Source organism: Caretta caretta, chromosome 2 (assembly GCF_965140235.1).
Source record: "Caretta caretta isolate rCarCar2 chromosome 2, rCarCar1.hap1, whole genome shotgun sequence".
NCBI classification, from domain to species: domain Eukaryota; kingdom Metazoa; phylum Chordata; order Testudines; family Cheloniidae; genus Caretta; species Caretta caretta.
In genome coordinates, this window is record NC_134207.1 from 43,927,394 (window position 1) to 43,999,482 (window position 72,089).

Consider the following 72,089-nt stretch of genomic DNA (forward strand, 5'->3'; position numbering starts at 1 on the left):
AAGCCGCTGGCAGGCCGGGACGGTTTGTTTACCTGCAGTGTCCGCAGGTTCGGTCGATCACAGCTCCCACTGTCTGCAGTTCGCCGTTCCAGGCTAACTGCCTTCTCCTGTGAATTGTAGAGGAGAAAACAGAAGAATTAAATGGGATGGAAAAGCCCTAAAAGCAGGAAATCTAAAGAGAGCTCTGCCTCCACAATATGTTCTTCCTTCCCTGTGGTTGGGGCTTGGTAGCTTAAGGTTGTGTACTGGGGAATGGGGGAGAGCCAAGATGCAGAGGTGCTGAATGCTCACGACTGCAATATGAATTATCAATGGAGAGGCTACCATGACTTTTTGCAACATTAACTTTCACTGTGCATCAGCATTGCTTTACAGAATTGGCCTAGTTCTTTAAGTGGAAGTGTTCTAACCCAAGGAGAAGAGAATTTCATTTCCATCAGTCCCTTAGATTTACGACAGGAAGTGATACACACAACTGAGCCCACAGTTTTCAAAGCTGGGTTCCTTGTGATGAGCTCCTGAATAGTGACCTTAAATGTAAGAGCGCTGAACTGCCCCGGCTGTCATTGAGAGTTATGAGTGCTCAGTTGTTTTGAAATTCGGGAGGCTTTAATTTAGCATTAATTTAGGTGCCTATATATGGATTTGGGAGCTTGACTTTTGGCACCCAGGTTTTAAAAGTTTGGCTTAAACCTTTATTTATAAATAAATGGAATGAGAATTCTGATGGACTAAGATAAATGGATTGTAAACTATTATGTAATCATTCACAGGAGCCAAAATAAAAGAAATCAAGATGTTTAAGCTTTGTGGACTTCATCTACTCTATCTCCTGGTATTTCACCTGGTGAGTGATTGCTTTTTCCTTTGTTTAGTTGGTAAAAACCCATGAATATCAACAGATGTATCCAGGCCCTTAAACTATCTTTCATAAATGGCATTTCAGTATACAAGTACGATGGGCAACATATTTTATATAGAATTTTTATAATATGGACAGTGGACAAAAATCCTGGACATTCATGTTCTTATTTGAAAGATTACAATTAATGTCAGTCATTTAAAAAACAGATTGCTGACAAGCTTTAAATAAAAAGATCTTCTTATACTTCTCCTATAGTAACTGAATCTGCTAAGGAAGAACGATTAAGACATGGTGTCATATTTCTCTTTGCTGTAGCTGAACCTCACATTAATAAAGATTTGAAAATGATTCCGCCCTACATCATCAAACAGTGATGACTTTTTACACTAGTTTAGTGCTATGCTCTGTATTATAATTTACACTTGTGCCGTTATATAAATGCATTTTCCTAGGACATACAGTGCTATATCATTTAAATCATACCTATTATTTATTTTACTTAACTTCATTTCTCCACTTAAATCAATTTGCAGTGGCTTATCTATGGCCTAAACCTTCAACCTTTACACATATGAGTAATCCCCATTTATGGGAGCAGGCCCATTGAAGTCAATGAAATTACTGATATATGTATATACTGAAGGATTGGGGCTCTAAGCTGCATTTGTAACTAACATAAAGTATAAAAAAGTCAGATCTAAACCTATAATAAAACAATGCCTCCCCCCACAATATGGAGACCGGTATAACCATTACTCTCATAAATCCTGTTGTCCTCAGTAGACTACTTGTGTGAACATAGGATTGCAAGACTCACCCTATGTTTCTTATTGTACTTCACATTTTTATTGCCAATGGGTGCACCTATAGAACTCCTGAAATTGTACTGCAATGGTTATAGTTAGCTTGTACAGGACTGTAGCAACTGCCAAACAGAAACTAGACCAAAGAGGTAAACAGTTCTTCCTTGTTGGTTCATGAATAATGATTCACAACATACTCATGCATTAGGAAATGTTTATGGCTCACATAAAGCAATTTTAATTGACAGGATGAGATAGCTGTTGTTTGATACAAGAGCTAAACTTTGAACCCTACAGTTAGACTGCACAGTATTAGCCTTGTTCCTTCAGAATAGGCACATCATCCATAAAACATGACAAAGTAAAATCCCTCCAAAACCAATGGCCAACAACAATAAAAAAAACCAGTTTACAATCTATCAGGCTGGATTCTGCCTCCTTTGCTCTTGTTGAGAGGGATCTCGAGTAGCCCTTCTGAACTCCCTGAGCCTACTTGCACAGTAGGGCACAAACACTATGTAAGTAAAGGTGGCAGCTCCATGGTCATCATTCTGCCTCAGCAGGAGCCACTGTAAGCTGAACTTCACCTGAAACACAGCACAATAGCATTTCATGGTAAATTGTAGTGAGTCCTCTGTCATAGCCTATATAAAGTCTTTCCCTGAAAAGTAAGTATGGAAGCATGTACTTTGAATACACTTGTCTTGAATACTTTGAATACAGCTGCACTTTGCTGCATAATCCCCAGGGGCTAGATCCATGAAGAGAACTTAAGCTCAGTATTGGTCCACTTTGTATAAATAATTAAATATTCAGTGGGCCAGAGAGCATGACACCAGTGTTATAGCCTAGGGGTTGGGGTACTCATGTAGGAGGCAGGAGACTCAAGTCCTTGTTTTAATTATTTATACAAAGTGGAAAAGTTTCAAGGGGAGAGATTGAGAGAAAGAGCCCCACCCCAGAATATTCCATAGCTCAGTGTTTAGGGTACTTTCCTGGGAGATGTGGGAGCAAATCATGCAGAGCGGGATAGGAAACCGAGAATGCCTATGGGATTGAGCCCTGCAGGCAAGATAGGCAGGGAACACCTAGTCTGAGGATCCTGCCTGGGATGAGGTATGAGATAGGTGTCAGGATTTATTCAGGGGGCTGTGTGCAGGCTCACTGACAGATTCCAGATGTGTGTGGGGGGGCATTATGGCAGACATTTGGGTGCTTAGATACTTTAGGTGCTTACATGCTTAGGTGGCAGCTGAGCGAGGGTTTTGAGGATCTAAATTTTGGACATAGGCACCTACCACAGTAGTTAGGCACCTAAATCCCTTTGTGGCTCTAGCCCTGTGACTCTGGATTTCTGTTGTGAATTTCTCCACAAAGGACTGGATCTTATTTATGGTGGAAGGCATCCAACAGACAAAATTCACTCATCAGGCTTATCGCCACAGGGAAAATGACCAGCAGTACACAGCAGTATAATTATACCACTATAGATATGCTGGTATAATTCCATATGTGGACACACTGGTCTGGAATAAAAGTGATTTTATTCCAGTAGCATTATGATGCAATCTTTAATTACACAATCACATACTATTTTCCTGCCTCATTCAATGCATAGGTTGGCCAGTGCCCACTTAATGAACAGCTATTCAATATTTTGATTTATCCTCAGTGTTCAAACTCTGCCCTGAAGACAGAATTATTAATTTTCTCATGGGTTTTTCTGTGGCACTGATGCTTTTCACAACACCCCTGTGAGGCGTGGTGGTTTTACAGATGAAGAGTTGAGGCATAGAAAGATTAAGGTCAAAGTCTCCACTAATTTTGGGTGTCCAATTTGAGATACTTAGGACCTATTTTTTCAGAGTACTTAGCATTACATAGTACTTAATATGATCAAAACACAGCTCCCAATGACTTCAGTTGCAACTGTGAGTGCTCAGCACCTCTGAAAGTCAGGCCCCAGAGTCTCAAGTTGGGCACCCAGAAAATGATGAACATGCAATTAGTGACTACCCAAGTGAAAAGTTTGGTTTAAGTGACTTGTTTAGCCTCACATTGGAATTGTGTGGCAGAGGCAGGGCTAGACTCCAGCTTTCACGAGTGGCATTCGACTGCCTTAGTTATGAGACCCTAATTCTCTGCCTCATTCACTACACACTTTCCAACTTCTGCAACAAATGAGTCAGGGAGTCCCACAGACAACAGCCGCCTTCCCTGCACAACCTTGATTCATCCTCAAAGCAGATCCAGCCAGTGCACTGAAAGAGGCAGGATTCTGTGGAAAAAACAGTATGTAATCATGAAATTAATTAGAGGCTATCATAATGCCTATGCACAAAGGAGTTGAACTGTGGTTGCCAGGCAACCTTTATTCTGGCAATTCCTAACTTTTGAGTAACTTTTAACATAGTTTTTTGTGTGTAATTTCATATAAACAACTCCCATGGTGTTATGTTTTTATTAAGGAAATTGTATTGACATCACATACCATGTCCCTACTTTAATCAGGTACCATTATGATGATCAGTTGTTCTGTGTTTTCCCTGGCAAAACTAAAATAAAGGTAATGGTAAGGAAATGACTTGCACTATGGATATTCTAAATGTTTGCACATTATTAATCCATTAAAAGCACTTTTTAAAAATGGTCTATAAATTTTGGAGCTTACTGAAACATTAATGTGTATATGTTAAAAGCTGCTTCAGAAAACTGGTTTTATTTAATTTTTTTAATAACACAGCAACATATTAGAGCAGGAAGCAAACTTTGAACAGCATGTCTGCTCCTAGGGAGCTTTGGTCATAACCACAAATGTGCTGGAACACTGACGTTTACAATGAACGTCAATCCCATTAAAAAGACAATAATTACTGCAGTGTATTTACATTATGTTCTCAGTAGTGAAGTACACAGGGAAGACTATCGCTGTACAGGCTGTAGTCTAGGTTTGTCAGCCAGTGAGATGAAGACAAGTCAGTTTTGAACAAGAAGAAATAAAGAATATGAATATCAGAAATCAGGTGGCAGAATCCACAGGCACACACTGTGAAGGGTATTGGTCATCATTTTGAAAATCATTTTTCCTCACTGTTTGTAGTTAAGAACCACCCTTTGGAAACTTGGTAGGCCCTGGCCCGTTCTGCTCTCAGCTCAACCCACTGGCATATTTTGGGCAAGACTGTCACTTGCCCTTACATGGAGAAGCAGAGGAGTAAGGGGCATAAACCCTGATCCCCCCCCCCCATGAGCACTCTGAGGAGGGGATGGAAGAACAGGCACCACAGCCCCTCCCTGCCCCCAATACCACAGGCATGTTAGCTGGGAGTAGGCAGAGCCTCCAGGACACCAGTCAGAATGAAAGTAAGCTGCTCTTAGGGCAGCGTAGCTATCTGCTGTCCCTTATAGGGGGGCTAGACACAAGGCTGTAACCAGGGTGGGGCAAGTGAGACAGCTGCCCAGGGTGCAAAGGCGTAGGGGTGGAAAAATGGGGCGGTATGTGTGTGTGTGGGGGGGGTGGACATGCAGAGTCGTGTGCCCCTCCCCCAGAGATTTTTGCCTTCCATTTAGCACAGTTTGAAAACTGTCACCTCCTGCCAGGAGTTGGCGGATTGGAAGCTGCTGGGAGAAGCCCGGCCCACTTGGGCCCTTGGCTCTTCATGCTGAAGGAGCCCAATGCCAGCCAGCGATGCCCTCTTGAGCCAGCTGCTGTCTCTGGTTCTGCTGCTGCTCCACAGCAGTGAGCAAGCCCATTGGGGAGCATCTCATAGCAGCTGGGCTCTGTTGGGGAGAGGCAAGAGTGTGTCAGGGGCACAGCTCAGAGCTGTGTTGCCCGCCATGCTTGGGGAGCACCCACCCATACAGAGGTGGCTAGCTCAGAAAGCAGGGCAGGGAGGGTATGAAGAGCCAGGGGCCCAAGCAGGCCAGGTGCCTCCCATCAGCTTCTGATCTGCTGGCTCCTGGCAAGAGGCAACCGTTTTCAAACTGTGGGGTGTGCCCCTAGGGGGGTGTGCCCCACAGTTTGAAACCTCTGTGCTAAACGGAAGCAGAAATCTGAGGGGTGGGCAATGTGACCCTGCATGTCCCACCCCACATTGCTTCTAGGGGGTGCAAATATGCTTGATTACCCCAGGTGCTAAAATGCCTAGTTACAGCTCTGACTAGATGTATGGTCTCAATCTAGCCCTCAGTCCTTTTGTGCACACAAATTGGTTCCTTTTGCAAGCTGAGCATGTGATATTTAATTAAGTAATATATTTACTTTGGAAAAAGGCAGCATTTAAATATTTGTTTTGAAATAGAATTTTAAAAAATAACATCAATTTAAAAAAATGGATCTACATTAAAAACCAGCATTAGAAATCATTAAAAATACATTAAAAATCTAGATTAAAAGCCAGCCATTCTCAGCAATGTTCACTTTACATTATTTTAGTGCAAATTTTTTTTTAAAACAGCATCTTTTTTTATACTGCAGTGATGATAGGGCTACTGTTGAATTGCAACTAGCATAGAAAAGATATTGAGTACTTGTGGCACCTTAGAGACTAACCAATTTATCTGAGCATAAGCTTTCGTGAGCTACAGCTCACTTCATTGGATGCATACTGTGGAAACTGCAGAAGACATTATATACACAGAGACCATGAAACAATACCTCCTCCCACCCCACTCTCCTGCTGGTAATAGCTTATCTAAAGTGACCACTCTCTTTACAATGTGTATGATAATCAAGGTGGGCCATTTCCAGCACAAATCTTCCTCCACTTCCCTCCTGCACAGGCTGCGTGCCATGGTATGAATGAATTGTATATCAGTGGACCTCTGCAAGACATGACCTTTTCTGTATCAGAAGGTACAACTGGAGTTCATGTACTATACCAGGTAATCATTAACTCTGAGTGTTCGCTCTTTGTTCAAAAGACCCATCCTATTCTCATTGATATCCATGAGAGTTTTGCTGTTGATTTCAATAAGAACAGCAGCCCCAAAGATGTGTTATGATAGAAACTTTGACTTTTATTATCTGATAATTTAGTGCCTGCTGATAAAATGTAAAGCATCAGCCTCTCTCAAATAAGTTCCAAGAGGATACTTCTAAAATAGTATATTGCTATAATCAGCATTCCTAGAGGATGAATTTAAGAAATTACATGCCGTTCATGTTCAGTCCATCAGACAAAGGCATAACAAGATCCAGTGGCTGGAAGCTGAAACTAGACAAATTCAGACTGGAAATAACACCTACATTTTTGACAGTGAGGGTAATTAACCATGGGAACAATTTACCATGGGTGGCGGTGGAGTCTCCATCAGTGGCAATTTTGAATTTAAGATTGATTGTTTTTTAAAAAGATTTGCTCTAGTTATATAACAGGTCAGATTAGATTATCACAATGGTCTGTTCATCCTAGGAATCTATGAATCTGTGAACTGCATTCTACCTGATTTCCTTTCCTTTAGAGATTCCCTTTACCCACAGTGATAGTCGCTCCAAGTGTCACGAGCTTTGTTTCTAGTGAAAGATGAATAGCAGAGCCAATACTCAAATAGATGGAGGATGAGTGTGTTATGTTTTTTCCATTCTTGTACTCAGACCAGCCTCCATTTTAGACACATGTCTGCTTTCCCCCTTACTGCATCCTAGAGCTGGGAAAGTAATGTTAACAATGATTCATCTACTAATTTAAGACAGGGAAAACACCAATGCGTTTGCATATCATTTGCCCACTCTAGCAAGGAGCAATGTTGACAAGGAATTTAAAAAAACTGTGAATTAAATAAGTTAAATTCTCTGAAATATTCCTGAAAAGGAACCTCTTCCCCTGACTTTTTTCTTTACTCTCTAGTTTACAATGGAGCCGCCTGCTGTCAGTTTGAGACTGTCTGGTGAAAAAGATGGCGTCATCAAGATCGCGTCAAAGAAAGGCTATCTCTATCTCAACGGATCTCTAGACAGGGAAACCAAAGCAATCCACAGGCTACAGGTGAAATAAATGAGAAATAGAGCAGGCTGAAAAAGGGTTGGGGAGGGTTATTAATTAATTAATTTTTTTGCTGAAATTTGAAATTAACACATCAGTTGAAATTTCCTCCCAACCTCTGTTGCCAACTAATTCATTGCCAGTAGAGAGTTTGACTCCAGGACATTTCTCCTCATCTGGCAGCATGGGGACAGCTAGCTATGTTCTTTTCGTTTATTAGAGTGCTTGTTTCCGCTTTTAGAGTGGAGGGCTACTGTCATCAGAGGAGAGGGATTGGGACACTGAAAATGTGTTCTGAATGCTTCATACTTGGACAAACCTTTTACAAATGATCCAGGTATGACTGTACTAGAAGCAGGGCTGGGAGTGCCACTTATCACTATGGCTGCCTGACCCTTCCATTATAAGATCCTGTTTTCAGTGTCTTATAACTTTGCCCAATTTTAACCATTTGGGTTGAAATTTTTCATGCTGGGTGTCTGCCCCGGGCTGATTTTTTGTTTTTTAATTTCAGCCAGTGTGGTTCAGCTGTTTCCAAGAACAAGGGTAGGGAAAGAAATTGTTTTGCCCATGTTAAACATTTCTGATGTCCTTTTCTTTGAACGGCATTAGTGGCTCATGCTTTGGAGCAGGGGTTTGAAATTTATCAGGGGGAAAGCCTTTGTGTCAAGGATTTGCCCTCGGTCATCCTCGGGAAAATCTGCCCAAATTTGGATAAGTTAAAAGCCTCTGAAAAGTTACAGTTTGCACATGCTCAGTAGAGACATCTGCCATTTTAACAGCTGAAGATTCCATCCATGTTCAAGCCTCTCACAGCTCCTAGAGCTGACCACACTCCACATGCACCATCCTCCCAGAGTGCCCGAACATGCTCCAGGCCAGCAATAAAGGGGTGAAACTAGAATTTCCTTGTAATTACTGCTCTAGGGCAGGGTGGGGCCAGGCACCAGAACTCAGAGCAGGGAGCCTGTCTTTCTTGTCCTCTCATTGAGCCCCTGGCTGGTATCCAGGCAGCATGGAGGAGGATACTGTCTAATTTGAATACAAAGGGGAGAGGACCTGGATTGTGGGGGAGGAGTGAATGAAGTAGATTGGGCCAACGAGTCTGATAAGAGAGACTGGAGGTGGGGAGAGAAACTGGGACAGGGAGTTAGGGGGAGAGGGACTGGTTGGGTGAAGAGACTGGAACTGGGAGCTGGGTGGGGAGGCTGGAAAAGTTGGATGGGGAGGCTGTGACTGGTTGGGCAAGGAGACTGGGACTAGGAAGAAGTGTGGGGGAAAAGTGGGGCAAAGGGAGACAGATCTCACAAGGAGCTGGGTGCAAGGGGAGAACTGGGACTGTCTGAGCAAAAGAGTCTGGGTCTAGGGGCCAGGGAGAGAATGTGGGGGAGACTGAGATTGGACAAGGACCCTGGGGTGGGACACTGGGACTGGGAGGAAGCATGTGGGGAGAGACAGATCAGATGAGGAACAGGGAGGGAGGAACTGGGACTGGTTGAGGAAGGAGACTGTGAGTAGGGAGAGGGGATATTGGGACTAGGTAGGGGAGACTGAAACTTACACATAGATCATGGAGAGGGAAGATTAGGAATGGACAGGCAAGGAGACTTGGACAGGGACGAGAAGCCTGAAGAATGAGACTGGGCCTGGTAGGCAGGGAGAATGGGACTTGGACAAAGCAGCAGGGCTGGAGAAGAGATAAGACTGGGATAGGTACAGGTTGGAGGGTATGGGGCAGAAGGGGTGAAGCTTGGGGGAAAACAGTCAGAAGAGAATCTGTGTCCACAAGAGCACACTCCCCTCCAGAGCCTGGAATGGAACCCAAGTTTCCTGAGTCTCACCATTCCTCTGCTATAAGCAAATATCTGTGAAACCCTCTGCAAAGTGTTGTTTCATCCCTCTTCAGTGCTGGCTCATAGAGAGAATGGCAACCTACTTTGCTATCAATTACTCTGTTAGCTCAAGTGGCAAAGGTCTGTGCTGGGGTCATAAGTTTCCAATTCAGTCGATGACCAATGTGGGTGTCAGGCTGATACACAGGAGGGAATTTTTTTTTTCAGTTTGCTTTTTTAAAAACCAGGCAGGCAGCTGACAAGTCAAAACATTCTGCATTGGTTCTACCAAAATCCTTTCCACAATTTTTTTTAAAGATTTTTCAAAATGAACCCCTTCCCCCCGTCCCCCCCACCCCCCCCCCCCCAAATGCCAAAATCTCAAAAATGTTTATGTGAAGGAAAATCCCATTCCCTGACAGCTCTACTAACACACTGTTCTGTCGCTAATTCCTCAGGCTGACCTTGTGGCTCAGTTTACTTTTTCTGGCCACTTGCAGAATAGCATACTCAAGCAGACACATACTCATGCTTTTGTCATTGTGGTATGGAAAACATCCATTTCTATATGAAGAAGACAAGCATTAAGGAGTCGCTCCTGAATGGTGCTGAGCACTTTGCCCTGGTTCAGCACCTTCCAGACCTAAGACCTACCTGGTCTCCAACATGGAGATCAGATGGCTACTGAAACAGGTCACTAACATCAGGGGCTACTTTATATCGTTGGTATACTGTGCAGTGAAAACCATCTGATGAACAGTGTCATGACTAATGAAGCTTAAAATAAAACAACTATAATAAGGGTATATGCTAATGATGCACCATTCCAGTGAACTCACTTTGAAATGAAGTGGAATCAAGATCTATTGAGTGTATCTCAGCAGTTGCTGTCATGACTGTTATGGAGTCTCATCTTCACATGAAAATGATCAGGTTCAGACTGTTTTTACGCTTCAGCTTTAACATGCTGGATACAAATTTCCAACTCACTTAAGTGAAAATCTTTCCTGGCCATTTCTTTTGCTTTTCAATATTAGGTGGAGGCTCTGAATGAAGTGGGAGAGAAAGTGAAAGGTCCCTACTCTATTACTATCAATGTTCAGGATATTAATGACAACCCACCAAAGTTTGACAAGTCAAAATACAAAGCAGTAGTATGGGAGAATTCCTGTCCAGGTAAAGGCCATTATCATTAATAATTAATATTATTATTGTTACTATTTAAAATGTATACCGTGCCATTTAATGAGCATTGTGCAATACAGTAGATTGAAAATGCTAAACAAAGAATAGCACCTTGTCACAAAGGATATCACAAACTAAAGGCATGACTGGGTACAGTATAATACAAATAGCACATAGGTAAACAGAGTGGTTTGTGTCTATCACAGCTGAAATGTTTCACAGAACTTTCCACATTACAAACATTATTTAGTAAGTAAATATCACTATCCCCATTGTGCACTGCTCATGGAAGCTGAAGCTAAAAGAAGTTAAAAAACATGCCCACGATCACACAGAAAGTAGGTGTTACTAGGGATCTAAATTATTTAGATCTTTATAGATCACCCTAGAGGGGGCAAAAAGATGCCACTAGAGCTGTTAGATAATTGGTGCTTTATATTTCCTGTGGCAAAACACTGCCCAGAAAGCGGGCTGCACCATCAGTAGTTTCCAAGTAGTTTTGTTTTGCAGTAAACCAATTTAGAAGTCATAAAAGTATGGAAACCAGTGATAAGAGCCAAGAGAATGGAAAAAGAGACATAACCAGCTATTAACACTATGATCATGGAACCAAAAAGGAGCTTTTAGTAAAGTACAGGAATCTGTGGCTCAAGCAGGCAAGAAAGGAATGCAATAGTTCTTGAAAAGAAAAGGAGTACTTGTGGCACCTTAGAGACTAACCAATTTATTTGAGCATTGCATCCGATGAAGTGAGCTGTAGCTCACGAAAGCTCATGCTCAAATAAATTGGTTAGACTCTAAGGTGCCACAAGTCCTCCTTTTCTTTTTGCGAATACAGACTAACAACGGCTGTTACTCTGAAAATAGTTCTTGAGTATATTTGCAGTTCATCCAGGTGATAGGGTTTTTTTATATGTTGAATGGATAAACAATTAAAGTTTAAAAGTTTGTTCACAGTTCCATGCTTTGATATACGCTCCACTAGCTCTTAATGTTCCACATTACGCTTTTCACAAAAAAGTCTATTATACATGTCTGAAAATGTTTGTTCAACCAGTTTTCCATCGGAAAATACCATTTTGATTGAACTGAAAATATTCACAAAATCATATCAAAATTCAATGAAATTTCCTGCAAGAAAAATGTTTCCCAAAGCAAAATTTTTTCATTTGAAAATTTTTTTTTGCTTTGGAAAAATTTAAAAATTTAGTTTAAAATGAAATTTTTATTTTGAACTTTATTTTATGTTCTTCATTTTAAAATTATTTTTACATTATTTAATGAATGACAGTGGTAATGGTGCATAATATGATGTCATATATTTTCATGTCATATTTTGACAATATAATAGTCAAAAATTTTATTCTTAAAAAATTATGGGACCTGTTACGTAACAGACTGAAAAAAATCAAAAGTGTCTGTTGTTTGTATTGTAGTGAAAAGGGTCAAACTGTTTTGTAAACAGAGGTAAACACTGAGATGACAAAGTTTGCCGATAATACAAAATTACTCAACACAGTTAAGTCCAAAATTGACTGTGAAGTGTTACAAAGGGTTCTCACAAAACTGGGTGACTGGGCAACAAAATGGCATGTGAAAATCAATGTTGATGAATGCCAACTAATGGACACTGGAAAACATAATCCCAACTATCCATATAAAATGATGGGGTCTAAATTAGCTCCAAGAAAGAGATCTTGGAGTCATCGTGGACAGTTCTCTGAAAACATCTGGTCAGTATGCAGCGGCAGTCACAAAAGCAAACAGAATGTTAGTAACCATTAGGAAAGGGATAGATAACTAAACAGAAAATATCATAAATCCACAACATAAATTCATGGTGCACCCACATCTTGAATACTGCATGCAGTTCTGTTCGCCACATCTGAAAGAAGACATATTAGAATTGGAAAATGTACAGAGAAGGGCAACAAAAACAATAAAGGGTATGGAACAGCTTCCATATGAGGAGAAATTAAAAAGACAGACTGTTTAGCTTAGAAAAGAGACGACTGAGGGGGGACATGATCGAGGTCTATAAAATCACGGGTGGTGTGGAGAGAGTAAATAAGGAAGTGTTATTTGCCCTTTACCATACTGCAAGAATCAGAGTTCACCCAATGAAATTAATAGGCAGCAGGTTAAAACAAACAAAAAAGTACTTCTTTACACAGCACAAAGCCAACCTGTGGAACTTGTTGCTAGGGAATGTTGTGAAGGCCAAATTATAACAGGGTTCAAGAAAGAATTAGATAACGTCATGGAGGATGGGTCCATCAATGGCTACTAGCCAAAATGGTCAAGGATGCAACCCCATGGTCCGGGTGTCCCTAAGCCTCTGACTTCCAGGTGCTGGGACTGGATAACAGGGGATGGATCACTCAACAATTGCCGTGTTCTGTTTATTCCCTGTGAAGCACCTGGCCCTGGCCACTGTCAGAAGATGGGATGCAGGGCTAAATGGACCACAGTACGGCTGTTCTTCTGTTATGTTTTGTTACAAATATGAGACACTTTGATCAAAAATAAACTAAAATGTTTCAATCTGTACGAAGTAGTATCTGCCCTTAATTAAAAAAAAAAGACATGTCCTGTTATATTAGGACATGAGTGGGTATGTTATGGTATGTCATACTATGCACTATTACCACTGACATGTCATTAAATAATGTACAAATAATAAAAATGTAGAAATGGAAAAAAATACATTTCAAAAGACGTTTCATTTTGATGTGAAATTTTTCCCAAATTACATTTTCCCAAATGATTTTTTCTTTGAATTGCCATTTTGCAGGAAATTTCAAAAGTATTTCTTTTTGTTCTGGAACAAAACCAAATTTTGCTATGTCAACCTTTTCCATGAAACCAAAATCCCAACTTGTGACCAGCTATAGTGTAGAACAGCCTCTTTAATGGTAACAGTTCTAAATGCAGTAACAGTGTTGCATGTTCTCTAAACACTCTGATGGATTATTTGCAGAAGCACCACAATGTGGCACTAAACTACCCAAAGAGAGCTGTCAGAGAATCCCCCCTTCCCAAGGAACTCTGTGCAGGTGGAATGCCGGCTGAGATGCCACTGACACACCCTGCATCAGCCAGTCCCCAACCTAGTGTAAGGGGAAAGCGGCAGCATGTCAGGGGCGCGTCAGAGGGGGTGAGGGACCTTACTTATGCCAATGATGTAAATAAAGGCTGCTCTGTGCAACCCTAACTTGTACAGGACATGTGAGGCCCTGAATCAGGGAGCTGCAAGCACATCCCCCCTTCAGCTGAGCTGCACATGCATGTATTAGAGCATCAAGGCCCTTTCTCCATTCTCTTACTGGCTTTTCTTCTATATCCAAACAGGCAAACCCTTCATGTATGTCCATGCCACTGACCATGATGATCCTACAACTCCCAATGCACAGCTGAGTTACAGCATTCTCCACCACTTCCCCAACCCTTATATTCAAATGCTTTTTCAGATTGACAACGTAACTGGAGCAATCTCCACAAGTGAGACTGGTATGTAAAATTCTCATTAGTATTGTTATTGTTTGTTTGTATGTTAAGCACCAACTATGAGTTCCATGCTGTACGTGACACAAAATAACAACAGTTACTCCTGACTTGAGGAGTCTATAGACTAAAAACAGAGAGCACAGGGAAACCCAGAAGAGAGATGACTTAGGAGGGGTTTTCCTTAACTATTTATTTAAGCCTCTTCTTGTGATCGTTGTGGAAGGAGTGGGTCTAGAAGGGACTTGAATCAAGATAAAAGAAGAAAGCTCCTTTCCAACCAATCCCCAGAATAAAGTTAGCCCATGGAACATATTTTTAAAGGCCTGCCCTGATACTGAGAGGTATGGAGCATTTGTGACTGAAGTGAATGGGAGCTATTTACAGAACTATAGTCTCATTTGCTGTTATTACTATTATTATTTTTTATTTTGGTAGTGCCTGGGATCCCATTGTGCGAAGTGCTGTACAAACACAGAACAAAGAGACAGCCCATGTCTTAATGAGATTACAATCTAAATATGCTGGAACCAGTACTAGTTTAGGAATTTGTCATGAACAGGTGTATCTCCAACTATGCAACTCCACATTTGATTTTTAATTTTTTTTCTGAGAGTGTATCTCTCAAAACAGTAATTCTCAACTTTTTCGGAATTGAAGCAATTTAGCAGGCTAAAAGTCTTATCCAACTCCCAGTGAAATCAATGGAATGACTTCCACTGACTTCAAAGGGAGTTTGATCAGATCCTAAAACATTACCTGTACTAGCTAGTACCCATTGCCTCTCTTGGAGTGCCGCTTTTGCCTATTTCCCAAGTTCTAACACAGAGACTCATCTTTAAGTTCATGAAGAGAAGCCTAGACTAACAGTTGTAAAAGCAAGATACCTCAATGGATGTATACAAAGCAGAGGTTGGGATTTCTCTGCAGCTAAACAAGGTACCCGTAACAGAGCTTTTGCTTAGTTTCTCTCATGTCTCTTTGTTTTGTTCTCTAGGATCTCGTTTATTAAATCACCAAGAGCAGGATATGTTCATCCTTGTTGTCACAGTGAAGGATTTGGCAGGAATGTCAGAGAACGCTTTAACCAGTAACATTGACGTGGAAATAACTGTGAAGGAGAACCTTTGGAAGGCACCTCCTAATGCATCTATCAAAGAAAACTCTACTGAGCCTCATCCCATCTATATCACGCAGGTAGGAACTAGAAATAACAGAAATAACTGATGTCAGGGCATCTACAAGCCCTAAATGTTCCCTGCCACCTGCAGGATCTTCTTCCAGTTATCAAGACTTTGGTATATCTTCTGTGTTGGATATTGCTGTCCATGGGAGTTTGGGCTGAGGAAGGACTGAGTAAAAATGGAATATGGATTTCAAGATTTGGCCCCTTGGTCATATTTTACATAAACTGGAAGAGGGTGTTAGTGTGGATTTCCCTATAATATCCTTATTATGGAATGGATGCTAAGGAGATGATTAAGGTACAACCCAGACCAATGTCAATGTCACAGTGACACAAGGATTTTCCCACTCAAGTTTACAGAAAGTGCTAGTCTTGGTATCTTCTGTGAACTGCAGGCAATGCTTAGGGAACTCTGCTGATGTACAGAAAACTCTAAGGAACAGAAAGGATACTCATTCCGAGGCTGTTTGGCACAATATGAATTACAAAAGCAAGAGACCATTGATGTAATAGAGAATTAGTCTTTTAAAGAATGCAGGGAGGATTTTTACAGATGGGGAATACAACAGCTGGGAAAAATATGAGTAGTGCTAGGTACTACCACCGGGAATAGTAAATGTAGGGCTTGATTGCCTCTCTCACAGACAGACTCATGGGAGGGTGCCCAGCAGGAAGGAAAACTCTCTCAAGTTCCCCTTATGGAATGTCCTCCAACTTCTTCAGTTGCAGGGTTGGTTATGCTCACCCCCACTCACCCCATCCATGAGGAAACAGTAGGGTTCAGCCCCTAAAGTCCCTGGGAGGTCAGCTGGAGGCATCGGGCAAGGTTAGCAGAGATTTTGTGCCTCTCAACTGGATCTGGTGTTCCCGCTTCCCCACACTCTCTGGCAGTTCCAATACAGCTCTACCGGCAGACACACTGCAGCCTACAACCCCTACTTAAGGTAACTGAGGCTGCCTCCCACCCTCCGCGTGAGAGTTTGGGAGGAGACTAACCATGCATGGATCCCAGTGTGTCCATGGAGTTTTAGAGGTAAGTATTTGCCCTAAACCAGATCTAGTGAGATACAGTGCAACCATTACCTTCACAATAGCGAGAAAGGACTTAAGATCAACTTTCCGCCCTCCTTCAGATTCACATATTTCCTATAATATCACCCACCTCCTCTGATATTCTGCAGCACAAATGAAGACTGGGCTGATTATATTGGTATGGCCATAATGACATCAGTTAATATTAACTAATAGGCAAACACCCAGAAATATTTGTGCTTAGAAGTTCACTTGGCATTAGATCACACAATGTACTGATGCTTAGGGTATTACAAGATTATTCATACTCTGTTCTTGAGAATAGTTGGTTTGGAAAATGACAAATAATGGGCCTTACTCTATTCCCACTGAAGATAATAGGAGTGTGGCATGGATTTAAATGGTAATAGGATCAAGTCCAGAGAGACAGCAGCTGGAAGAAAGATCTATGTGAACCATATATAGCAAAAGTGATATTTACATTTTGGGATAATTTATATGAAAATTTCCCATAGAAATGAATAGTGTCTCTGTAGAGCAGGGACTAGCAGGTGCTATATATATATTTAAACAGCACCTCCTACTCCTTTATTATGTAAGAAAAAGACTCAGAATTTATGAAAAAAGCTTACTGTGTTTAATTTTAAATAGAAAGACCACACAAAATACCCTATGTGCCAGACCAGTCTGACAATTTTATGTGTACTACTCCTGCCCCCACCATGCCCTAAGATTTGGCTTGCCACTCTATGTTTCTATCTGTGAACCCAAACTGCTAAGATGATTAAAGCTGAAGAGGAAAAGCACAGAAGATGGCTGGTACAAAAAGATGCTGTAAATTAGTGTGATGCCATTACAATACTATAATAATATACCTCATTCTTACACAACACTTTTCAACACTTAGATCTCAAAGTGCTTTTAAAAGGAGGTAAATGTTATTATCCACATTTTACAGATAAGGAAACTGAGGCAAAGAGAGTGACTTGATCAAGGTCATTCAGTAGACCAGTGGCAGAGCTGGGACCATCATCTGGGCTTCTGAGTCCCAGTTCCAAGGCCTGCCAAATGGTTAGATGACCTAAAATTAAGTAATGTGCAAAACAGGAAATTTGTCTTTTCCTTTTCATTCCAAACATTTCATCCAGTTACAGCTCAGTGCACACTTTTAATCCTTTGTCTTAACTCATTTTGGGAATTTTAGGTGCACTGGAATGAGCCAGGTGCAAAATATGGACTTTTGGAAAAGGAGAGGCTGTCCAGGTTCCCATTTACAATTGATCAGAATGGGACTATTTATGTGACCGAACCCTTGGATAGGGAAGAAAAGGAATTGGTAAGTAAACATGAGAAACCTGACTGATACAGTAGCCCAAAGTCTGAGATTCAATAGTGGTTGAGCGTGTAAATGTAGGCGAGTTAGTGGTGGGAGAGGGAGGAGAAAGAGATTTAATTTGATGTGGTTTCTGGATGAATTTGAGTGACTTGATAGACATGGACTCCCAGGCAATTTAATAGCAGGCATGCCCATCACACCACACTACATTCATCCACCCAACAGCCATTAATTCAGCACTTTATAATATTTCTTTCTAAAGCAACATGAGTTCTGTAGTTATTGCAGTTTTCACAGCCTACCCTGAATTGGACAGAACATGTGCTATGTACAGAGACAGTGTTATAGTACCTGATCGAGTGGCGGACTGTGGCAGAATTTTTAGCTCTGTCAAGTCTTCCTGCCTTTCTTCTCCACGAGGTAGGGTGGGGAGGCATCTCTTCACAATAGGCAAAACAAATGAACTTACTGGAGATAACGAAGAGTTCCCCCAACAATAGATGTTATCAGATGCTCTCTCTCTTCAGATACATTCCTACACATTCTTTCCACAAAGAGGAAAGAAATTAGTCATGTATACTCTGTGTAGCTAACATCAGCTAGGACTAAGATTTAACAGCGCACACATGCATGTGCTTCACTAATTGAAAGCAAATGTTCATACAAAGAACACTTTACATTTGAACAGCAATTGTAGTCCCAGGGCTGCTCCAAATTGTGCCAGTTGTCAGTGGCTTTAAGAGGTCTGTCTAGCTGCTGGGGTTCCCTAGAGTGCAGCAGCCCTTTGGCCAAGCTCCCTTGTCTCGGCCCCTAGGTCCTACACAAGAGGGAAGAGTGGGCAAGGGGGTTGGGCACAGGAGCTGCTATGCTGGCCTGACACCACCTGGGGTTTCCCCCATGCTGGGGGAATCATGAGATAGCTGTATCCACCAGCCTTATGACTGTTTTGTGCTGGTGGACTGGAACCATAGGCGCTGACTCTGTGGGTGCTCTGGGGCTGGAGCACCCCTGGAAAAAAAAGAGGTGCTCAGCACCCACCAGCTACCTGCTGATCAGCTGTTCAGTGGGCCCCGCTGATCAGCTCCTCCCCCTCCCTCCCAGTGCTTCCTGCTCACTGCCAATCAGCTTGTTCAGTGGCAGGCGTGTCATAAAAATAAAGGGAAGGGTAACCAGCTTTCTGCATACAGTGCTATAAAATCCCTCCTGGCCAGAGGAAAAACCCTTTCTCCTGTAAAGGTAACCTCGCTGGCACCTGACCAAAATGACCAATGAGGAGATAAGATACTTTCAAATCGGGAGGTGGGGGAAAAAAAGGGTTTGTCTGTCTGTGTGACGCTTTTGCCAGGAACAGATCAGGAATGCAGACTCAGAACTTCTGTAAAGTTAGTAAGTAATCTAGCTAGAAATGCGTTAGATTTCCTTTTGTTTAATGGCTGGTAAAATACGCTGTGCTGGATGGAATGTGTATTCCTGTTTTTGTGTCTTTTTGTAACTTAAGGTTTTGCCTAGAGGGATTCTCTATGTTTTGAATCTGATTACCCTGTAAGGTATTTACCAGCCTGATTTTACAGAGGTGATTCTTTTATCTTTTCTTTAATTAAAATTCTTCTTTTAAGAACCTGATTGTTTTTTCATTGTTCTTAAGATCCAAGGGTTTGGGTCTGTGTTCACCTGTACAAATTGGTGAGGATTTTTATCAAGCATTCTCTGGGAAAGGGGCTGTACGGCTTGGGGGGATATTTTGGGGGAAGTGAGCTCTTTCCCTGTTCTTTGTTTAACACGCTTGGTGGTGGCAGCATAGGGTTCAAGGACAAGGCAAAGTTTGTACCTTGGGGAAGTTTTAAACCTAAGTTGGTAAGAATAAACTCCGGGGGTCTTTCATGCAGGTCCCCACACCTAGAGTTCAGAGTGGGGAAGGAACCTTGACAGGGCGGAAGGCACTGGAGGGGAAGGGGAGGAGCTGGGGCTGGAAGAGGAGGAGTGAGAGTGAGAGTGGGGCTCCTTAGCCCGAGCCTCGTGAGCCTGAGTCAGTTGGCACAGGCCAGCCATGGGTATTTAATGTCAGTGTAGACATACTCTGGCTCAGGCCAGCCTGTCATCTTGAATAAACACAAAATTCAAGAGCTGCATTTTAACTTAGCCCCAGGAATAGTCCGTGATGCTGACATTAGATCAGCGTGTAATTAAAGTGAGTCTATTTTGGTATTAAATGTATTCTCATTATGAAAAAAAATTGCTGGACAAGGAAAATAATGCCATGCTTTTTATTGGGCCTATAAATACATTGTATAATTTATAAGCTTTCCGGCTACAAATCTCCCTTCTTGTGGTGTTGAAAGAATTGCTAAAATACTACATAGTGACCAGTCGGCATATCTAAAGGGATTTGATCTCCCTCACCATTTTGTGTTTCGTGTTTAATTTTAAAAACGGTACTTTCCATAGTGTTTCTCAGTTTGTTTTCTCTAACTGTATAGTCAGCATTTGCCTGGGAATTTGCTGACCTCACAGCAATGCATCATCAGGAGGGGCATGAAAAAGAGATTTAATGAATAAAACTGTGATCAATTGCCTACTTCTCTCTGAAGGTAGAATAAGTATTTCTAGGAGAGAATACAGATATACACCCTAATTCTACAAGGAACATAAGCAGGTGCCTAACTTTAAACTCTTCAGTGCGAGAAATCTGATGAGGTTCAACAAGGACAAGTGCAGAGTCCTGCCCTTAGGATGGAAGAATCCCATGTACTGCTACAGACTAGGGACCGAGTGGCTAGGCAGCAGTTCTAGGGGTTACAGTGGATGAGAAGCTGGATATAAGTCAACAGTGTGCCCTTGTTGCCAAGAAGGTTAACGGCATTTTGGGCTGTTTCAGTAGGAGCATTGCCAGCAGACTGAAGGACGTGATCATTCCCCTCTATTCGGCATTGGTGAGGCCTCATCTGGAGTACTGTGTCCAGTTTGGGGTCCCACACTACAAGAAGGATGTGGAAAAATTGGAAAGCATCCAGCAGAGGTCAACAAAAATGATTAGGGGGCTGGAGCACATGATTTATGAGGAGAGGCTGAGGGAACTGGGATTATTTAGTCTGCAGAAGAGAAGACTGAGCGGGGATTTAATAGCTGTTTTCAACTACCTGAAAGGGGGTTCCAAAGAGGATGGATCTAGACTGTTCTCAGTGGTAGCAGATGACAGAACAAGGAGTAATGGTCTCAAGTTGCATTGGGGGAGGTTTAGGTTGGATATTAGGAAAAACTTTTTCACTAGGAGGGTGGTGAAACACTGGAATGCGTTACCTAGGGAGGTGCTGGAATCTCCTTCCTTAGAGGTTTTTAAGGTCAGGCTTGACAAAGCCCTGGCTGGGATGATTTAGTTGGGGATTGGTCCTGCTTTGAGCAAGGGGTTGGACTAGATGACCTCCTGACTTCCGTTCCAACCCTGATATTCTATGAGTCTATGATTCTATGACGAATCATATCCTTAAAGTTAGGTTTCAGAGTAGCAGCCGTGTTAGTCTGTATTCGCAAAAAGAAAAGGAGTACTTGTGGTGCCACAAGTACTCCTTTTCTTAAAGTTAGGCACATTCTTAAATTCCTTACTAAATTGTGGCCACAGAGAGGAAGGATAGTCTTGTGGTTGTAACCAACACTGGCCTGGGACTAGATGGAGATATAGGGTGAAATCCCAAACCACTCTTTGAAATCAATGGGAGTTTTGCCATTGACTTCATTGATGCCAGGATGTCACCCATAGATTCTGTTTCAGCTCTTGCACAGACTTCTTGTGCACTTCACCTATCTGTATCTGAGTCACTCATCTGTGAAATGGAGAGAACAATGTTTTCCGGCCTCTCCTGGGTGTTGGGAGAATAAATGCAGGGATGAATGGTGAGGCATTCAGATAACATGGTAATAGGTACCATATAAGAGCCTATAAGTAATTAGTACTAAAATAGAAGAAAATGTTATTAAGACCTACAGAAAGAGCTTTCCTTTGGTAGCAAGGTTTTCATTGCGATCCCTTTAAATGGAAGCTATTATAGTTCTTGCGTTTATTAGTCCTAATTGCAATATTATCATTGTAGTATTCATTCTTTGCAACTGCAAAAGAAGAAGGAGGAGAGGAACTGGGCCGGCCTTTGCCAGTCTTCGTTCAGGTTGAAGACATTAATGATAATCCTCCTGTGTGCCAGAATGCTTTGACTATATTTGAAGTTCAGGAGAATGAAGAATTAGGTAAGACATCATTAAAGTAACTATTATATAAATCATTCTCACTGTCTGAACATTGTTTCCATTTGGTGAAACTAGAATTAACAATTTCAGGGCCCAATTCTGTCACATTTATTCACTTTGAATAGTGCTTATTCATTCAAAGTGTCCCACTGACTACAATTGGATTGTTTGTGCAACTAAGCTAGTCAAGGTGAGTGAGAGTTGCAAAATCAAATCCTCAATGTGTAAAACAGAAATGTCATTTAAAATACAATATTGTGCTCTCCGACAATCACAATGCTAAAATGTACAATAGAATTTGCTTTCCTTTTTTAAGATAAAAAATATGGTTTGCTCTCACTGGATAAATGCTTTGATTCTCCTGTCCCTTATATGGATGCTACATTGGTGTAACTCCATTAATTTCAATGGAGTTACTTCTGATTTACACCAACATTAGTGAAATCTGTCCCTAAGTCTCTACATTACTTGTTCAGAGATTTTAAGGCAAAAACGCCCCATTATGGTAATCTACTCTGACCTCTTGCACAACACAGATGACTGAATTGCACCCAGTAATTCCTGCATCAACCCATAACTGTTGATTGAGCTAATGCATAGCTTTAATATAAAGCTATTGTGTTTCTTTACAGTATTTTCCAGAGAAAAGGTGGGTCAGATAATATCTTTTATTGAACCAACTTCTGTTGGTGAAGGACACAAGCTTTTGAAGGAAACAGAGCTCTTCTTCAGGTCTGGGGAAGGTACTCAGAGTGTCACAGTTCAATACAAGGTGGAACAGATTGTTTAGCATAAGTGGTTAACACACATTGTAAGAGACCATTCAAGGTGAAGTGGCCACTTAACACCTCTGCAGTCATCGGAGAAAAAAGGGGGGGTTTGTGGATTACAGATTGTTGTAATAAACTATAAATCCCATATCTTTATTAAGACCATGGTTTTTAGTGTCTAGCAAAGTTATGAATTTAAGTTCCCAGCCTCATCTTTTGAAAGTGTTGTGCAGATTTCCTTTGAGGATGAGGACTGAGAGGTCAGATGAGCGATTGTTTTGTGAAAAGTGTTTGCCCATGGGTGATATGGTATTTTTGTCTTTTATCATTTTTCTGTGTGAAACCTGTCATCTGAGAATGTAGCAAGTGTCTGGTTTTCCTACTAGTTGTAATTGGGATATTTAGTGCACTGGATGAGTACACCATATGCTGTGATAGGTATGTGTGGGACTCATACATCTTAAAAGGTGAGTTGTGGGGGATACTGATCACTGTAGCAGTGGAGATATGTCTGCAGGTTTTGCATCTGTTGTTATTGCAGGTTAGGGAACAATCTGTTACACCTTGTATTTACCCGTGACACTCCGAGTACCTTTTCAAGACCTGAAGAGGAGCTCTGAGTAGCTTGAAAGCTTGTCTCTTTCACCAACAGAAATTGGTCCAATAAAAGCTATTACGTCACTGTGATGGGGTGCCTACCCCACACATGCCCGAAAATGTTTAATGTGGACCTGAGGGGCCAGGGTACCTGGCTGCACCTGGAGGGACAGCCAGGCCTAACTCAACAAGAAACCCAGCTGGTCTGGAATAGGGTGGATTATAAAGCCAGAAAGTTTGCAGCAGAAGGAGGCTGCAGGGAGAGGGCCTGCAGTCACTCTCTGGGAGCAGAGAGGAGGAGACGTGAAAACCCAGGAGGAAGAATAAGCCCTGGGTTTCTAGCCCTAGCAGAAGGGTGAATCCCAGAGGAGTTGTGGGGAAAGAAAGCCTGTGAGGGCTAATTAAGAAGAAGCCCAGGGAAACAGCTGCAAGGGGTAGGACTATGCAGACCTGGGCTGTTTGTTGTAGGGTCCCTGGGATGGAACCCAGTGTAGAGGGCAGGCCTGGATTCTTCTACCAGCCACTGGGAAGTGGTACAGGAGTGGCAGAGATGCCAACTGCACCAGATGGTCTGGAGAGACTTTGTTACCCCAGAAGGGGAGGCGTATAGTGACTTAGCTGGAGGGGCTGATTCACAAAGAAGTAGCACCCTGAGTCCTGGAGAGGGGGGGCCACGATGCAAGGAAGAGGGCATCAGACCTGAGTGGAGCTAATCCACAAGGAGGTGCCACAAGGAGGGGCCCCTTGTGGTGAGTGAAGCCCACCACACTCACACCTTGTCTCTGTAATATCCTGGGACCGACACGGCTACAACAACATTGCAAACAGTATTTTCCAGGCAATTGGCATTTTTACAGTATCTGTTATATTCATACTAGCAGCATTGTCCATAGTATTTGATTCAGTGAAAAAGTAGGATATATTGATAGATGTGTTATCTAACTGACTTCATTCTTTCCTTGACTCTAGGGAGCAATATTGGAACTCTGTATGCTACAGACATGGATAAAGAAAACACTCTTAATTCTCGCCTGCAGTTCCGTATTGTGGAGCAGAACCCCAAAATCCCTTTAGATAACCTCTTTATTATCCAACAAGAAGCTGGGACTTTCCAGCTCTCTAGGTCTTCATTAAACAAGCAGAAAGTTTCGAATTATTCTGTAACGGTGGAGGTGACCGATAAAGGTCAGTACAAACAGCCCATCACATGCTGAAATAATTTCATTCGTCAGCCTTCCTGTTTCAGTGTTCAGTATCCAAGATGTTCATGTAAAGCGATTTAGGGATTCCCAGACAGGGCATTTACAGGAAGCAGCAGTATTGAGCGCTGCTCTTCTTACTGAATTTTACTTAATTGTTTTAAAGATGCACAGAGAAATGACTCATAATGTGATAATTAAATTCAGCAAGCACTAGGGCAGAGGGTTCACTAGAATTCTCCAGTAAGAGGTTTTCTACTGCATGGGAATCTCTGAAGGGATTGCATGATTTGTGATGTTTCCACTGGTTTTATTGGAAAGGATTAATGTCTCACTGAAGAAACTTCAGTGAGTTCAGTGCAGCTGGCCAGAGAGTCCAGATGGTTTATACAAATATTCAGAACAAAAGTTCATCTTCAAAAAGGGTTTGCAAGCTCATTATCCAAGAGCTCAGAAATCCCTGATGGTTAACTGAATAGAAAGTATGTACTTTTTCCCATTAAAGACTAAGGGCTTCATCCTGCAGTTCTTAGCCAAGCAAAACTTACAAAATTTACATTGACCTCCATGGGAGATAGAAGCACATAGAGTAAGCAGGATTACATTTCCCCTTCGTTAATGAAACAGCATGGTTTAAACAAATGATAGGAGAACTTCAAAAGGCTTGGAAGTTGGTTTTGGAAGCTCATTTCGAATTACATCTAAACTATTTTGTTTAGGATATTCCCTGAGTCCTGGTTTAAGACATACACAATGAAAATACTGGGATCTGACTGTGCCTGAACAATTTACAGTCAACCAGAGCAGACTTTTTGGATCCAGAAAAACCAAATACTAAGGGCTCCACCCCCCCCCTCCCCGCCGCCATTTGTGGCACATTCCTGGATTTAAAACAAGGCTGTGAGGTCTGCTGCTGTCTGAGTTCACTGATTGGCATTCTGCTAATTATACCTAGTTTAGGTCCAGCTATAAGCAAAGTTCAGAATGTTCTCTGATGACCCACCATAGGGAAAAAAAAGACTGGTATCTCTGGATGGGGGAGGGAAGAGTCTCCTTGCAATCTCCATGTTATGAAGAACACAGAAAATTCATTATCTTCCTGCTCCTGATCAGGGGTGTGGTGAAAGTAAATTTAGGAAAAGAATTAGGGGAAAGAATGGTGGAAATGTTGAGAGAACTAGGAAGAGGCAAGGAGAACTGAGGGAACCCCCCTCAAAGTATAAACTAATTGTGACGCCCAATATCTTGTGGCCAGTCTTTCTGACAGCAGTAGGATTTTGCTTCGATTGCTATGTTGTATTGCCATGTTGTACGCTTGTACAATGCCTGTCACACTGTGAACACTTGAAAAAAACCCTCAGGTTTTCTGCAGAAAGGTTGCTTGTGACATTGCTTTGTTCTGTTTTGTACAGTGTTCACAACATTGTGTGATGTGAAAATAAACGTCATTGACATGAATGATCAGATTCCCATCTTTGAAAAATCAGACGTGAGTATTCCTCACAATATTGTTTCTCATGTTACAAGACAAACTTTTACTGAAGCTATGGCCAGATCTAATGCCTGCTGAAGTCAGTGGGCGTCTTTCCATTAACTACAATGGTCATTGGTTAAGGTTGCTAGTGAGCAGCAGAGATAACATTATGCCTCTGCAGCAAGGCCTGTCTACAAGATCTAAATAGCTGCGGTAAACAGACTTATTACACAAATCTAAGAGTTCATTCTTGAGTATGAAAATAAGTTAAAATGTGAACTGTTCATTTAAAGGGACAATATTGGGAATTCAGGCCTGAAATGTAGGTTTTATAAAGTGGGGGAGAGGGGAGAGTGGAAATGAAATGGATTAAAATGGCTTAATGTAAAAAATGTATTGGATTTAAGATTTCCCCCAATACCATTGCAAAAACAGTGCTAGTGCCTATGCACCAGAAAGTGAAATTACCTGTAAACACAAGTGAAACTGACCAGTCTATTTTCTTTCTGCAAAGGGAAAGTGCAAAGACAAACAAAGAGCATGAATGGTGAAGAATGGATTAGATTTAGGAAGTTTGCTCAGTTCCAATAAACTAAAATGTTACTAGTAATAGAGAAATAATGTATGTAAATATATATATTTTAACTTGGCATCATCCCTTCAATTTCTAGACTATAAGGATGTAAATAAAAGAACTATTGAAAAAAAATTGTAACAAGCTATTTGGGGCAGATTAAATAGTTGGAGGAAACATGCCAAAGGCCAGATTATGCCATCAATTACACCTTTGTAGCTCCTTGACTTAATTTTACAGATATTTCATTTCAATTAAATAATATTCTGCAATTTCTTTCCTGAACTAAATAATAGCAATATGAACCATACAAATACATAGTTATAATTATGATATATTTAAAGGATTAAAAAAGTTTATAAATTAAAAAAATCAATCTAACCACTGCTCGCATGAGAAGTATTATTTATTTTTGTAAATTAATTCAAGTGTTAAGGAAAAAAATCTTTAAGGAGCATGTTGGCAGTTCAGGAGGTTTATTTTTGACATATGTCCAATGTATCTTTTGTGTGAGGTTTGTACAAGGGCCTAGAAATTTCAAATAGTCACTTTTAATTAAAGAACGATTGAGGGTGAAATCCCTGATGGTTAACTGACTATAAAGTACTTACCTTAGGCTGGTATAGCAACCACTACCCATCTTTTGCCAATTGAATGGGGCACTCTAGCCAGTTGATTGACATAACTCAGCTTTTTGAGTTTATCATTCAGATGTTTATCAAAACTAGAAGGATGGATGGTCTTTTTGGAGCTGGACTGGGACTCGGGACACTGGGTGGAATTCCTGGTTCTGCCATAATTTTTCTGTGTGACCTTGGGCCAGATCCTCAAAGACATTTAGGAACCAACTCTCATTTTTAGGCACCTGACTCTCATTGATTTAAATGGGAGTTAGGTATTGAAATATCTTTGAGGATCTTAGCCTCAATCTCTTTATGCCTCATCTGTAAATAGAGAAAATAATTCTCTTCTTTCTTGTGTGGTTGAACTCATTAATGATTATGCTTCACTAAGTTGTAGCACTGAAGGCCATTTCCTTGAATGGTTCCTGATGTCTCATGTTTCAATTATCTTTTCTCTTTAGTATGGTAATTGGACTATTCTTGAAGATACTCCAGTAGGAGAAGTAATACTAGAAATTCAAGCTACAGATGCTGATGAACCATTCACTGGGAGCTCTCAAATCATTTACCAAATTGAAGAGGGAGACCAAAATAAAAATTTCATTATAGAGACAGACCCCCAAACAAATAGGGGATTTGTCAAGATTAACAAGGTAAGGGGATCTCTTTAATTCCTAAATTACAGTAGTACAAATAAATTTTTTCTTTAAGCCTTATTTTTTGTTCTTAAACAACATCCAGTAATCTTTTTTTTTAACTGCCTGCTGATGGATTATGGATCTCCAGAAAACACAGCTTAAAATGTGTGTCTCATTGGTGCCCCATTGTAAGGTGGTGAGCTAAAGCTTTGAATATTGAACTGGAAGGAAGTTGCCAGTACAGTAGCAATAATTAAATTACCTGCATCCTAAGAAAAATGAAAAAAATGAGAGGAAGCCCAACATATAACAAAAATTGGTAATTGAAGCCAGAAGAATATCTATAACTCTTTACAAAATGGCTGTAGCATAGCAGAAAGTGTGTTTTAACTGTTAAGTGTATCCCAGCCCTATGCCACATACAATATAGCAAAGCTGGTAATAATTTGTAGAGTGCTACACAGCAAAGGGTTTTGATTTCCAGACAAGTTACCCACAAAGAGACATTTTCTTTGCCCTTCAAAATATGAATGTCTTTTATCACTCTTACACCAAATGTTGTACCTGTTACCCATGTCTCTTCAATTGAGGCAAACTCCATACAGACTCAAAATTATATTTTAATCTTTACAAGAACATCAGAGTTAAATAAATTACTCATTCTAGTCAATAAATTAAAATATTCACACAAGGGTCACTTGTTCCTTATGTGGAACTTGCTTTGATGTCAGTGGAGTTATATTGACACATTGAACATAAGAGTGAGCCTTATTGCAACTCTTTTGTTTCTTTAGAATATATCACAAGATATGATGATGGCATGTTGGAGGGTAGATCTTTGTTCTTCATGCAAACACTGTATTACATGTTGTGCAATATCATTAATGGGTCACTGGAAAACTAAGCCAGTAAACATTACAGTGTCTCACAGATATTTGTTTGTAATACAATACTAAGTAAAAGATATCTGTTCCAGGATGGAATCTTAGAGCTGGGGAGCATTTCCAACCCATACTTGACTTTTACAATGGGAGTTGCAGGTGCTCAGCGTGTCTCAGGATCAGGACAAATGTAGAGTTTTTTTCTGTTAAAGTGAACACTGACGGATATAAAGCCAAAGTCAATATTTACCTTGATAGATAACAAATCATGATACTCACTGAAACAAGAAGTCAGTGAATATATAATTAGAAATACCAGGAAAACTCTGTATTATGACCATAAGTTTAAAAAACAGAGGTGCTTTTCCTTTGAAATTAACCTTCTCAAAGGCAGTTCTAGTTAGAGAGAGCCAAAAACAAACAAATAATTATTCATCATCTAATGGGTAAAATATAGTTTTCATTACCTCACCTGCAGCCATTTTGGGTGCAGTCATTCACATGTTCAGTTTTCTTGACATTGTTCTAGACCTCAGTATTATTGCTTTCCAAGGATGTAACCATTAGAAACATATTAACTAATTGCATAACTGTTTTCAACCAATCATGAGCCAGAGTCTTCTTGTATGTAACAATAAATATTATTTCTATAAATAGAATTGGAAATTAATTGGAAATGTTACTTGCTGAGGGATACTCCCAAGATCTATTCGTTTTGAAATAATTCTTTCTAGTGCTGTGCTGTTGTCCTCCTACATGATGAGTCTGCCCTATCCCTTTGTTACCTAAGATATACTCTGTCTCCAAAGCAGGGGAGATGGTACCATTGTGTCTGTTGGCTTCACATTAGGGAAGAATCAATAGATTGCCTGAAAGCCTTACTTTTAACTTCTTAGTTTATCTTCAGCATTGAGAATACCCACCCCTGTGCTTCCAATTCCCCCAGGGACGGAAATCTTCAAATGATCTGGAGATTATAGGCATACACAAGAGATTCCTCAATCTCTTACTGAAGAGAACAGTGAAATGATTGTTTATTGCAATCTCTCCCCATTTCTCCAGATCCTTGATTTTGAAATGTCTTCAGTGTACAACCTGACAGTCAAGGCCGCAAATCCAGAACCTTTGGTGAAAGGAGTACAGTATAATTCAAGCTCCACTGCCTATTTCAGAGTTGTTGTGGTGGATGTGAATGAAGTGCCAGTTTTCTCCAAGAATACTTATATAGTAGATATATTTGAAGATGTTCCTGTAGGTACTTTGGTGATGAATGTGACGGCCAATGATCCTGAGGGGGACCGGATAAGGTAAAACAAAACCCCAAAATCCCCACAACCAAACAAAAACACCCTGCCTTCTATTTATTTGTAGTTTTTAGCATTGACTGGGATTCTCACATCAGTTGTTAATCTAGTCCTAAACCAGTGAGCTTCTAGATTGAAATGCTGTGGTTGAGAGCAATAGAATATCTGTGCCAGGAAGAGGACACATTCAAACATAGAATACAAGGAAATGCAATAATTTTTTCAATGTATGTATAGTTTACATTTTATTGTGGAAGATAACACAATGGAAACAGTTGGGTGTGTTCCTGTGGCAGTACATGATCTTCTCTGCAGCGAACTCTAGGGTAAAGCCTTTTGTATGTACCTGTATTATAGCAAGAATAATTCCAATGGAGCTCATGGTTTATGAGATTAATAATGAAAAATAGGCCAAAGTAAATCTCCAGAGAAAGACACTGTTGACTTGAAAACAATCCCTTTTGCCTTGATTTGTGTTTCAAGTAGGTTTAATAATGAATGAGTTGTGTATAAAATATTCCTAGATGGAGACTAAGAATAAGCAAGAGGACAATGATTTTTTTTCTTTCCAGTAAATTGTTAGGGCTTTTTATGCAGCAGAACACACCTACAAACTAAACAAAGAGTTTAACACATCTAAAGCAGGACTTCAATAATACATTAGATTTTTTTTTTTCAAATCAGTCTTCTTTAGTTCAATTCTCAGAGTCTAAGCCTCTGTTTAGGATACAAAAAATTTTCTGCCCCTACTCCTGCATAATTCATACTGAGGTTTTGCGGAAAAATAAAAAATAACATTAACTAGTTTTGAGGAAAACACCAAGCAAGCTAATGGAGTTACATGAAGGATGAATCTGACCTCAGGTCTCCCCAGCACCACCCATATGAATGATCTATGTTTTACACTGATTCCATTAACATGGTTTGTCTCAGTGAGAATGCCAATGGTGACACCTACAGGACAGCATTTAAAGATGGGCTGACAACCTCTCTGCCCCTGATAAATTGGCACGAAGGGGAAACACTCAGGGTCACAACTTGTGGCTCTCTGCCATGCACTAACAATCACTTATAAACACTGAAGCCTGATGATCAAACCTGTGACTGTAATACATGTCTCACCACAGACAGTAGTGTTGTAGCCGTGTCTGTCCCAGGATACTAGAGAGTTAAGGTGTGGGAGGCAATATCTTCTGTGGGTGGGAAACTTCTGTGGGTGGGAAAGACACCCTTTCAAGCTTACACAGAGATCTTAGAAGGTCTCTCAGATCTGAAGAAGAGCTTTGTGTAAGCTCGAAAGCTTGTCTCTCTCACCAGCCTTGTCTAGTTTATCTACACTTTTCTTCTGTCACTGTGCCTCATACAAATCCTCTCTCCTCCCCCGGTAGAATATATAGATAGAATATATTTTTGTCTTTATCCTATACTAAAAGGCAGTAAGTATACTTCCTGTTGCTGACCATTAAGGTTAAGGCCTCTTTACTTGCTTGTCTTCTAAATGGTGCAAGTGTCATGGAATGGGTTCAGATGGCTTCCACTGTGGCTGTTTGTCATGGGGTCATTGTCCCTGGAACTGATGTTGTGAGTGTCCCCAGTAAGTGGTAGATCCTTAAACCAAGGCAGTGATATTCAACAGTGAGTTACATACCTCTAAGCTTTATTGATCCTGTCTGCATGTTGTGAGATTTCCTTATTCCCTTCCCTAGCAACCCAGTCAACAACCAGTTACCCTACTTCATCTTACTCCAGTATCTGCCACTATGTCAAAAAGCGATGGATAAGCACATTAACGAGATGCTTTTGTTAACTCAATCAGTCGTGAAAGAATTAAATGTTGATATTTCAATCATCATTCGTCTTCAGAGTTAAAATCCTATTGAGATTAATAGGAGCAGTTCACAGGGTATCTCTGAGCTAGCTGTCTGCACACTCAGTCAATTGTCAAACAACACTGTTTACACTCCGTTTAAACTGAGTTTCTATTCAGGTCACATTTTAAAGATTCTTTGCAAATTAAGGATCTAGAGTCATTTAAAATCAAAATTTAAAAGACAATTATTTAGGAACATTAAAAAAATGACAATTATAGAGTTATTATAACTGCATTTTACACAGGGCACAGCTTTTAGATTGTGGTAGTAGGACCTCTCTGATCATCTAGTCTCATATTTTTTTCATTTGCTTTTAACCCTGTCTGAAGGGCAGACCCCAGGGCATCTCTTGAGTTGTCTCCCTCTTTTTTGGTGGAAGGACTATCAACTTTTCCCAAGGAATTCTATCCTTGTCCTTTAGATACTCTACTAATCAAGCTATTTACTGACAGTTTTTAAACCAGTACAGATAATTTAATGTTTAACCAATGAAGAGACATTTGCTCTATAAAAATTATTATGGCTTGGTACAGAATATATATACATATATATATATATATATATATATACACATCTATATTTATGCTTTGTGAAGATACACGTTGGAAAGCAACAAGAGAAACTGGCTGCGGATTGATACATTTTCTGGAGCGATATATACTCATGCTCCTTTGGATCGAGAAGTAGAACATGAATACAAAGTACAAGTCACTGCAACAGAAGAAAGTAAGCAATGAAACCACTATGTTTGTTTTCCAAGGCTACATGCACAGCTAACAGCAAGACCTTGACTTTGTCTGATAAAGCTATAGAAGCTGCACTATTAAATTATTTTTGCTGCATCTTGCTGTTTATGCTTGGGAGGATATATTCGTTTAGGAATGACTTTCTGTAAAATGAAACTTCAGATTATTGATAATATGGATTAGGGCTGTCAAATGATTTAAAAATAATCTCAATTAATCGTGAGATAAAAAAAGTTGCAATTAATTGCAGTTTTAATCACACTGTTAAACTACAATAGAATACCAATTTTAAATTTATTAGAAATATTTTAGTTTTTCTACATTTTCAAATATATTGATTTCAATTACAACACAGAATACAAAGTGTTAAGTGCTCACTTTATATTACTATTTTGATTACAAATATTTGCACTGTAAAAAAGATATAAAAAATAGTGCAAGATACAAGTTGAAGCATGTAAGGGAATGTGAATGTTTGGCATATCTGTCTCGTAAATACTGTGAAGGAGCAAGGCCAGATGGCTATAGAAAAGTAGTGGGAGATAGATATATTAGCTCCAGGCTAAACAAATCCCTGGTACCAGGATAAGTGAAATGGCAGCTGCTCCAGGTCAATTAAGACACCTGGGGCCAATTAAGAACTTTCCAGAAGGCAGGGAGAAGGCTAGGTTGATTGGGACACCTGAAGCCAATCAGGGGCTGGCTGAAACTAGTTAAAAGCCTCCCAGTTAGTCAGGTGGGTGTGCATGTCAGGAGCTGTGGGAGGAAGTTGCGCTGTTGGAGAGGCTGAGTAGTACACACCATATCAGGCACAAGGAAGGAGGCCCTGAGGTAAGGGTGAAGTGGAGCTTGAGGAAGTGAGGGCTGCTGTGGGGGAAGTAGCCCAGGGAATTGTACATGTCATGTTTCTAAAAGGTCAGCTACCATAGCTGATACTATTAGGGTTCCTGGGCTGGAGCCCGGATTAGTGGGTGGGCCTGGGCTCCCCCCCCCAACCTTTTCCCCCTGATTAATCACTGAGACTGGGAAACAACAGAGACTATGCAAGGAAGGATAGCTTCTCCTCACCTCCCTCGCTGGCTTATGATGAAAATGGCTCAGTAGACTGTGACCCTTGTCTCTAGAGAGAGAAGGGTTACGTGCAGAGTCACAGTGAGCCTCTGAGGCTAGCAAAATCCGCCAGGAAACACGGGCCCATGGAGGCAAGGACAGAGCTTTGTGACAATACCTTGCAACACCGACTACAACAGTGCCATGCAAATGCCTATTCTGACTTTCAGATGACATTGTAAATAAGTAGCAGGCAGTTTTATCTCCCATAAATGTAAACAAACTTATCTGTCTTAGCAATTGGTTGAACAAGAAGTAGGACCGAGTGGACTTGTAGGCTCTAAAGTTTTGCATTGTTTTGTTTTTGAGTGCAGTTATGTGGAAAAAATAATAATTCTACATTTGTAAGTTTCACTTTCATGATAAAGGGATTGCACTACAGTACTTGTATGAGGTGAACTGAAAAATAGTATTTCTTTTGTTTATACCGGCAGGGGGATTTAATTTTGCCACCTACACTGCTAACAAGGATGGCTAACAAGACTGGGATGTATTTGGGTTGAAATCTGTCTTTTAAGGCATAAACCCAGGTTTCCCTAACTAACTTGAACACAACAACAATTACTTAACATTTAATACTGTCCATTGTTTTTGACATATCAAAAGAACAGTTGACATTACTGGGGAAAGAGAAGGTCTTAGATGAAGAACTAGATTGGGGCTGCTGTTGCTGGGATGTGCAAAGAAAGGCAACCACATCTTGCCTTTTGCCTGCTCACACAGGGAATAGCCAAAAGGCTGGGGCTTGTGTTCACTTAACATAAAAGGCTGGAGTTCCCTGCTCCAAAGAGGGCTTGCTGGATATGGTGGCTTAATATATCTCCTCTTTCACCAGTTAGCACTCAGAAGCCAGCACTAGTCAGTCAGAAGTGGCAGCTAGTGTTACTTTTTAAAAAGTGTAGGGGTGTGTGTGATCCCCCCTCCCCAGCACTTTAAAAAAAGTGACACTAGTTGCCACTTCTGACTGACTACACCCGCTCAGTCCCTCCAGAGACTCATTGCCTCTGTATTCTACAGACGGAGTAGCTCCGGCACCTGCCTCTCTCATGTTGCACCACCACACCCACTCTCTTCAAGGCCACTGCAGCTTCAAAAGCAACAACCCAGCCCCAAGCGACTGTGAATTTGAAGTCCACGACCTGAAGTATAATTTTGCACTGTTTTAAATTCTACAGATAAAAAATCTCAGAGCTCCACAGCAGTCTTCAAGCTATTCATAAAAGATGTGAATGATAATCCTCCCCGGCTAACAAAGGGTAATCATCTATTCTTCTGCCATCCGCTCCATGAAGGAGCAAGAGCAGAGATCCAGGCCACTGATGATGATCAACAACTATATCCTCCAGAATTCAATTTTTCTCTTGGAGGCAGTGAAAATATAAAGAGTGACTGGGAAATTTCTAGAATAGATGGTAAGTTTTTCAATCATATTGAAAATGTAGCATGTACATGCATTTATTGTGTATATTTAAGAAATGGTTGGATTCCTGTTTCATTCTGACCTTTGTGTTATATATTGTACATTGAAATATTTAGGTGTGTTGAGAAAGTAATATATATTTGAGTACATGATTATTGCAACACTTTAGATTGTTGTATTTGGCTTTATTTTTCATTGATAAAACCCATTTGTAAGAGATGATGCTTTTATTTAGTGTGCTAGCAAACTGGGATTTTTCTCACAAGAAGAGAGAAGAAACACATGTGACTCAAAGTGCTGTGGGAATCTACTTCAATATAAACAGTATAAAACCATTTTTGATATAGAAACAGAGCAGCTAGAGTAAACTGTGCATTAGATACTTTTCCCAGGACATTGCATTTTAATATTTTGATGTTGGATGTGGCAATGTGCAAAATCTGACTACAGATTTACGGTATGTATTGTAGCTAGAATGTTTTGTGAAGGCTTCCCCACTATACTGGCTTAGTTTGCATACATCAGAGGAGTGGCCTGTCCTGCTAGGTGACCTTGGGGACACTTTTTAGGAAAGCCTGCCATGTTAGATTATCATGGGGTGTAATGCGAGGATGGTTGGTTTAGATATTCTGAAATGATTGCACGAGTGTGGAATTCCTTCTGAATATAAGAAGTGGTGTATTGTAGAAGTTAAGATGCAGAAGGCACTGGGTGAGAGTCTATGGATTGCAGGAGATCAGATGAGATGATCATAAAAGTCCCTATGTGGTTTTGCAGGGGGCAGAATAGACTACATGTAAGAATTCCATGAGCATCTGATTCCTTCTCATACATCCACCTCTCCTCCCTCCAGCCTGTCCATACCCGGCTTCTGCCCCACCCCTGGCCTGTCCTAGAATATCCCCCGTGCCTGGGGTCCCTGCAGAGGTGGCAGAGAGCCGATGGAGGCAGCTAAGTGCCAGACACAAAGGCTGTCTGCACCTGGAGTTATTCCCTGGGGGGCCCTTGCATCTTCCCTAGAGCCCCTTTACTGCAGCTTGAATGGATTGGGGAACCATTACATCTTAAAAAAAAAAAAGGAAAAAGAAAGACCTGGGCAGTAGGGCATCTGCAGGGGGAGGTGGTGTTCAGTGAAACTGAGCACGTTTTACAGTCCCTCATTGTCCTGATAAAAGAAAAGGAGTACTTGTGGCACCTTAGAGACTAACCAATTTATTTGAGCATGAACTTTCGTGAGCTACAGCTCACTTCATCGGATGCATACCGTGGAAACTGCAGTAGACATTATATACACACAGAGATCATGAAACAATACCCCCTCCCACCCAACTGTCCTGCTGGTAATAGCTTATCTAAAATGATCATCAAGGTGGGCCATTTCCTGCACAAATCCAGGTTCTCTCACCCCCTCACCCCCCTCCAAAAACCACACACACAAACTCAATCTCCTGCTGGTAATAGCTTATCCAAAGTGACCACTCTCCCTACAATGTGCATGATAATCAAGGTGGGCCATTTCCAGCATAAATCCAGCATAAATCCAGGTTTTCTCACCCCCCCACCCCCATACACACACAAACTCACTCTCCTGCTGGTAATAGCTCATCCAAAGTGACCACTCTCCCTACAATGTGCATGGTAATCAAGGTAGGTCATTTCCAGCACAGATCCAGGCTTTCTCACCCCCCCACCCCGGGGGGAACACACACACACATAAACTCACTCTCCTGCTGGCAATAGCTCATCCAAACTGACCACTCTCCAAGTTTAACCAGAACGTCTGGGGGGGGGGGAGGTGTAGGAAAAAGCAAGGGGAAATAGGCTACCTTGCATATTGACTTAGCCACTCCCAGTCTCTATTTAAGCCTAAATTAATAGTATCCAATTTGCAAATGAATTCCAATTCAGCAGTTTCTCGCTGGAGTCTGGATTTGAAGTTTTTTTGTTGTAAGATAGTGACCTTCATGTCGGTGATTGCGTGACCAGAGAGATTGAAGTGTTCTCCGACTGGTTTATGAATGTCATAATTCTTGACATCTGATTTGTGTCCATTTATTCTTTTACGTAGAGACTGTCCAGTGGTGGATGTGCAGGTGAACGAGCCTCTGATAGTGTGGCTGATGTTATTAGGCCCTGTGATGGTGTCCCCTGAATAGATATGTGGGCACAGTTGGCAACGGGCTTTGTTGCAAGGATAGGTTCCTGGGCTAGTGGTTCTGTTGTGTGGTATGTGGTTGTTGGTGAGTATTTGCTTCAGGTTGCGGGGCTGTCTGTAGGCAAGGACTGGCCTGTCTCCCAAGATTTGTGAGAGTGTTGGGTCATCCTTCAGGATAGGTTGTAGATCCTTAATAATGCGTTGGAGGGGTTTTAGTTGGGGGCTGAAGGTGACGGCTAGTGGCGTTCTGTTATTTTCTTTGTTAGGCCTGTCCTGTAATAGGTGACTTCTGGGAACTCTTCTGGCTCTATCAATCTGTTTCTTCACTTCCGCAGGTGGGTATTGTAGTTGTAAGAAAGCTTGATAGAGATCTTGTAGGTGTTTGTCTCTGTCTGAGGGGTTGGAGCAAATGCGGTTGTATCGCAGAGCTTGGCTGTAGACGATGGATCGTGTGGTGTGGTCAGGGTGAAAGCTGGAGGCATGTAGGTAGGAATAGCGGTCAGTAGGTTTCCGGTATAGGGTGGTGTTTATGTGACCATTGTTTATTAGCACTGTAGTGTCCAGGAAGTGGATCTCTTGTGTGGACTGGACCAGGCTACGGTTGATGGTGGGATGGAAATTGTTGAAATCATGGTGGAATTCCTCAAGGGCTTCTTTTCCATGGGTCCAGATGATGAAGATGTCATCAATATAGCGCAAGTAGAGTAGGGGCTTTAGGGGACGAGAGCTGAGGAAGCGTTGTTCTAAATCAGCCATAAAAATGTTGGCATACTGTGGGTCCATTCGGGTACCCATAGCAGTGCCGCTGCTCTGAAACCTGTCATTGTCCTGATGTGTATGTCCTGTTCCATGTTGACAGGCACCCACGCTTACCTTTCCCCAAAGCACACTAATCTAGAGGAGAAAAATTATAGCATTCCATTAACAATTAACGACAACGGAAAACCACCCCGGGAAGGAAACCTGAATCTTCAAGGTATGTTACACACACAGCACTTATGGGGCTGGTTTACAGAAAACGGCAATATTCATGGACAGTTCTGTCGGGCTGATAAACGATTCCACTAATCTTATGACATTTGTCTTTGACTGCAGTAAACGTTTGCCGGTGTACAGATGAGAAGAGATGTTTTATAGAAGTAGAAAACCATTCTGGGATGCCAAGCACAGGCATGGCAGTTGGTATTCTTCTTGGAGTATTGATATCCATCGGTAGGTGATATTTCTTAGAGACATGATTACTTTAACTTCTCAGTTTAACATTATTCATTGTTTTAACTCCTGTGGGACACCAACATTTATGGTGCCAACAAGCATGATTGTAAAGTTAGATTGTATTGCACAGGATCTTATTCAGCTAGGCATGAGCTGATGGAATGAAGGCAAACAGATGTATACCTTTTCCCCCAAAACAAGACAGAATGCTTTTGAGTATTCTTTTAATAAGCTTAAGTACAAAAGGAGTAGGGATGACAGACTGATGAGATCCAGTCTCCTCCTCTCCCCTCTCCCCCCACCAATCCTGCCCAGTAAGTAAATAAACAAAAGAATTCAGAGCACAGTCTGTGATTTTTGGATGGCATAGCTACAGTCAGCAGACTGTGACTCAGATTTAGAGAGGGTGAAAATATCAAAAAGCTGAAATTAAATAAAATGTAGACATCATATCCGAAGGGATCAAACTTAGAAGATGATATAAAAAGAAGTTATGTCAGCTTTCAATTACCTCAGTTACACAGGAAAAAAGAATGGCCACCAGAAAACAAGTTTTCTGCCCTGCAACTAGGAAAGGGAAACCAAGATTTTGTGATGATACTTGGTGTGGAATTCACAAGCCTCTGGAAGAAGAAAAACTACCTATGACTATAATTTGGTCCTTAGAAGATGGAAGAGGGAAAGGGGATATAGTGTGATTCAAAGAAAGCTAAGAGAATGGAAAAAGCCAGGATCAGAGTTTGTGGTTGCCAGAGAAAGCCTTTACATCAGATCTATGTTCAAACCTCTGAAATCACGATTTCCCTGTAATACCTTCATCCAACCTCTCATTTAATATGAACTAGAGACAAAACGTACCATAGGAAAATTAGATTAACAGGAATAGCAAAACATGACTCCTAGTACTAAGGACTTGATCCCACATCACTGCCTTACTTGAAATTTCTATTCGCTGTTGGTTTGCCAGAAAACTCAGTGAAGACATTTTGTCCAGCTCTATGCTAGCCTACTTTAAAGAGGCCAGTGAAAGTAAGTTGTAAAAAAAACCTGTATACGACTCATGATTTTAAAAATAAACTACTGTGCCAAACATACAGCTTCACTTTCACACATATAAAGGACTTTTTCCCCTTTGAATCAGGAGCAAGAACCATAGCCACTCAGACAGATTTAGCGGGGGGTTCAGAGCTGGGCAATGAAAAGACTTTCATGTGTAGAGAGATTGAAAAGATTAGGACTGTTCAGTGCAGAGTGGAGACTAATAAGAGGTGACATAGTAAAGACGTACAGAGTAATAAATGGTATACAGAGGATAACTCAGCCACTCATATGCTTTCTCAGAAGAGAAGAAGAAGGGACATTCACTGAAAATAAAAACAATAAATTTAAGACTGTTAAAAAGGAAAAAAATTTACATGGTGCAATAATTGCCACAAAATATCATTGAGCCCAAGGGCTTAGTACAATTTTAGAAAGAGACTGAACATTTATATTGATAATGAGAACATCTACAGTTATACTGGATAGGATAAGAAAAATGATAAGGGATAAAACCCCTCATGCCTCAGGCCATAAAATAACCTCTAACTGAAGGGGATTAAGGAAGAAACCTCCCACATCAGAGAAGCAACTGAACCAGAAGTCTGGTCCAGTTTGGTAATTCCTATATCCCTAAAATCCATTTAGTTCCAATTAGGGATGGGAAAGTATTGTGAATAGTTGTATATTAATGAAGATTAATCCCTTGCTGAAATACTTTAAGAATGTTTTAAAATTTCCTTTATTAGGCCATGATTTTTCTTCTCTTCCAGGTTTTATTGTAGGAGGCATATTTCTCAGACTGAAATACAAGAAAATGAAAGGACTTAAAAGAAATGCAGCTAAGCCATCTGAACTGAAAACATTAACATAATCATTGTTTATTTTATTAGGGGAACAAATGACTTTTGTAACTCAGACCTCCCATAAATGTATTTTCAGAAACTCTTGACACAAACATGTATATGCAGGGTCCCCCTGTTCCCCACTTTTATTAGATATTAAGATTTAGTTATAAAATCTATATACAATGTACAGTGGCAGCCATTAATAAAAATATCAGCCCTTGCCAGGAGTTAACGTGTGCTGGTACCAAAAAGCTGTGATCCCAGAAAGACTTATAGTCCTGTTAGTGTGGAAACTATTAGTAAATACTGACTGCTCTATATTCTTAGAGAAAGTTTTCATTTTCCTACAATTCTCTTTTCAACAACAAGTTAACAGAGTGTCAATCAATGTGCAGAGAGTGTGTAATTAAATGAAGTCCTACACTAAATTTAGGGGTCTCCCACAAAGTGGGAGGGATCCCTTGACAATAAATTTAACTGCTACCCAAAGCTAGCTATGCCTGGAGATATTCTGACTTGGACCACACCTGCTTGTATTATTACATTATTCTTGTAAATTTAGGACAAAGAATTACTGTGACTCACCAATAAGTTAAGCAACCTAGGCTAGTGAAATAGTAGGTATTTTAATTTTCCCTTTATTGCGTGTATCCACTGGGATAGTCTATATTGTTTGTGTAAGCACCATTGTCCTCCTTTAGTGTTCCAAGAAGAACAAAAAAGAAAGATGTTTAAAGACTGTACAAATTGGTTGATGTGCTACTGTATTATAATATTGCAAATAACTTCTGGCTCTGTGCACATTAGATAGTAATTATATGTTCTCCCAAGGGATTTATTGCCTGTCCATGAAACAAGGATAGAAAACCAACGCTGCTGGCAGGGTTTAACACAAAACTTTCCATAAAAGAGACCTGAAATGGTAACTTGCCAGGAGCCAGTGGGCTGTACTTAATTCATGCCTGATTATATCATGATGGGGTAATTGCATTCTGGGACTTATCATATCTGTTTAGTGTACCTATGCATTGAAGATGTCTACGCCTGCGAGCTATATCTTAGATTTCAATGAACTCCATTTGGCCCGTAGGTCTCATTCTGGGAAGAAAATACAATTGGTTTAAAAAACAGACTTATATTGATGCATTATTTGGTGGTACGCTAATGAAGGGTTGTTTGTTTTTTTGAGCAGGGAATAAAAACTTACAAATTATGCACTTATGTCCCAAATTTGAAAGGCTATGTTCTTTTGAAAGGGAGGTAGGGGATGTGGGAGGGTGGGTGTTTACGTAGCAATTTTTTGGTCACGTTTGTATAATGTACAGATCTGGAAGGAAAGGAACATTACTCTGATAGCATTGCATTAAAATATGTTTTCCTAGAGTACTGCCAATAAAAACGTTGCTTTTGGCCTTCAGCCATGTCTCACCACATCACATTGTCCAGCTGCTGAAGGTTGGAGAGCTTTGGTTGTTTGCTGTGGGGGTTATTTCATCTGCTGAAGTATTTTATGATGGGAAGAACAGTCCATTGTGTTTGATAACTGTGACACTAAATTACGTGAGAGGGTGCAATGTTAGGGATGAGTGTATTTATATTTTTATAAATAAAATAAATTATTAGGAACTAAAGACCACCACTGTATTTGTATATACCAATGTGGTTCTATCTCAAGAGAAAATATGCAAAAGTTCCATTTTGTTTTAACTTCTGTTTTAGTTTCACTCAGTCAGACTGTCTCCCATTTAGGACACCTCACTTTTCTGTAGGAAGGTAAATACGCTCTGTGGTTCACCTGTATTCACCCCAGCCAGAAGACATTATACTGTATTATTGAGTTTGACACTATGAGCCTGATTCTACATTTCTTGTGCTCTGTCACAGAGTTCTTACCTCATCCTATAGAGATGCAGCCGCTGTCTCAGTTTCCTCACCTCCTTTGAGTAATTTACCTTGCTCTCTGCAAAGCTTCCCTCCCAGCTGTGGATAGTTTGGCCTTCAGGACAAATTAAAACGTCTGCTTGTTCTAAGGTAAGGAAAAGTCCACAAGAGAACACCACCATTCCATATCTTAATCCTTCAGTGCAGGGACCTCACAAAGTCTTTCATCCTCCCTGGGCCACAGCCCTGTCTTCAAGGTCTGTGAGACCTCCACCTCCTCCCCTCAACAAGGGTTCACCCTTCTTGCAACTAGTGGTCTACAAACAATCCTTTGCACTTGGTTGCAGGGGTCTCAGCAAAACCACTTCTATGTGGCACTATTAAAGCACAGAACAGCCTGTGCCCTCTCCCTACCAGGGGCTCCAACACTGAGGCCCAAAACACTAAAGTTGCTAGCATCTCGAGCCTCAGAGGTTTCTGCTTTACTTGTCCCTCAGGGCTACTTCCCATGCTTGTTGGCCTGTCTCTTAAGCCTTCTCCCCAATCCTTCAACAGGTTTCTTCAGCTCAGCCCTTCCCAAGCTCCTTCATGGGCTCACTCTCTGCTGAGAACTCTATTGCAGCTCTCGGCCCATACTTAGCCCTGGCAGAAGTTTGCTGCCAGAGAATAGGATCTGTTCCTTTTTGAGTCTGTATTGAGGAAGGCAAGTGAACTTTATTAACCTCTCTTCCCAACATGCTTTGCTATCAATCTACAGTGCCTGGGTCCTTCTGGGAACTGCCATTGTAAGACCAGCACAGCCTGACACATGCTCAGTGCCGCAGGGCTCATGCTCTCTGCCTATTCCTTACTGTGGAAACAAAGTCTGTGCAGACTGCATCTAGGGTAAAAAATCCTGCTGGGAGCAGGGAAACTGAGGCATGGCGGAAAGATGCTTTGTATCAGACCTCTGCTGGGAGAAGGAAACCTGAGGGTGGTAAAGAATACTGCTAAACTCATGATACCTGCCAGAGGGTGTGAAAATCCCCACGGGGGTGTGAAACAATCACTTGGGGAAGATGGAAAAGGGGGGAAGGTTCTTCTTAATGTATGGTTTCACGGTGGTCAATCAAGATGTAATTGATCCCAGTGAGGAGGAAGCGCAACTCACCTCTCTCCAGGAGTATGAAGAAGGGGACTGGTCTTGGGAGAAAATAGGGAGATTCAACCTCGCCCCAGGACAGGGACCACTCATCTCCCAGAAGCACTGCAGTGCCAAGATCCACCCTGCAGAGGGACCAGTCTCTCGTGGACACCCCTACCAGTCAGAAGTATTGAAGTGACAAAAGCATAAGCGGGCCCAGGCATTCTGCCCATACTTACTCTGCCCCTTTGTCATAAAACTGTGTATTGGTACGTGTGTGTATGTGTATATATAATCAGTGCAAGTGTTTACTGACTGAATGTATGAATTTGAATTAATCAGTAATTGCAGATACTCTGTCTAGAAGTGGGATTACAGAACATCTCTGGGGTACTTGGCATGTATCCCTGCTCTGTTCTTTTTTGAGGGGGAGGAATGTGGAGAATCTGTACGTACAACTTATGACTTCTGTTTGATCTTGGGGGCTCTTTACATTTATCTGTGTCAGACTGCAGGCTCCATTTTGGATGTGCGGGTCTTTACCTTCTCTCTCCTGTTACCACCATGCTGGACTGGCATTCCGAAGGCTGATGGCAAAGGGCTGACAATAGAGGGCCAATGATAATGTCCCATTGAAACTGAATCACTCTAAACAATAGGCTGACTCCTACCCAGGAGAACTGGTTTCTCAGGGGAGTGGTCACCGAGCATCAAAGTCTGGGATCACCTGAAGAGGCTGATATGGGAGCCACCTGTTCGAGGGGCTAAAAGTTTTAAAAGGAGTCACAGGGGAAAGACACAAAAGAAGTTTTGGGCAGGAGAGGGGAAGAGGATGCATTCGCCAAGGTCAGAGAACGCAAACTGGGGGTGGGTGGGAGGAAGAATCCATGTTTCAGAACATAAGACGTGCACTGCAGCAGAAGGACCCTGCATGGCCTTAGAGGACCCTGGACCCCAGCCCAAAGAACACTCCAGAGTGGTGAAGAAACTGAGGCAGGAAAAAGCATGTAGAGTTTATTATTATTGTATACGTCTGCATATTTCTCGTGCAATTAAGTAAAGAGCAATGGTTTTAGAATCATGTGCAAAGTCTGTGTGTGTTGTGTTACACTATTCACATGGCCCTTGAAGTGGTAAACTATGGGCCCTCAGCACCTTTTCAGCCGGAGTTCTGCAAAAGTGTGTGTTTAAACTACAGAGGAAGACTGAAGAGTCAACACAGACTCCAGGGGTTTGGTAATGGGTAGCATGGTCGCAGTTCTCAGGAGGGGGCGCTAGGCAGAGGGTTGCAGCCCAAGAGTGTGCCTATGGATCTCAAAGACAGAAGTATAACACTTTCTCAGAGTGCTCAGGACTGTGAGTCACCTTGTTACCTCTAAAAGAAAAGGAGTACTTGTGGCACCTTAGAGACTAACAAATTTATTTGAGCATAAGCTTTTGTGAGCTACAGCTCACTTCATCGGATGCATTCAGTGGAAAATACAGTGGGGAGATTTTATATACACAGAGAACATGAAACAATGGGTGTTATCATACACACTGTAACAAGAGTGATCAGGTAAGGTGAGATATTACCAGCAGGATAGTGGCGGGGGGAAAAAACCTTTTGTAGTGATAATCAAGGTGGGCCATTTCCAGCAGTTGACAAGAACATCTGAGGAACATCCAGGCGGGCGGGGGGAAATAAACATGGGGAAATAGTTTTACTTTGTGTAATGACACATCCACTCCCAGGATTTATTCAAGCCTAAGTTAATTGTATCCAGTTTGCAAATTAAATCTAATTCAGCAGTCTCTCGTTGGAGTCTGTTTTTGAAGTTTTTTTTCCTTGCAACAAAGCCCATTGCCAACTGTGTCCACATATCTATTCAGGGGACACCATCATAGGGCCTAATCACATCAGCCACACTATCAGAGGCTCGTTCACCGGCACATCTACCAATGTGATAGATGCCATCATGTGCCAGCAATGCCCCTCTGCCATGTACATTGGCCAAACTGGACAGTCTCTACATAAAAGAATAAATGGACACAAATCAGACATCAAGAATTATAACATTCAAAAACCAGTCGGAGAACACTTCAATCTCTTTGATCACTTGATTACAGACCTAAAAGTGGCAATTCTTCAACAAAAAAAACCTTCAAAAACAGACTCCAATGAGAGACTGCTGAATTGGAATTAATTTGCAAAGTGGATACAGTTAACTTGAATGAAGACTGGGAGTGGATGGGTCATTACACAAAGTAAAACTATTTCCCCATGTTTATTCCCCCCCTTACTGTTCCTCACACGTTCTTGTCAACTGCTGGAAATAGCCCACCTTGATTATCACTACAAAAAGTCTCCCCCTGTTCCCCTCTCTCCTGCTGGTAATAGCTCACCTTACCTGATCACTCTCGTTACAGTGTGTATGGTAATACCCATTGTTTCATGTTATCTGTGTATATAAAATCGCCCCACTGTATTTTCCACTGCATGCATCTGATGAAGTGAGCTGTAGCTCACGAAAGCTTATGCTCAAATAAATTTGTTAGTCTCCAAGTTGCCACAAGTACTCCTTTTCTTTTTGCGGATACAGACTAACACGGCTGCTACTCTGAAATCAGCAAGGATAGTGGTTACTAATAAAACAAAAGTATATCACTCTTCTAAAAGACTAAATATATAACTTTAGCAGGCTACATTTCTCTAGCTAAAGCAGTTTTCTCACCCTCAAAGTCTTTCTGCAGAACTTGCTGGTTTTCAATCACAGCCATAATCCATAATAGTTGCAAATCACTCCCTCTCACTAAGGGTATGTCTACACTACGAAATTAGGTCGAATTTATAGAAGTCGGTGTTTTAGAAATCGGTTTTATATATTCGAGTGTGTGTGTCCCCACAGAAAATGCTCTAAGTGCATTAAGTGCATTAACTCGGCGGAGCGCTTCCACAGTACCGAGGCAAGCGTCGACTTCCGGAGCATTGCACTGTGGGTAGCTATCCCACAGTTCCCGCAGTCTCCGCTGCCCATTGGAATTCTGGGTTGAGATCCCAATGCCTGATGGGGCTAAAACATTGTCGCGGGTGGTTCTGGGTACATATCGTCAGCCCCCCCGTTCCCTCCCTCCCCCCGTGAAAGCAAGGGCAGACAATCATTTCGCGCCTTTTTTCCTGAGTTACCTGTGCAGACGCCATACCATGGCAAGCATGGAGCCCGCTCAGGTAACCGTCACCCTATGTCTCCTGGGTGCTGGCAGACGCGGTACGGCATTGCTACACAGTAGCAGCAACCCCTTGCCTTGTGGCAGCAGATGGTACAGTACGACTGGTAGCCGTCATCGTCATGTCTGAGGTGCTCCTGGTCGCCTCTGTGAGGTCGATCAGGAGCGCCTGGGCAGACATGGGCACAGGGACTAAATTTAGAGTGACTTGACCAGGTCATTCTCTTTAGTCCTGCAGTCAGTCCTATTGAACCGTCTTATGGTGAGCGGGCAGGCGATACGGACTGCTAGCAGTCGTACTGTACCATCTTCTGCCGAGCAGCCATGAGATGTGGATGGCATGCAGTCCTTCTGCACCGTCTGCTGCCAGCCAAAGATGTAAAAGATAGATGGAGTGGATCAAAACAAGAAATAGACCAGATTTGTTTTGTACTCATTTGCTTCCCCCCCTCCCCTGTCTAGGGGACTCATTCTTCTAGATCACACTGCAGTCACTTACAGAGAAGGTGCAGCGAGGTAAATCTAGCCATGTATCAATCAGAGGCCAGGCTAACCTTCTTGTTCCAATAAGGACAATAACTTAGGTGCACCATTTCTTATTGGAACCCTCCATGAAGTCCTGCCTGAAATACTCCTTGATGTAAAGCCACCCCCTTTGTTGATTTTAGCTCCCTGAAGCCAACCCTGTAAGCGCCCCTCCCAGCATCAGAGCAATGGCAAACAATCGGGCATCTGAGAGTGCTGTCCAGAGCAGTCACAATGGAGCACTCTGATGGGGCTAAAACATTGTCGCGGGTGGTTCTGGGTACGTATCGTCAGGCCCCCGTTCCCTCCCTCTCTCCGTGAAAGCAAGGGCAGACAATCATTTCGCGCCTTTTTTCCTGAGTTACCTGTGCAGACGCCATACCACAGCAAGCATGGAGCCTGCTCAGGTAACCGTCACCCTATGTCTCCTGGGTGCCGGCAGACGCGGTACGGCTTTGCTGCACAGTAGCAGCAACCCATTGCCTTCTGGCAGCAGACGGTGCAATATGATTGGTAGTCATCCTCGTCGTGTCCGAGGTGCTCCTGGCCACGTCGGCTGGGAGCGCCTGGGCAGACACGGGCGCAGGGACTAAATTTGGAGTGACTTGACCAGGTCATTCTCTTTAGTCCTGCAGTCAGTCCTATTGAACCGTCTTATGGTGAGTGGGCAGGCGATACGGACTGCTAGCAGTCGTACTGTACCATCTTCTGCCAGGCAGGCAAGAGATGAGGATTGCTAGCAGTCGTATTGCACCATCTTCTGCCAGGCAGGCAAGAGATGGGGATGGCTAGCAGTCGTACTGTACCATCTTCTGCCGAGCAGCCATGAGATGTGGATGGCATGCAGTCCTTCTGCACCGTCTGCTGCCAGCCAAAGATGTAAAAGATAGATGGAGTGGGTCAAAACAAGAAATAGACCAGATTTGTTTTGTACTCATTTGCCTCCTCCCCTGTCTAGGGGACTCATTCCTCTAGGTCACACTGCAGTCACTCACAGAGAAGGTGCAGCGAGGTAAATCTAGCCATGTATCAATCAGAGGCCAGGCTAACCTCCTTGTTCCAATAACAACGATAACTTACGTGCACCATTTCTTATTGGAACCCTCCGTGCAGTCCTGCCTGAAATACTCCTTGATGTACAGGCACCCCCTTTGTTGATTTTAGCTCCCTGAAGCCAACTCTGTAAGCCGTGTCGTCAGTCGCCCCTCCCTCCGTCAGAGCAACAGCAGACAATCGTTCCACGCCTTTTTTCTGTGCGGACGCCATACCAAGGCAAGCATGGAGGCCGCTCAGCTCACTTTGGCAATTAGGAGCACATTAACCACCACACGCATTATCTAGCAGTATATGCAGCACCAGAACATGGCAACGCGATACCGGGCGAGGAGGCGACGTCAGCGCGGTCCCGTGAGTGATCAGGACATGGACACAGATTTCTCTGAAAGCATGGGCCCTGCCAATGCATGCATCATGGTGCTAATGGGGCAGGTTCATGCTGTGGAACGCCGATTCTGGGCTCGGGAAACAAGCACAGACTGGTGGGACCGCATAGTGTTGCAGGTCTGGGACGATTCCCAGTGGCTACGAAACTTTCGCATGCGTAAGGGCACTTTCATGGAACTTTGTGACTTGCTTTCCCCTGCCCTGAAGCGCATGAATACCAAGATGAGAGCAGCCCTCACAGTTGAGAAGCGAGTGGCGATAGCCCTGTGGAAGCTTGCAACGCCAGACAGCTACCGGTCAGTTGGGAATCAATTTGGAGTGGGCAAATCTACTGTGGGGGCTGCTGTGATGCAAGTAGCCCACGCAATCAAAGATCTGCTGATATCAAGGGTAGTGACCCTGGGAAATGTGCAGGTCATAGTGGATGGCTTTGCTGCAATGGGATTCCCTAACTGTGGTGGGGCTATAGATGGAACCCATATCCCTATCTTGGCACCGGAGCACCAAGCCGCCGAGTACATAAACCGCAAGGGATACTTTTCGATAGTGCTGCAAGCTCTGGTGGATCACAAGGGACGTTTCACCAACATCAATGTGGGAGGGCCGGGAAAGGTGCATGATGCTCGCATCTTCAGGAACTCTGGTTTGTTTCAAAAGCTGCAGGAAGGGACTTTATTCCCAGACCAGAAAATAACTGTTGGGGATGTTGAAATGCCTATATGTATCCTTGGGGACCCAGCCTACCCCTTAATGCCATGGCTCATGAAGCCGTACACAGGCAGCCTGGACAGTAGTCAGGAGCTGTTCAACTACAGGCTGAGCAAGTGTAGAATGGTGGTAGAATGTGCATTTGGACGTTTAAAGGCGCGCTGGCGCAGTTTACTGACTCGCTTAGACCTCAGCGAAACCAATATTCCCACTGTTATTACTGCTTGCTGTGTGCTCCACAATATCTGTGAGAGTAAGGGGGAGACGTTTATGGCGGGGTGGGAGGTTGAGGCAAATCGCCTAGCTGCTGGTTACGCGCAGCCAGACACCAGGGCTGTTAGAAGAGCACAGGAGGGCGCGGTATGCATCAGAGAAGCTTTGAAAACCAGTTTCATGACTGGCCAGGCTACGGTGTGAAAGTTCTGTTTGTTTCTCCTTGATGAAACCCCCCGCCCCTTGGTTCACTCTACTTCCCTGTAAGCTAACCACCCTCCCCGCCTCCCTTTAATCATTGCTTGCAGAGGCAATAAAGTCATTTCTGCTTCACAGTCATGCATTCGTTATTCATTCATCACACAAATAGGGGGATGACTACCAAGGTATCCCAGGAGGGGTGGTGGAGGAGGGAAGGAAAATGCCACACAGCACTTTAAGCACAGCACTTTAAAAGTTTACAACTTTAAAATTTATTGAATGCCAGCCTTCTTTTTTTTGGGCAATCCTCTGTGGTGGAGTGGCTCGTTGGCCGGAGGCCCCCCCACCGCGTTCTTGGGCGTCTGGGTGTGGAGACTATGGAACTTGGGGAGGAGGGCGGTTGGTTACAGAGGGGCAGCAGTGGCAGTCTGTGCTCCAGCTGCCTTTGCTGCAGCTCAACCATACACTGGAGCATACTGGTTTGGTCCTGCAGCAGCCTCAGCATTGAATCCTGCCTCCTCTCATCACGCTGCCGCCACATTAGAGCTTCAGCCCTGTCTTCAGCCCGCCACTTACTCTCTTCAGCCCGCCACTTACTCTCTTCAGCCCGCCACCTCTCCTCCCGGTCATTTTGTGCTTTCCTGCACTCTGACATTATTTGCCTCCACGCATTCGTCTGTGCTCTGTCAGTGTGGGAGGACAGCATGAGCTCGGAGAACATTTCATCGCGAGTGCGTTTTTTTTTCTTTCTAAGCTTCACTAGCTTCTGGGAAGGAGAAGATCCTGTGATCATTGAAACACATGCAGCTGGTGGAGAAAAAAAAAGGGACAGCGGTATTTAAAAAGACACATTTTATAAAACAGTCGCTACACTCTTTCAGGGTAAACCTTGCTGTTAACATTACATACATAGCACATGTGCTTTCGTTACAAGGTCGCATTTTGCCTCCTCCCACCGCGTGACTACCCCCTCAACCTTCTCCCCTCCCTGTGGCTAACAGCGGGGAACATTTCTGTTTAGCCACAGGCAAACAGCCCAGCAGGAATGGGCTCCTCTGAGTGTCCCCTGAAGAAAAGCACTCTATTTCAACCAGGTGACCATGAATTATATCTCACTCTCCTGAGGATAACACAGAGAGATAAAGAACGGATTTTGGTTGAATGCCAGCAAACATACACTGCAATGCTTTGTTCTACAGTGATTCCCGAGTACGTGTTACTGGCCCGGAGTGGTAAAGTGTCCTACCATGAAGAACGAAATAAGGCTGCCCTCCCCAGAAACCTTTTGCAAAGGCTTTAGGACTACATCTAGGAGAACTGCAAATGCCAGGGCAAAGTAATCCTTTCACATGCTTGCTTTTAAACCATGTATAGCATTTTAAAAGGTACACTCACCAGAGGTCCCTTCTCCGCCTGCTGGGTCCAGGAGGCAGCCTTGGGTGGGTTCGGGGGGTACTGGCTCCAGGTCTAGGGTGAGAAACAGTTCCTGGCTGTCGGGAAAACCGGTTTCTCCACTTGCTTGCTGTGAGCTATCTACAACCTCCTCCTCCTCATCATCTTCTTCGTCCCCAAAACCTACTTCCGTATTGCCTCCATCTCCATTGAAGGAGTCAAACAACACGGCTGGGGTAGTGGTGGCTGAACCCCCTAAAATGGCATGCAGCTCATCATAGAAGCGGCATGTTTGGGGCTCTGACCCAGAGCGGCTGTTCGCCTCTCTGGTTTTCTGGTAGGCTTGCCTCAGCTCCTTCAGTTTCACGCGGCACTGCTTCGGGTCCCTGTTATGGCCTCTGTCCTTCATGCCCTGGGAGATTTTCAGAAAGGTTTTGGCATTTTGAAAACTGGAACGGAGTTCTGATAGCACGGATTCCTCTCCCCAAACAGCGATCAGATCCCGTACCTCCCGTTCGGTCCATGCTGGAGCTCTTTTGCGATTCTGGGACTCCATCATGGTCACCTGTGCTGATGAGCTCTGCATGGTCACCTGCAGCTTGCCACGCTGGCCAAACAGGAAATGAGATTCAAAAGTTCGCGGTTCTTTTCCTGTCTACCTGGCCAGTACATCTGAGTTGAGAGCGCTGTCCAGAGCGGTCAGAATGGAGCACTCTGGGATAGCTCCCGGAGGCCAATACCATCGAATTGTGTCCACAGTACCCCAAATTCGAGCCGGCAACGTCGATTTAAGCGCTAATCCACTTGTCAGGGGTGGAGTAAGGAAATCGATTTTAAGAGCCCTTTAAGTCGAAATAAAGGGCTTCATTGTGTGGACGGGTGCAGGTTTAAATCGATTTAACGCTGCTAAATTCGACCTAAAGTCCTAGTGTAGACCAGGGCTAAGAGTGCCCCTCAGTGAAATGGACAACAAAGTGTCTTTTTGCTTCTCCTTATATTTCCCCCAAAACTAATTGTTTAGATTAGAGATAGGACAAGTCCTTGCGGTTGTAGTCTGCCATATCCTCCCATGCTGATTTCACATCGAGCTCAGCCTGGCTTTTCCTGTTGACTTACATGCAAATGCAGTTCCCATTATGTTTAGGTTTTTACAGTGCTTAATTTACCTCATAGGCCTAGGAAGACAGTAAATCAACATTCTTTTATCTAGGACAAACTTGTTTATCAACTCTGCCTGTTTACATGGTTTAAACATATTTTTTATTACATACATATAACTTATTCATGATCACCCATACATACATCATGCCATGCTTGTGGTGACCAGTATGATATAAGCTTTCATTTGATACCTTACACGACCTTCTTACAATTCTTCTGTACAGGTAAATACTATGACAGCAATGTGGTTAGGAGTTGCTGTTACAGGACAACAAACCATTTGGCACTGAGGGGCTCTTGGGGTACCTGGGGCAGTGTTTGGATTCTGTTCAGACTCTAGGCTTAAAACATGCACAGATTCAACAGCTGGATCCCCTCAAGCAGTCTGGTGAGTAGCCAAGAGGGGGCGCTCAACTGGAGCGGTAATGCTTCCAAAGTACAGTTGCACTGAATTTTCAGTGTAGAGCTAAAATCACTTATGAACGGTATTGTAAAGACTGAAGCACACTTGTTTCTTAAGACTGAAAGACAACATAGGCCAAACTTCTAAAACTTTAGCCATTTGGATGTCTATCGTTAATGGCACCTAAATTTTATAATTTTGTCCTAAATCCACTTTTCAAGCTTCAGCAACAGGTATGCCACACGTACCTCTATGTGTATGTATATATATAATACACACCCACCAACTATTCTCAACTGATCAAGTTTTGTAATCAGAAACCCCCACACAGAACTACTGCTATAAACAGAAGGTAATTAGCAGAAACTAGTAATGGGATCAGAGACCTGCCCACCTTACACACAGAAATTAATGGGACAACTTGAGTAGCACTTGGGACAGGGACTGATTTTTTGTTTTGTGTAATAAAAAGAACAGGAGGGTTTGGCCCAAGTCATTGGTGGAAGAATAGACTTTTAATACATCTTTGATCACTTTGGACTTTAGTCACATTCTTTCTGCAAAGGACAACACTACACAGCCAACCAATGATGAAATCAGTTGAGAATGTATCCCCTGACTCTGTTCCTTTTGATGGCTTCTCCTTTAAATATGTAGAGTTCTCTTTATTAGGCTCAAAGATAGGAAAGAATGTTTGAACACATTCTACTTCTCTTTACAAGATTAATGAGTCATAAGGCTTTAAAGATTATCTCCAAAATTCATGACCTGCATTTGTTAAACTGACAGGAAGTATATTTTTTCCAGTTCTCTTGTAAACATGTTTGTTATAAAAATTAAAAGATTTTAATCTGAATTTGTAGAACAAATGACATAGAACTGCAGTTATTGGGGGAAAGTGTCCTAATTCCTGCTTTTAAAATACAGTACATCTGTACTAGTCATATAATCATAGACACTCTACATGAAAGACACCTAGCTGACACTCAGCCAGTCTCCAGGCTGATGCATGATTGCACCCTACACTACATTATCTACTGCTTTGCCAGTTAGAACTGGCAGAAATGTATTGCCATCTGGAATAAGACATTCCATATCATGTGTGTGGAGTATGGAAAAAGGGAATTTAGGAGGAATTAAGAACCTGGCTCATAAAATCTTATAGTTCACATTGATTGTACTGCAAAGGTGTATTCCCATCCTTCCTGTCTAACAGGTATTCTTAAGTAGAATTCATAAGGAGTTTTGGAAGATTTTTTTGAAAAATCAGTTTCTCTTGTTATTTCCTCAAAACTGGGTGGCAACTTTAGTTAAAACTAGTACATTGTTACACCATGCAGTGGCTGTAACTGACTAGGATCCTATGTGCATTGGTCAGAGAGGGAATGGGCAACACACACTGACCAGAAGATTACATACTACCCCTCAATGGACGAAACTCATCTCCAGCATCTGAAGCCCATGGCAGTTCAAATCCCAGACAAGCCCCCACTTCTGTAATGGTCACCGAGTTGGCTGATGCTAGAGGATGGACTAGAGACCTCATAAGCCTTCTGCTTGAACCATAAAGCCAGGTCCTCTAGTTGGACGCAGTAAACAGAATCACATACTTGACTGATTGGGTATAGAAAGGGACATATAACACCCACTGACCAGTGAGTTACAGCTATATACGTGAACGCTCAGAGTACAGTTGAAAATGTCTGAAGATACTCAGAATGAAGAATTAGATTCTGTAAACAAAATTTCAAATGACTTGAGCCAGGAAAAACATTTCTAACTTGTTCATTATATTACATGTTCCAAAAGCAAAACAGAAGATAAAAAACATGTAACAGCAGCTCTTTGAACTCGTAGCTGAACAACTTGTTTGTACATTGCTAGGTATTTGTCAGCCAAATGATGCAGAATGGCTAAAATCGGTTACACTGTTATACATACAATAGGGTAAGCAGAACCATAGGGCTATACACAGGGGAATCGATACACAACAAGTGCAGTTCCGAAGGATGTCACTGCAAATTAACTCAGCAGAACGATGACCAATGTAGTGTCATGTAACTTTCAGTGAATACTGCAATTATTATTCATACAATAATTTGGAGTGGATAGGACTGCTACTGAGTCATCTGCTCCTTCCTCCAGTGTCATAATCAGATAAATTTAATTATTCCTAAACCAACCCTGACCAATATGCGTTAAAGCTGAATATATTCAATGAAAGATTTCATGTCCTCCCTTACTGATATATTCTACTAGCTGACTTATTATGGCTAAAAAGCTTTTCCTAATATTTAACCTCTATGTTCTCTGATGCAGTTTAAATCATAAGAACTTAAGAATGTCCATACTGGGTCAGGTCAACGGTCCATCTAGCCCAGTATCCTGTGTTCTGACCGTGGCCAGTGTCAAATGTTTCGGAGGGAATGACCAGAACAGGGCAATTATTGAATGATCCATCCCCAGTCGTCTAGTCCCAGCTTCTAACAGTCTGAGATTTAAGGAACCCCAGAACATGGGGATGCCTCCTTAACCATCTTGGACCCACCCTGCATGACGTTATATAATTCTTTTTTGAACCCACTTATACTTTTGGCCTTCACAACAGCCCCCCGGCAACAAGTTCCACAGGCTGACTGCATGTTGTATGAAGAAGTATTTCTTTATGTTTGTTTCAAACCTGCTGCCTATTCATTTCAGTGTTTGACCCTGGTTCTTATGGTATGTGAAGGGGTAAATAACCTGTCCCCATTCACTTTCCCACACCAGTCATGACTGTATAGCCCTCGGTCATATCCCCTCCCCCCTTAATCATCCCTTTCCAAGCTGAACAATCTCCCAGTATTTTTAATCTTTTCTCCTACAGAGGCTGGTCCATGCCCGAAATAATTTTTGTTGCCCTTCTATGTATCTTTGCCAATTCTAATATTTTTTTTTAAGATTGGGCAACCAGATCCGCACACAGTATTCAAGGATTCTCCCTGGATTCATTTAACCTATTCCTCCCCACTGTTTAAAGAAAGAGCGAAATGGGCTTCATTAGAAGCCTCTTTGTTACTTTAAATGCTCCATCGGAGATGAAATCACGTGTGTGTGCGGCTGTGTTTCTGCCCAGAGCTAAAAGTCATTGAGAGCTGAAATCACTAGAGATGGGGCCGTGTTTCTGCCCAGACTGCAAAGAGCTGAAAATCACTAAGAGACTGATGTGCAGAGGTCACAGCAGAGAGGAAGGTGGCAGCATAAGGTGACTGACAGTCAGTTGTTGAATGATTAGCTGGTGACGCGGTGAGCAGAATGAGCGGCTGGAGGGGAGGCCGGGCGGCACAGCAAGCGAGCGGCTGGAGGGGAGGCCGGGCGGCACAGCAAGCGAGCGGCTGGAGGGGAGGCCGGGCGGCACAGCAAGCGAGCGGCTGGAGGGGAGGCCGGGCGCCACAGCAAGCGAGCGGCTGGTGGGGAGGCCGGGCGCCACAGCAAGCGTCAGGCGGCACAGTGAGTGATGGCGGGGTGGCTGGCTGCGAGGCGCAGCGAGCGGCCAGCAAGGCGGCTGGCACAGAGGGGCCGCGGAGTGAGTAAGGTACCTCCTTAACTCCACTCAGGGTGGGAGGTGAACTCTGCAGATCTACCTCGGAAGTCTGGGTCTGCACCAACCAAGGACAGCAACTGTGAGTGGGGTGCAGAGAAGGGATAGGCATGTTAAAGGGACTTTTGGGATGCTGGACTTAAGACCCTGAGGGGAAAAGGACTCTGCCCAACTTACTTGGGGGTGGGTCTTTTGCTCATGGTTTATGTTTATAAACTCTGTTTGCAGCATTTTCCCAAATTAATGCCGCATTATTTCCCTCCTTTTATTAAAAGTGTCTTTTCTACACAGGGCCGGCTCCAGGCACCAGCGAAGGAAGCAGGTGCCTGGGGCGGCAAATAGAAAGGGGCAGCACTCTGTGCATTATAGGGGCGGCAATTTGGTGGGTCCTTCATTCCCTCTCTTTCTCTTCGGCGGCACTTTGGCGGCAGCTCAACTGGGTTTTTCTTTTTTTTTCCCCTTCGTCGCTTGGGGCGGCAAAAAAGCTGGAGCCGGCCCTGTTTCTACACTCAGACTCTGTGCTGGTGAGAGAGGAAGTGTTGCCTCTCAAAGGCACCCAGGGGTGGTGTGTAATTTTCCCAGGTTACTGGGTGGAGGCTCAAATCAGTTTTGTGTTGTATTGATTGAAAGGAACCCCTAGATATTGAACCTGACCCTGTTTGTTGCTGGCTCTGCCTGGCAGAAGGATTACATATGTATAGTTGGGATTATGATTTCCAGTGCACATTACTTTGCATTTATCTGTATTGACTTTCATCTGCCATTTTCTTACCCAGTCTTCCAGTTCTGTGAGATCCATTCGTAACTCTTCACAGTCAGCTTCGGACTTATCTTGAGAATTTTGTATCATCTGCAAATTTTGCCACCTCACTGTTCCCCCCCATTTTCAGATAATTTATGAGTAAGCCCATCACATCTCTTTCAGTTCTCATTGACTAATGAGAATAATTGGTCCTTACATATATAAAAGATATTAATAATAATATCTGTATATAAAAGAAATTAATAATAAAACCAAAGAGTCTATATAATCTATATGCGAGGAAAGAAGAAAGATTTCTCTGATGTAACAATCCCATCAAGAGCAAGAAAATTGTTAATAAATAAATAGAAAGTAAATAGATTTGATATAGATCAGGAAGATTTGGAAATGGAGATTTGGGGAACACTTGATTCTGGTGTGAATGTACCAAAATAATTGTATATTAGGACGTATCTATCAAAGGTAAGATATCAGACAAGGACTAAATTTCATATGTCATGTAAAATTGTGTCTTCAAGTTTTGCACACACCAATCAACTATCTAGAAACTAACAGTAACTACTGTGACAAAGCTCTGTCCTTGTCTCCATGGGTCCCGCGTTTTCTAGAGGATTTTGCTAGCCTCAGAGGCTCACCGTGACCCTCCAGGTAGCCCTTCTCTCTCTAGAGGCAAGCGTCACAGCCTACTGAGCCATTTTCATCATAAGCCAGCGAGGGAGGTGAGGAGAAGCTATCCTCCCTTGCACAATCTCTGTTGTCTCCCAGTCTCAGTGATTCATCAGGGGACAAAGGGGGAGCCCAGGCCCGCCCTCTACTCCAGGCTCCAGCCCAAGGACCGTAATAGTATCAGCTATGGTAGCTGACTTTTTAGAAACAGGACACGTACAGTTCCCTGGACTACTTCCCCACAGCAGCCTCCACTTCCTCAAGATTCACTTCACCCTTACCTCAGGGCCTCCTTCCTTGTGCCTGATATGGTGTGTACTGCTCAGTCTCTCCAACAGCACAACTTCCTACTACAGCTCCTGACATGCGCACCCACCTGACTAACTGGGAGGCTTTGGCTTCAGGTGTCCCAATCAACCTTGCTGTCCTTCCTGCCTTCTGGAAAGATCTTAATTGGCCCCAGGTGTCTTAATTGACCTGAAGCAGCTGCCATTTGCTTATTCTGGTAACAGGGATTTGTTTAGCTTGTGGCTAATATATCTATCTCCCATTACTTTACTATAGCCATCTGGCCTTGCCCCGTGACACTACCCAATTTGCATATGCAAAATATGTGTGACCAGTTATAGGGGGCAGTTTGGAAAACTTGTTCTGAAGTGTCTAGAGAGCCTCTAGACATTATTAAAATGAACATAAACTCAGAGTGGAATGACTGCATGTACTATATTATATGGAAAATACAATTCAGAGGAATTTATAATAGGACATATACTTGAGCAATATAGTGCAATTTCCTGAGAGACATCTCAGCACGGTGACAGTCTTTTGGAGACAGCTAATGGGAAACAAGGGCATGAATGGAAGTTAAACAACAAACTGGGCCTAGTTACACAACTATAAATCTGGACTAAATCCATGGACCTTAATGGCATTACACTGGATATAACTGGAAGCCAAATTTGGATGCTGTCTACAAAGGTAAGGTCAAGCCACATGACTTTCATCTTAAACTCACACACTAACCCTGAATTCACTCATGTGTGGCATTAAGATTTCTGAGGACATTTCCTATGGTTCTTTGCACTGCAGTAAGCTGAACCTCTCTATGAATTCTTTCCCAGTGAATTGTGGGAGAATGTGTCTGTCCTTTACACAAGGGGTACACAAGGGGAATTGTGGGAATTTGAGAACTATCAGCACTGAAATGGAGCTGGCCTACATCCACACCACAGAGTGGTAGAGTTAGCAGCTGACAAATTGTGCTCACTTGAGCTTTAGTTTATACCTACTAGTGGGCCAGCCAACCTGAGTTACAAGCAACACCACGTTTGAGTTAAGAGGTGTGTGTGTGGACTGGACTCAAGTTAGGCACAACACTTGAGTTGTAACTCCAGTTAACTCTTCATGGAAGACAAGGCCTAAAAAGACACAACACAGACAATAGGTGTAGCTTGTCCAGCTAAAGTGATCAAGGTGATGGTGGGCACAGGTCTTACCATCTCTATGTCATTTTTATCATTATTTGTTGATTTTAGTGGGAGTTTGGAGATGGGCACTAGGGATTGAAGCGGAAAAAAGGAAGGGATTATTGAAGAAAGAGAGGGTAGTGGGGAAAGGAAGAAGAAAGTGATGGAGAGATAGAAGAGAAAGAAGGGACAGGACAAGAGAAAGAAGATGACAAGCATAATGGGCAGGGAGAGCGAGGCTGGGCAGCTGCAGGGTTGTAAGTGGTAGGAGGGGGACAGAAGGAAAGTGGAACCAATACCAGTGACAATACAGCAAATGAGGACAATGCATGCAGAGCCCAGTTTTAAGAACTGAGGGAATGATGATGCCTGGAGGCTGTGAAGGCTCCTCACAATTACTGCTGGAAGGGGGCCTTGGGATCTAGTGACCCATGTACATCCTTCTGGGTCTTGTGGTGGCAGCAGAGCTGGGAGGCAGCCAATGTGGACTGCTTTGGACCAGGAGCTCTGAGGCTTGGGAATTTGCATAGATCTCCCGTGCAAGTTCTTTCTGGCTGCTGATGCTTCCAAACCTGATTTAGCTGTCACCTTTTTTTTTCTGTCCATTTTTTGACAATGTGAGAGGTTTCAGATATTTTCTTGCCCTTCAGATAACCTTGTCATGTTAAAAATGACTGTTATGAAATTTTTTCCATTTACTGGGGAAATATTTTATGTTAATAGTGTTCTGTCCTTTTAAAAAAACATTGATTTTATCTGCAATGTGTTTTGCCAAATCTAATTTTTAGAGCCTTACGTTTATTGTCTTAGGTCCTATTCATAAATGTTTCGCTGGGCTCCTTTTTTTCCATGATGCACAATGTACTTCTTTCAAGAAAAGTACAGTTAATAGCATTTTGTTATGGCTAACATAAAAAGCAGATAGGGTGCAGGAGTGGGAAGCAGTAGACCTGGGTTCTGATTCAGGCTTTGCCATGGACTTAGGCAAATCAATAAACCCATTTGTACCTCAGTTTCTTCCTTTTAAATTGGGGATGACAATACTAACCATCAGTAACCTGTGTGAAGTGGTTGGAGACCCCCTGGTGAAAAGCACTCTGCATCAGTGCAAAATAGTATTAGTAGTGCACCCCTTGGACAGGACTGGACATCACCCCGCTTCTACAAACATGAGACAGGTGGCGCACAGTTCCACCTTTCCTTCTTGCTGGAACTGAATACTGACATCCTTTAGCTTTCTCAAGGACTGACATCCCTGAGGAGGAGGCTGACAGCAAACGTTCTGAAGGTCAGCCCAGACAAGATGGAAATCAGAAGCAGAAACATTGGAAGCAATTTGTAGGGACTGTGCCTGCACTTTCTATTAGGTATGTGTGGGCACTCTTTTAGTAATGTGTTCTGCAGACTGGGGGTCGTATTCAGTCTCTCTCTGGTCCTGAAAACCCAGAGGATGGCAGGGGCTCTTAGTGCTGTCTTTCCTCTAAATTTTCCCAGGAGACTGTGGCTTCTCCTCTCCAATTTTTACCACAGGGATTCTCACTTGTTTCATCTCCTGGCTATATAAGTGCTTGGGGCTACCCTTAAAGATTCAAAAGGTGCATAATACAGTGGTTTACTTCCTAAATTGGATGGATCACTGTGAACTCATGTCACCAATCATCCATGTTCTCAATTGATTACTTATTTGCTTTTAGGTACAAGCCCATGATTTTTAAACCTCTAAATGGTCTAGGACCTGGTTGCCTTGAAGATTTTCTCTTCCTATAACGTATGTCTTCCACACAATTAAGATTTGATGGGCAGCGTTTGATGTAAATTCCTGGAATTTCATTGCCCAGCAGTGACAGAAGGCCCTCACCTATAGAGTTTGCTCTCTTTTGGCAGTCTGTCAGAGATAGTCTGGCACATTTCATTGCAAATCTGCTTAATCAGGCCATTACTTAACTATTATCGCAGACCCTACTGCCTACTCCTTTATAGTTACTAAATCTTTAACTGAGAGACTATTTTTATGTTGATTGCATGAATTAGTGTCACAGTACCCACCTACCATGGCAATGATCACTGTGTACCAATAAACTTCTAAAATAGAACAGAACAAACAAGAATGAAACAAAGATGCTCTAGATAAACCCTAGTTTACAAGAACTAATTCTTCCACTCTACTCCATGCCGATAAGGCCTCAGATGGAGTATTGTGTCCAGTTCTGGGTGCCATATTTCAAGAAAAATGTGGACAAATTGGAAACAGTCAGAGGAGACCAACAAAAATGATTAAAGGTCTAGAAAATATGGGCTATGAGGAAAGATTGAAAAAACTGGGTTTGTTCAGTCTGGAGAAGAGAAGACTAAGAGGGGACATGAAAACAGTTTTCAAGTACATAAAAAATTTTTATAAGAAGGAGGGAGGTAAATTGTTCTCCTTAACCTCCGAGGATAGGACAAGAAGCAATGGGCTTGAATTGCAGCAAGAGGGGTTTAGGCTGGATATTAGGAAAAACTTCCAACTGTCAGGATAGTTAAGCACTGGAACAAATTGCCAAGGGAGGTTGTGGAATCTCTGTTATTGGAGGTTTATAAGAACAGGTTAGACAAATACCTGTCTGGAATGGTCTAGTTATTACTTAGGCCTGCCTTTGAGTGCAGGGGACTGGACTAGATAATCTACTGAGGTGCCTTCCAGTCTTACTCTGCTATGATTATATGGTGTTGTAAATGGAAAGTTCAACCACCTACTTTGCACCTGGAAAGAAGTAGTTTTCTCCAGCAAAGCCCCAAAAGTTAGCCTCGATGACCAGGAGAGGAGATTGGCCAGAGCAGCCAGAGCAGCACTGAGTTGGTGCCTCTCACAAATGAGTACCACTGACAAAGCTCTTTTGGAGCCTCTGGAAGGATGTGAAGCGGATTCTTATTCTAGTGGAAAACCTGAGGGAGCATGGCAGTGCAAATGCCTGCCTGTCATAGAATATCATAGAATCATAGAATATCAGGGTTGGAAGGGACCTCAGGAGGTCATCTAGTCCAACCCCCTGCTCAAAGCAGGACCGATCCCCAACTAAATCATCGCAGCCAGGGCTTTGTCAAGCCTGACCTTAGAAACTTCTAAGGAAGGAGATTCCACCATCTCCCTAGGTAACACATTCCAGTGTTTCACCACCCTGAAAAAGTTTTTCCTAATATCCAACCTAAATCTCCCCCACTGCAACTTGAGACCATTACTCCTTGTTCTGTCATCTGCTACCACTGAGAACAGTCTAGATCCATCCTCTTTGGAACCCCCTTTCAGGTAGTTGAACGCCGCTATCAAATCCCCCCTCATTCTTCTCTTCCGTAGACCAAACATCCCCAGTTCCCTCAGCCTCTCCTCATAACTCATGTGTTCCAGACCCCTAATCATTTTTGTTGCCCTCCGCTGGACTCTTTCCAATTTTTCCACATCCTTCTTGTAGTGTGGGGCCCAAAACTGGACACAGTACTCCAGATGAGGCCTCACCAGTGTCGAATAGAGGGGAACGATCACGTCCATCAATCTGCTGGCAGTGCCCCTACTTATACATCCCAAAATGCCATTGGTCTTCTTGGCAACAAGGGCACACTGTTGACTCATATCCAGCTTCTCGTCCACTGTAACCCCTAGGTCCTTTTCTGCAGAACTGCTGCCGAGCCATTTGGTCCCTAGTCTGTAGTGGTGCATTGGATTCTTCCGTCCTAAGTGTAGGACTCTGCACTTGTCCTTGTTGAACTTCATCAGATTTCTTTTGGCCCAATCCTCCAATTTGTCTAGGTCCCTCTGTATCCTATCCCTATCCTCCAGCGTATTTACCTCTCCTCCCAGTTTAGTGACATCTGCAAACTTGCTGAGGGTGCAATCCACACCATCCTCCAGATAATTTATGAAGATATTGAACAAAACCGGCCCCAGGACTGACCCTTGGGACACTCCACTTGATACCAGCTGCCAACTAGACATGGAGCCATTGATCACTACCCGTTGAGCCCGACAATCTGGCCAGCTTTCTATCCACCTTATAGTCCATTCATCCACCCCATACTTCTTTAACTTGCTGGCTAGAATACTGTGGGAGACCATGTCAAAAGCTTTGCTAAAGTCAAGGAACAACACGTCCACTGCTTTCCCTTCATCCACAGAGCCAGTTATCTCGTCATAGAAGGCAATTAGATTAGTCAGGCATGACTTGCCCTTGGTGAATCCATGCTGACTGTTCCTGATCGCTTTCCTCTCCTCTAAGTGCTTCAGAATTGATTCCTTGAGGACCTGCTCCATGATTTTTCCAGGGACTGAGGTGAGGCTGACTGGCCTGTAGTTCCCAGGATCCTCCTTCTTCCCTTTTTTAAAGATGGGCACTACATTAGACTTTTTCCAGTTGTCTGGGACCTCCCCCGATCACCATGAGTTTTCAAAGATAATGGCCAATGGCTCTGCAATCACATCCGCCAACGCCTTTAGCACTCTCGGATGCAACGCATCCGGCCCCATGGACTTGTGCATGTCCAGCTTTTCTAAATAGTCCCGAACCACTTCTTTCTCCACAGAGGGCTGGTCACCTCCTCCCCATGCTGTGCTGCCCAGTGCAGTAGTCTGGGAGCTGACCTTGTTTGTGAAGACAGAAGCAAAAAAAGCATTGAGTACATTAGCTTTTTCCACATCCTCTGTCACTAGGTTGCCTCCCTCATTCAGTAAGGGGCCCACACTTTCCTTGACTTTCATCTTGTTGCTAATATACCTGAAGAAACCCTTCTTGTTACTCTTAACATCTCTTGCTAGCTGCAACTCCAGGTGTTATTTGGCCTTCCTGATTTCACTCCTGCATGCCCGAGCAATATTTTTATACTCATCCCTGGTCATTTGTCCAATCTTCCACTTCTTGTAAGCTTCTTTTTTGTATTTAAGATCAGCAAGGATTTCACTGTTAAGCCAAGCTGGTTGCGGGCCATATTTACTATTCTTTCTACACATCGGGATGGTTTGTCCCTGTAACCTCAATAAGGATTCTTTAAAATACAGCCAGCTCTCCTGCACTCCTTTCCCCCTCATGTTATTCTCCCAGGGGATCTTGCCCATCAGCTCCCTGAGGGAGTCAAAGTCTGCTTTTCTGAAGTCCAGAAGTCACTCTGTCCTTAGAGTGAATTCCCAATAGGCTGCAAAGAAGTTCGGTGGGACAGAGAAGTGTAATCTACTGGCACTATACTGGTATCTGTATGCCTTGGAGCACTTTGCATTTCTTTGGGGTAAGCAATAATATAGAAATATGCACTATATAATTAGGGTTAATATTAGCAAATTCTGGAGTTTTTGTTCAATTTGCAGTGGCACGTCGTCCAGGCTGCCTTTGATGTTTGTGGCTGCATACTCACACAGAGCACATTCATTTCATTTTGCAGTGTCTTCATTTTCTGCTACAATGCCTCTCTTGGCCAGGCATTGTCAGTAATTTTCATGGTCATGGACAGAGCCTTAAAAATATCTTAGTTTTGTTCTGTACTGCACACCAGCTACTACTTATAGTCTGGTCAGAGATTTTATTCTCACAGTCATCTCTATTGTTTCACCTCTAAACTCACCACTATCATCACAGCACCCATTCAGGATATTTTTCTGAAAATGGAATTCTTGCAAACAACCCCTTTGGACTCATTTGTGTCGTATTATCAAAGAAACACTATTTCACCCTCCAAAGGAAACACAGAAAGAATGTAATTTCAGATCACATCAAAGCAGGACTAAATGACACATAAGTACTTCCCAAAGATATTCTGAAGGCCCACACAAGTGTAGAGGCAAGAGTCTGACTGCACTTGATTAAATGTTCCAAAAGATAGTTTCTATAATTACAAGCTGTAAGCTATCCAGCATGTTGAACCAATCTTATGACACATCACCCACAACACGGGTGCAAAATATCCAGGCAGACTAGTGCCAGATTGATATATGTAGCCTGGAATGTGTCTTAAACATGCACAATGAATGCACAAGCTTCATCTTTCACTGACTAGTTCCAGAGCACCAAAGGACCAGGGGTGCTGGAATAATTTTGATAGTGGAGGTGCTGAGAGCTATTGAGCCACACTGTAAACTCTTCATATAAAGGAAACTTCTTCAAGCCAGGGGCAGCACTCCCAGCATCCCTAGTTCCAGCACCTATGCAAAGGACCCAGTAACTAAAAGTAGCATGTGCTTGCCCCTGGGGGACAGGAAAAGGTTGTGCTCTCAGCACCCTTTAGTATATCAGCTGGCCTACAGATACCACATAACATCCCTAGTTCCGGGCTGCCCTATGGATTTGCTAACTTGCTGGATCTTGGGATCTGTCAGGCTCATTGTGCAACTTACAGCAGCCCAGTGGCAGCCTAGAATCAGATCCACTGTGCTGGGTCTAGCGAGTGATGGCTGTGCTGCAGGATATAATCTACTACAGTGGGAAACCCGGTGGGACTGGAACTTCTCCAGTCCTTGGATGTTCCAATGGCTGCAGTGTACCTTACTGCCACTGGGGGACTCCCAGAAAGGCTTGAGAAGCCATATCCCTACACAGAGGTTCTCAAACTGTGGTCCATGGACCACCAGTGGTCCGCGAGCTCCATTCAGGTGGTCTGTGGATAGTTCCCTCAAAGGTGCATGCCTGGGCGGCTGCACATGAGAGAATGAAGGGCCACCCACCTAATTAGTGGAGCTGCACAGACATGACTCCACTAATTAGGTGCCTGGACCCTGGAGAAGATGCACATGTAAGGTGAGGTGGTGGCCTTGGGGGGAATAGGGAGTAGGTGGGAGGGAGCCATGGGGTGAGAAGAAAGGGTGGGGGGAATTTGGGACATGTAGGGCTGCGAGAGCCAGAGAAAGAGGTGACTTTCCCCAGCTCCAGGGCTGTGGCTGCCAGGGAGATACCCCACTCCTTCCCAGCCCCAGCTCAGTGGCTGCCACAGCAGGGGAGAGAGGGCACATTCATCGCATTAGAAAGGTAAGACAACTGATATTAAAATATGAGTTGTGTGCTGTTATTTGTAGAACAAAAAAAGTTAATTATTTAAGTTTTTTTATATAAAGCGCTTTTATCCAAAGCATTTTACAATAAGAAAGGGAGTACTTGTGGCACCTTAGAGACTAACCAATTTATTTGAGCATAAGCTTTCGTGAGCTACAGCATCCGATGAAGTGAGCTGTAGCTCATGAAAGCTTATGCTCAAATAAATTGGTTAGTCTCTAAGGTGCCACAAGTACTCCTTTTCTTTTTGCGAATACAGACTAACATGACTATTACTCTGAAACCATTTTACAATAGTTAGCTAATGGTACAAACAACATTTAGAAAGATCATTAAGTGGTCCACCAAGACCCTCAGCAATTTTCAAGTGGTCCGTGAAAAAAAAAGTTTGAGAACCACTGCCCTACAACAACTCACTACAGCACATTGCCTGCAGGCAGGAGAGGGAGCCGGTGCAGAATAGGCAATATGGGCTTTTCTATTTTTCATCCAAATGAATTATTCTGACACCGATTAGATAAGAAATGTGTGCTCAAGAGAGGTGGAAGAGGAAGACATGCTTGTGATTCTGATGCAATGCCAGGACATGTCTGAGGTACAGCAACAAATCGTCCTTGCATGATGAATGCTAAGCAATCCTCCCCAGGTCACATAGACCTTGAGGAATGCATTTGATACATGGAAAGCAGAGGCAGCTTTATCTTCCACAGCCAAAGGTATCAGAAACATTCTAGTTTTGTTTTAAGAAAACAATGGAGTCCTCCCATTACAGTAAACATCAGACTCCCCACATCCATCCGCTTGCCATGTATTGATACTGCATCCTTCACTCTTTAACCTGAGCACAAAGTTTCCTTATATTCTACCCCATTGTGTGGTCTTGCCCATTCCCTCAGCTGATAACAGACTAGTCTCCTGCTATGGACTTCGCAGTATCAACTTCATGCAAGGAGATCATGTGTTACAACCTTCCATCTGAGTTACACAAACACTGGATTTACACAAGGTATAAACATAATAGAGCGATGAACTGTAAGCATTTTGCAATGTAATTTGCTTGTAACAGGAAATTTATGGGGCAGTCCAGTTAAGTGGGCTGCGTAGAGGTTCAATAAATACAGTTTGTTGCTATGTCTAAAGGAAACAAAACATAAGGTGGATTAAGTGTTACCATAGTTCTATCATCTCTGTCATTACACACATGATTATAAGGACTGCCTTGTTTAAAAATCTTTTTGAAGTCAAAACTTGGATAAAGCTAATCTGTAACGGAAACAATTTTTTTCTCTCTCTTTATGTAACTGTTGTACTTACAAATTCTAAAGAGGCTGAAATGTGGCTTTTTAAACAAACTATGGAACATACAGCTGGACTGCAGGAAATGTAACTACTGTAAACACCACAGCCATCATCCCTCAACCAGGGATGGAGCCACAATGAAAAGTTATGATTTGGATCAGGGTCTAGAGCACAGTATCTCAAAGTTTAGGGATGTTAAGGTCCAAGAATTTGGCTTAGCCCACTGAATGCAGACAAAAAGTTTGGATCCAAGTCCAGATCCAAACTTCTCCATAGCTTAGGGATACTCAGAGGAAGGCTTTTGGTTCAGGCCCATCTCTGTTCAGGCCATCTGAATCCTTAAATGTTTGATGATGTAGCTGTAAATCTCAAAGGTTGTATACTCCGTGGCTCCTCATACCCCTTCCACTACGTCCCTGTAGGTGGCACTTCAGAGGCTATTGTGGCAATTAAAACACAGTGAGAAGGAGCACAGGGAATAGAGAATGGGGAGGAAGGACACAGTTCTGCCAAAGGAGGAAATGAAACATTTGAAAAAGCAGATAAGGTACAGACAGCAGAGAGAACTGGGAAATCGGAGCAAGTATGGTGAGTGGAGGAAAAGGCAGCAAGGTAGTGAAAGAGCAGAGCAAGGGAGAAAGGAAATAAAGGAAGCAGGGAAAGGAAAGTGAAAACAGAAGGAGCAGCCACAGTCAGCTGTGGGAGGAAGGAGACACCAGATGAAGTGTTGGGGTGGGAGCAGGGAAACTAGGAGAAAGAGGAAACAAAACAATAATTATTTGCTGTTACTTTCAGCAACAGGCCCCTGATTCAGCAAAGTATCTAAGCAGGTTCTTCACTTAAAGCATGTGTTTAAGAGTCATTGAAGTTAATAGATTAAAATTAAGCAGATGCTTACAAGCTTTGCTGACTTGGTCCTAGAACAGAAGGCAAATTAGGAACAGAAAATGGCCATCCTGCCCCAAATGCCTGCACATTAAACAATTCTGTTTCTAATGGTGTGTGAAATTAACACTGGTCTTCATTTACATTCGTACTGTACTTCAGTGTGCCACAAATACAGTCATTCCTATTAACCCTCCCCATTATGCTTTCCCCTTGCTTCATCTTAGCAAAGGTACACAATAGCACCGCTGGACGCTCTCATTCTTAAGCCTTTTTCTCTCACACAATGTACCTGAGTATTTTCCCAGGTGTACTAGGAAGTGCTGAATACTAAGATAAGCAGCTATAACAGGATAGCCACACCAATAAGGGAAATGTGTGTGTGTGTGTGTGTGTGTGTGTGTGTGTGTGTGTGTGTGTGTGTTGAGGAAGGTGAACTGTAACCCAGCTGGCGGAATCCCTCTCTGTGAGCAGCCCCAGTCCCAGAACACAGCAGGCAAGACCACTCTCCATCTGAGCACCCTGGCCATGTGTGTTTACAAAACCAAAAAACCAAAAAACCCAACCTGTTGGGAGGAACCAGCCAGAAAGCCAGCAGGAGCAGAGCTCTTCAGATGCTGATGATGTGATCAGAGCAGACCGCTTTGTTTTTTTCAGTTTTTAATCTGGACAGTCTTTCCTTTCTGCTAATTGGCTGTTTGCTCCAGCTCCATTTTGCCCCTGCCTCACAAGTTTCCTCATTTCAGCCTCACTCCTGTCTTGCTGGAAATTCACTAATTTCTAAATCTGGTTTCATTCCGAATCAGAAGAAAAACAAAGAATTCAAAGTTTCCCATGAAACAAAATTGTTCAAAAAATGTCAATTGAGTTTTTACGTTTTAAATTTATAAATATAGATAACTTTTTTAAAAAATGAAACAGTGTCAAAATTGACATGTTCCCATGGAAGGTTTCAGTTTGGATGAAACAGCATTTTCTAAAGAAAAAAGTTTCACTGAAAAATTTTCTGCCAGCTCTACTCACTCCACTTGCCCTCCGGGCTTCCTTTTCCCACTTCCCTTCAGCATTTCTTCTCCCTTCCTGATTAGGTAAATCCTTCCAAACAAAACCCTACACTTAAAAGAGTAACAGACCAAGAAGAAGTCATAGCACTAACACATGCTGCTTGAGCCATTCCATTGATCACTGAATGTATGTTATATACTTTCCTGCCAACCCACTGTCTGTCTTCTCTATTGAGACTATAAATTCTTCTGGGCAAGGACTGCTTCTTACTATATGTTTGTGTGTCACTTAGCACCATGGGACCTTGATCTTGGTAGGGGTTCCAAGGTGCTACCATAATGCAAGTAATACAAAAATAAATAAACCTAAACTGCACTCATCAAAATAACGTTCTCATCTGAAAAGCTCTTCACATAGGAAAAGTCCCATTTAAGTCAATGGGAGTTCCATAATCTGAGTTTGCAGGATCCAGCTCTGAAAGTACAAAGTACATTTTGTGATGCCATATCTCTACTGACTTCATTCATTTATTAACTGATTCTCAAAAGTTCAGTAGTCTGCCACAGAACCCCTGGTCACTAGTGACAATTAATGAATTTTTTGTGTGTGTTATTTTGTGTGTGTAAACATCAGTGATAAGCTCCGTAACACTGGCCTGGGGATGGTGCTGATATGTTTTAGTTAACTGTTGCTGTAGTATGTGGAGAGAAGACATAAGAAAACACTGATTTGGTGCACAGGGACAGATTAGGGATATATGACCCCGGCCACTGCACATGGTATCCCATGACTTTCAGCTGATTAGCCATGTGATCATTCTCCCTAATCTTAGCAGCCATCGGTCCAAAGAAATGTAGGTGGGGAGAGCAGTTTCCTGGGAAAGGATTCCTGGTCTGAGGAAGCTTCATTATTATTAATCAGGGTAGTGCCTTCGGGGCGGGGCCGACGGAGAAGCGGGCCTCATTGTATTAGGCACTGGGCAGACAGAGTTAGAGACAGTCCCTGCCCACAGAGTTTCACATATATTAGGAAGCCAAGGAGAGAGGTGGAAAGAGAGAGCCAAGAAATTGGTGCCCCCTACATTTTACTTACACCACCTCTGTCTGTCCCTACATGAACAAGTGCCTGTTTCAAAACATTTCAGTTACAGAGCTAGGCATGTTAAAATATATTCATTTAGATTTCAATGGCCATTTGAACTGATTACAGTTTTAAGGTAGGTCAGATTTGGGGCAAAATGACTGCATATGGTACTGCTGCTTTATCCACCTGGCTACCACTCCTGAACGTTGCCCCACATTCAGAAGTCATTTTTCCAACTGAAAAGGAGAGTGCTAACATGTGACTGTTAAGATAAGAGAACTGCTTTGAAGTGGCTTAGGGTAATAACGATCAGTAAATCTTACTAGGGTGGAATGCACAAACACAATGATGTAACTTCATACTGAAGCTTGGCCTGAAATAGAGCAAATAATATTGACTTCACAGATCTTAGTGGAACTAGGATATTTGTATGATTGAATACTTGTTTGAATGGCTGGGGAGCAGCCAAATGCTGACTGAGAAATACATATGGATTAACTGTTATTTTTTAAAAAAAAGCCTTCTGTTTAGATATTCACTTCTGGGCTTATCTGAAAATGCGGGAAAAAGACTCTTGTCTTTCAAATGTTTTAAAATTTAGCTGGTACTTCCTGTTCACAAGTATCTTTGAAGCTTCAAAATATTTTTCCTCACAATTTTGACCTTTGGTGTAGAGACAGTCATTGATTCTTCTGTGTTTTGAAGGGAACTGAAATGAACACTTCTGAATTAAAACACAAATGTATAGAATGATGCCAAGCAGTGGCAGGCTGGATGATACCAGCCCAACTCTAGAACTACGGGCTTGTCTTCACTACGGGGGGTAAGTCGACCTAAGTTATGCTATTCCAGCTATGTGAATAACGTAGCTGGAGTCGACATAGCTTAGGTCAACTTACCCCGGTGTCTTCACTGCACTGTGTAGACGGGAGATGCTATCTGACTGACTTCCCTTAATCTTCTCAGAGAGGTGGAGTACTGGGGTTGACCGGAGAGCGCTCTGCCATTGATTTAGTGGGTCATCAATTGCAGCAGCGTTGATCTCCCCCGTAGTGAAGACAAGCCCTAATATATGTTAGTTTACAGCCAACTCAGGCCATTTCTTCATGAGCAAACTTCTCAGACAGTCTCACCTATACCTGCTAATGTTACACACAAAGCAGTCGTTACCTCAGACCTAACAGGGATCTCATAGTTTCTGCACAGCCCTCAGATGGACGCAGAGTGGAAGTGTCCCATACTTAAAAACTTTTGGATGCCAGAACTAACCTATCAGAGAAATCTTTAAAGTGAGTGGGGTATTGCTTTGCTGAGTGGGTTATTGTTTTGATGTAGACCCCTCCCTCTGAATTCAGTGTTGGGTACCTACTCCACGTGAAGGGGAATGGACTAACTCAATAGACGAGCTCCTACGACCCAATACTGGAACACCATGAAAAGAATGTGGATTGTTCGAACACAGCTAATTTAGAAGTGACATTTCTCTAATTCATCATATCGAGGCAAGTAAAACCCTACAGGAAGGAGAGAAATTCAAAACTTTGTGAGCAGGCCAGAGTTCTGAGAGCTGTGTACACTCAGGGAGCAGACATGGTGAGCCCTCGGTACAGGATGCTGAGCTGCTTGGAAGCTGAACTAGATTTATAACACCTGTG

General features: G+C 42.6%; 1 protein-coding gene across 1 annotated transcript; it reads left to right on the forward strand.

The window, feature by feature from the left end:
* Window positions 1-796: 796 nt before the first annotated feature.
* On the forward strand, window positions 797-41,647 carry CDH17 (cadherin 17). Its single transcript, XM_048841222.2, has 17 exons — window positions 797-847; window positions 6,451-6,552; window positions 7,518-7,655; window positions 10,522-10,660; window positions 14,021-14,179; window positions 15,171-15,370; window positions 17,596-17,727; window positions 21,813-21,963; window positions 24,300-24,515; window positions 25,942-26,018; window positions 27,662-27,853; window positions 29,782-30,026; window positions 32,490-32,620; window positions 34,926-35,162; window positions 38,185-38,301; window positions 38,421-38,537; window positions 40,352-41,647. Exons 1-17 carry the CDS (start codon window positions 797-799, stop codon window positions 40,450-40,452), a joined length of 2,505 nt encoding a protein of 834 aa, XP_048697179.2. The 3' UTR covers window positions 40,453-41,647.
* Window positions 41,648-72,089: the final 30,442 nt, after the last annotated feature.

Coding starts and splice junctions, on each gene's coding strand:
- CDH17 (XM_048841222.2), top strand. CDS start 797: ATGTTTAAGCTTTGTGGACTTCATCTACTCTATCTCCTGGTATTTCAC. Junction 6,553..7,517: donor GAGTTCATGTACTATACCAG/GTAATCATTAAC, acceptor TTTACTCTCTAG/TTTACAATGGAGCCGCCTGC. Junction 35,163..38,184: donor GGAAATTTCTAGAATAGATG/GTAAGTTTTTCA, acceptor CCATGTTGACAG/GCACCCACGCTTACCTTTCC.